The sequence below is a fragment of the Struthio camelus genome, chromosome 5 (genome assembly GCF_040807025.1).
Source record: "Struthio camelus isolate bStrCam1 chromosome 5, bStrCam1.hap1, whole genome shotgun sequence".
Lineage (NCBI taxonomy): Eukaryota > Metazoa > Chordata > Aves > Struthioniformes > Struthionidae > Struthio > Struthio camelus.
The window spans coordinates 11,243,856-11,313,803 of record NC_090946.1 but is presented as its reverse complement, the minus strand read 5'-3'; the positions used below and the strand labels follow the sequence as shown (position 1 = coordinate 11,313,803).

At 60.1% G+C, this 69,948-nt stretch overlaps 1 long non-coding RNA gene across 1 annotated transcript; it reads right to left on the bottom strand.

Moving 5' to 3' along the window:
- Positions 1-45,573: 45,573 nt before the first annotated feature.
- Positions 45,574-48,092, bottom strand: LOC138067307 (uncharacterized). Its single transcript, XR_011141181.1, has 3 exons — positions 47,974-48,092; positions 46,191-46,432; positions 45,574-45,912 (listed from the first exon to the last, which is right to left on the bottom strand). It is a non-coding gene; the product is annotated as an uncharacterized lncRNA (long non-coding RNA).
- Positions 48,093-69,948: the final 21,856 nt, after the last annotated feature.

The following is a 69,948-nucleotide window of genomic DNA, read 5'->3' as shown; positions in this document are numbered from 1 at the left end:
TCCGCCAAGCCTGAAACCACTGCGTCGGGGCCAAAAGCACTCCTTGGGGGCCTAAAGCACTCTGCCAAGCCGAAAACCACTGCGTTGGACCTGAAACCACTCCGCCGAGCCGAAAACCACTCTGTCAGGGCTGAAATCACTCCGCCAAGCCTGAAACTACTGCGTGGGGGCTGAAACCACTCCATCAAGCCTAAAACCACTCCGTCGGGGCTGAAACCGCTCCATCAAGCCTAAAACCACTCCGTCGGGGCTGAAACCACTGCGTCGGGGCTGAAACCACTCCACCAGTGCTGAAACCACTGCGTCAGACCTGAAACCACTCCGCCAGTGCTGAAACCACTGCGTCGGACCTGAAACGACTCCGCCAAGCCTGAAACCACTGCGTCAGACCTGAAACCACTCCACCAGTGCTGAAACCACTGCGTCGGGCCTGAAACCACTCCGCCAAGCCTGAAACGACTCCGCCGAGCCTAAAACCACTCCGTTGGGGCTGAAACCACTGTGCCAGGACCAAAACCACTCCGTCAGGGTGGAAATTGCTCTGTCAGGCCGAAAAGGACTCCACCAGGGCCAAAAACACTCCGCCGATATTAAAACCACTGCACCGAGCCTAAAACCAGTCCGTCGGGGCTGAAACCACTCCGCCGAGCCTAAAACCACTGCGTCGGGGCTGAAACTGCTCCGCCAAGACGAAAACCACTGCATCAGGCCTAAAACCACTCTGCTGAGCCTAAAACAACTCCGCCGGGGCTGAAACCACTCCGCAAAGCCGAAAACCACTCCGTCGGGGCTGAAACCACTCCGCAAAGCCGAAAACCACTGCGTCGGGGCTGAAAGCACTGCGTTAGGCCAAAAACCACTGCGTCGGGGCTGAAACCACTCCGCCAGGCCGAAAACCACCCAGCTCACCTTAAAACCACTCCGTCAAGCCTAAAACCACCCCATCAAGCCGAAAACCACTGTGTTGGGGCTGAAATCACTCCGCCAAGCCTGAAACCACTCCGCCAGGGCCAAAACCACTCGTCTGACCTTAAAAAGGCTTCATCAAGCCTAAAAGCACTGCGTCGGGGCAGAAACTGCTCCGTCAGGCTGAAAACCACTCGGCCGAGCCTGAACCCACTGCGTCAGGGCAGAAGCCACTCCGTGGTTGCTGAAACCACTCCGCCGAGCCTAAAACCACTCCATCAAGCCTAAAAGCAGTGCGTCGGGGCTGAAAACACTCCACCAGTGCTGAAACCACTCTGCCAAGCCTAAAACCACTCCATCAAGCCTAAAAGCAGTGCGTCAGGGCTGAAACCACTCCGCCAGGGGCAAAACCACTCTGCCAAGCCTAAAACCACTTCGCCGGGGCAAAAACCACTCCGTCGGGGCTGAAACCACTCCGCCGAGCCTAAAAGCAGTGCGTCAGGGCTGAAACCACTCCGCCAAGCCTAAAACCACTGCGTCAGGTGGAAAACCCCTCCGCCGAGCCTAAAAGCAGTGCGTCGGGGCTGAAACCACTCTGCCAAGCCTAAAACCACTCCACCGAGGCGAAAACCACTGCGTTGGGGCTGAAACCACTCCGCCGAGCCTAAAAGCAGTGCGTCAGGGCTGAAACCACTCCGCCGAGCCTAAAACCACTCCGCTGACATTAAAACCACTGCGCCAAGCCTAAAAGCACTGCGTCGGGGTTGAAACCACTCCACCAAGGCTAAAAGCACTGCGTCAGGCCAAAAAGCACTCCACCAGGGCCAAAACCACTCAATCGGGGCTGAAAGCGTTCCACCACGGCTAAAACCACTCCGCCGACATTAAAACCACTGCGCCAAGCCTGAAACCAGTGCGTCGGGGCTGAAACCACTCCGCCGAGCCTAAAACCACTGCATCAGGTGGAAAACCACTCCGCCAGGGCCAAAACCACACCGCTGACATTAAAACCATTCCGTCAGGGCTGGAACCACTCCGCCGAGCCTAAAACCTCTCCGTCGGGGCTGAAACCACTCCACCAAGCCTAAAAGCACTGCGTCGGGGATGAAACCACTCCACCAGGGCCAAAACCACTCCGTCGGGGCTGAAACTACTGCGTCAGGCCCAAAACAACTCCGTCGGGGCCAAAACCACGCCGCCAAGCCTGAAACCACTGCGTCGGGGCTGAAACCACTCCGCCAGGGCCAAAACCACTCATCTGACCTTAAAACCATCAAGCCTAAAAGCACTGTGTCGGGGCTGAAACTGCTACGTCAGGCTCTAAACCACTCCGTCGAGCCTGAAACCACTGCGTCAGGGCAGAAGCCACTCCGTCGGGGCTGAAACCACTCCGCCGAGCCGAAAACCACTGCGTCGGGGCTGAAACCACTCCGCCGAGCCGAAAACCACTCCGACGGAGCTGAAACCACTCCGCCAGGCCGAAAACCACTCCGACGGAGCTGAAACCACTCCGCCAGGCCGAAAACCACTCCGACGGAGCTGAAACCACTCCGCCAGGCCGAAAACCACTCCGACGGAGCTGAAACCACTCCGCCAGGCCGAAAACCACTCCGACGGGGCTGAAACCACTCCGCCAGGCCGAAAACCACTCCGTCGGAGCTGAAACCACTCCGCCAGGCCGAAAGCCACTCCGTCGGGGCTAAAACCACTCCGCCGAGCCTAAAACCACTCCGTCGGGGCTGAAACTAGTGCGTCAGGCGCAAAACAACTCCGTCAGGGCCAAAACCACTCCACCAGTGCTGAAACCACTGCGCCAAGCCTGAAACCAGTGCGTCGGGGCTGAAACCACTCCGCCAGGGCCAAAAGCACTCGGCTGACCTTGAAACCACTCCATCAAGCCTGAAACTACTGCGTTGGAGCTCAGACCACTGCGTCGGAGGTGAAATCACTCCGCCAAGCCTGAAACCACTCCGTCGGGGCCAAAACCACTCCATTGGGGCCGAAACCACTCCGCCGAGCCTAAAACCACTCCGTCGGGGCTGAAACCGCTCCATCAAGCCTAAAACCACTGCGTGGGGGCTGAAACCACTCCATCAAGCCTAAAACCACTCCGTCGGGGCTGAAACCGCTCCATCAAGCCTAAAACCACTGCGTGGGGGCTGAAACCACTCCGTCAAGCCTAAAACCACCCCATCAAGCCGAAAACCACTGTGTTGGGGCTGAAATCACTCCGCCAAGCCTGAAACCACTCCGTCGGGGCCAAAAGCACTCCTTGGGGGCCTAAAGCACTCTGCCAAGCCGAAAACCACTGCGTTGGACCTGAAACCACTCCGCCGAGCCGAAAACCACTCTGTCAGGGCTGAAATCACTCCGCCAAGCCTGAAACTACTGCGTGGGGGCTGAAACCACTCCATCAAGCCTAAAACCACTCCGTCGGGGCTGAAACCGCTCCATCAAGCCTAAAACCACTCCGTCGGGGCTGAAACCACTCCACCAGTGCTGAAACCACTGCGTCGGGGCTGAAACCACTCCACCAGTGCTGAAACCACTGCGTCAGACCTGAAACCACTCCGCCAGTGCTGAAACCACTGCGTCGGACCTGAAACGACTCCGCCAAGCCTGAAACCACTGCGTCAGACCTGAAACCACTCCACCAGTGCTGAAACCACTGCGTCGGGCCTGAAACCACTCCGCCAAGCCTGAAACGACTCCGCCGAGCCTAAAACCACTCCGTTGGGGCTGAAACCACTGTGCCAGGACCAAAACCACTCCGTCAGGGTGGAAATTGCTCTGTCAGGCCGAAAAGGACTCCACCAGGGCCAAAAACACTCCGCCGATATTAAAACCACTGCACCGAGCCTAAAACCAGTCCGTCGGGGCTGAAACCACTCCGCCGAGCCTAAAACCACTGCGTCGGGGCTGAAACTGCTCCGCCAAGACGAAAACCACTGCATCAGGCCTAAAACCACTCTGCTGAGCCTAAAACAACTCCGCCGGGGCTGAAACCACTCCGCAAAGCCGAAAACCACTCCGTCGGGGCTGAAACCACTCCGCAAAGCCGAAAACCACTGCGTCGGGGCTGAAAGCACTGCGTTAGGCCAAAAACCACTGCGTCGGGGCTGAAACCACTCCGCCAGGCCGAAAACCACCCAGCTCACCTTAAAACCACTCCGTCAAGCCTAAAACCACCCCATCAAGCCGAAAACCACTGTGTTGGGGCTGAAATCACTCCGCCAAGCCTGAAACCACTCCGCCAGGGCCAAAACCACTCGTCTGACCTTAAAAAGGCTCCATCAAGCCTAAAAGCACTGCGTCGGGGCAGAAACTGCTCCGTCAGGCTGAAAACCACTCCGCCGAGCCTGAACCCACTGCGTCAGGGCAGAAGCCACTCCGTGGTTGCTGAAACCACTCCGCCGAGCCTAAAACCACTCCATCAAGCCTAAAAGCAGTGCGTCGGGGCTGAAAACACTCCACCAGTGCTGAAACCACTCTGCCAAGCCTAAAACCACTCCATCAAGCCTAAAAGCAGTGCGTCAGGGCTGAAACCACTCCGCCAGGGGCAAAACCACTCTGCCAAGCCTAAAACCACTTCGCCGGGGCAAAAACCACTCCGTCGGGGCTGAAACCACTCCGCCGAGCCTAAAAGCAGTGCGTCAGGGCTGAAACCACTCCGCCAAGCCTAAAACCACTGCGTCAGGTGGAAAACCCCTCCGCCGAGCCTAAAAGCAGTGCGTCGGGGCTGAAACCACTCTGCCAAGCCTAAAACCACTCCACCGAGGCGAAAACCACTGCGTTGGGGCTGAAACCACTCCGCCGAGCCTAAAAGCAGTGCGTCAGGGCTGAAACCACTCCGCCGAGCCTAAAACCACTCCGCTGACATTAAAACCACTGCGCCAAGCCTAAAAGCACTGCGTCGGGGTTGAAACCACTCCACCAAGGCTAAAAGCACTGCGTCAGGCCAAAAAGCACTCCACCAGGGCCAAAACCACTCAATCGGGGCTGAAAGCGTTCCACCACGGCTAAAACCACTCCGCCGACATTAAAACCACTGCGCCAAGCCTGAAACCACTGCGTCGGGGCTGAAACCACTCCGCCGAGCCTAAAACCACTGCATCAGGTGGAAAACCACTCCGCCAGGGCCAAAACCACACCGCTGACATTAAAACCATTCCGTCAGGGCTGGAACCACTCCGCCGAGCCTAAAACCTCTCCGTCGGGGCTGAAACCACTCCACCAAGCCTAAAAGCACTGCGTCGGGGATGAAACCACTCCACCAGGGCCAAAACCACTCCGTCGGGGCTGAAACTACTGCGTCAGGCCCAAAACAACTCCGTCGGGGCCAAAACCACGCCGCCAAGCCTGAAACCACTGCGTCGGGGCTGAAACCACTCCGCCAGGGCCAAAACCACTCATCTGACCTTAAAACCACTCCATCAAGCCTAAAAGCACTGCGTCGGGGCAGAAACTGCTACGTCAGGCTCTAAACCACTCCGCCGAGCCTGAAACCACTGCGTCAGGGCAGAAGCCACTCCGTCGGGGCTGAAACCACTCCGCCGAGCCGAAAACCACTCCGACGGAGCTGAAACCACTCCGCCAGGCCGAAAACCACTCCGACGGAGCTGAAACCACTCCGCCAGGCCGAAAACCACTCCGACGGAGCTGAAACCACTCCGCCAGGCCGAAAACCACTCCGACGGAGCTGAAACCACTCCGCCAGGCCGAAAACCACTCCGACGGAGCTGAAACCACTCCGCCAGGCCGAAAACCACTCCGACGGGGCTGAAACCACTCCGCCAGGCCGAAAACCACTCCGTCGGAGCTGAAACCACTCCGCCAGGCCGAAAGCCACTCCGTCGGGGCTAAAACCACTCCGCCGAGCCTAAAACCACTCCGTCGGGGCTGAAACTAGTGCGTCAGGCGCAAAACAACTCCGTCAGGGCCAAAACCACTCCACCAGTGCTGAAACCACTGCGCCAAGCCTGAAACCAGTGCGTCGGGGCTGAAACCACTCCGCCAGGGCCAAAAGCACTCGGCTGACCTTGAAACCACTCCATCAAGCCTGAAACTACTGCGTTGGAGCTCAGACCACTGCGTCGGAGGTGAAATCACTCCGCCAAGCCTGAAACCACTCCGTCGGGGCCAAAACCACTCCATTGGGGCCGAAACCACTCCGCCGAGCCTAAAACCACTCCGTCGGGGCTGAAACCGCTCCATCAAGCCTAAAACCACTGCGTGGGGGCTGAAACCACTCCATCAAGCCTAAAACCACTCCGTCGGGGCTGAAACCGCTCCATCAAGCCTAAAACCACTGCGTGGGGGCTGAAACCACTCCATCAAGCCTAAAACCACTCCGTCGGGGCTGAAACCGCTCCATCAAGCCTAAAACCACTCCGTCGGGGCTGAAACCACTCCACCAGTGCTGAAACCACTGCGTCGGGGCTGAAACCACTCCACCAGTGCTGAAACCACTGCGTCAGACCTGAAACCACTCCGCCAGTGCTGAAACCACTGCGTCGGACCTGAAACGACTCCGCCAAGCCTGAAACCACTGCGTCAGACCTGAAACCACTCCACCAGTGCTGAAACCACTGCGTCGGGCCTGAAACCACTCCGCCAAGCCTGAAACGACTCCGCCGAGCCTAAAACCACTCCGTTGGGGCTGAAACCACTGTGCCAGGACCAAAACCACTCCGTCAGGGTGGAAATTGCTCTGTCAGGCCGAAAAGGACTCCACCAGGGCCAAAAACACTCCGCCGATATTAAAACCACTGCACCGAGCCTAAAACCAGTCCGTCGGGGCTGAAACCACTCCGCCGAGCCTAAAACCACTGCGTCGGGGCTGAAACTGCTCCGCCAAGACGAAAACCACTGCATCAGGCCTAAAACCACTCTGCTGAGCCTAAAACAACTCCGCCGGGGCTGAAACCACTCCGCAAAGCCGAAAACCACTCCGTCGGGGCTGAAACCACTCCGCAAAGCCGAAAACCACTCCGGCGGGGCTGAAAGCACTGCGTTAGGCCAAAAACCACTGCGTCGGGGCTGAAACCACTCCGCCAGGCCGAAAACCACCCAGCTCACCTTAAAACCACTCCGTCAAGCCTAAAACCACCCCATCAAGCCGAAAACCACTGTGTTGGGGCTGAAATCACTCCGCCAAGCCTGAAACCACTCCGCCAGGGCCAAAACCACTCGTCTGACCTTAAAAACGCTCCATCAAGCCTAAAAGCACTGCGTCGGGGCAGAAACTGCTCCGTCAGGCTGAAAACCACTCGGCCGAGCCTGAACCCACTGCGTCAGGGCAGAAGCCACTCCGTGGTTGCTGAAACCACTCCGCCGAGCCTAAAACCACTCCATCAAGCCTAAAAGCAGTGCGTCGGGGCTGAAAACACTCCACCAGTGCTGAAACCACTCTGCCAAGCCTAAAACCACTCCATCAAGCCTAAAAGCAGTGCGTCAGGGCTGAAACCACTCCGCCAGGGGCAAAACCACTCTGCCAAGCCTAAAACCACTTCGCCGGGGCAAAAACCACTCCGTCGGGGCTGAAACCACTCCGCCGAGCCTAAAAGCAGTGCGTCAGGGCTGAAACCACTCCGCCAAGCCTAAAACCACTGCGTCAGGTGGAAAACCCCTCCGCCGAGCCTAAAAGCAGTGCGTCGGGGCTGAAACCACTCTGCCAAGCCTAAAACCACTCCACCGAGGCGAAAACCACTGCGTTGGGGCTGAAACCACTCCGCCGAGCCTAAAAGCAGTGCGTCAGGGCTGAAACCACTCCGCCGAGCCTAAAACCACTCCGCTGACATTAAAACCACTGCGCCAAGCCTAAAAGCACTGCGTCGGGGTTGAAACCACTCCACCAAGGCTAAAAGCACTGCGTCAGGCCAAAAAGCACTCCACCAGGGCCAAAACCACTCAATCGGGGCTGAAAGCGTTCCACCACGGCTAAAACCACTCCGCCGACATTAAAACCACTGCGCCAAGCCTGAAACCACTGCGTCGGGGCTGAAACCACTCCGCCGAGCCTAAAACCACTGCATCAGGTGGAAAACCACTCCGCCAGGGCCAAAACCACACCGCTGACATTAAAACCATTCCGTCAGGGCTGGAACCACTCCGCCGAGCCTAAAACCTCTCCGTCGGGGCTGAAACCACTCCACCAAGCCTAAAAGCACTGCGTCGGGGATGAAACCACTCCACCAGGGCCAAAACCACTCCGTCGGGGCTGAAACTACTGCGTCAGGCCCAAAACAACTCCGTCGGGGCCAAAACCACGCCGCCAAGCCTGAAACCACTGCGTCGGGGCTGAAACCACTCCGCCAGGGCCAAAACCACTCATCTGACCTTAAAACCACTCCATCAAGCCTAAAAGCACTGTGTCGGGGCTGAAACTGCTACGTCAGGCTCTAAACCACTCCGCCGAGCCTGAAACCACTGCGTCAGGGCAGAAGCCACTCCGTGGTTGCTGAAACCACTCCGCCGAGCCTAAAACCACTGCACCGGGGCTGAAACCACTCCGCCAGGCCGAAAACCACTCCGTCGGAGCTGAAACCACTCCTCCAGGCCGAAAACCACTGCGTCGGGGCTGAAACCACTCCGCCGAGCCGAAAACCACTGCGTCGGGGCTGAAACCACTCCGCCGAGCCGAAAACCACTCCGACGGAGCTGAAACCACTCCGCCAGGCCGAAAACCACTCCGTCGGAGCTGAAACCACTCCGCCAGGCCGAAAGCCACTCCGTCGGAGCTGAAACCACTCCGCCAGGCCGAAAGCCACTCCGTCGGGGCTAAAACCACTCCGCCAGGCCGAAAACCACTGCGTCGGGGCTGAAACCACTCCGCCAGGGCCAAAAGCACTCGGCTGACCTTGAAACCACTCCATCAAGCCTGAAACTACTGCGTTGGAGCTCAAACCACTGCGTCGGAGGTGAAATCACTCCGCCAAGCCTGAAACCACTCCGTCGGGGCCAAAACCACTCCATTGGGGCCGAAACCACTCCGCCGAGCCTAAAACCACTCCGTCGGGGCTGAAACCGCTCCATCAAGCCTAAAACCACTCCGTCGGGGCTGAAATCACTCCGCCAAGCCTGAAACCACTGCGTCGGGGCTGAAACCGCTCCATCAAGCCTAAAACCACTCTGTCGGGGCTGAAACCACTCCACCAGTGCTGAAACCACTGCGTCAGACCTGAAACCACTCCACCAGTGCTGAAACCACTGCGTCAGACCTGAAACCACTCCGCCAGTGCTGAAACCACTGCGTCGGGCCTGAAACCACTCCGCCAAGCCTGAAACGACTCCGCCGAGCCTAAAACCACTCCGTTGGGGCTGAAACCACTGTGCCAGGACCAAAACCACTCCGTCAGGGTGGAAATTGCTCTGTCAGGCCGAAAAGGACTCCACCAGGGCCAAAAACACTCCGCCGATATTAAAACCACTGCACCGAGCCTAAAACCAGTCCGTCGGGGCTGAAACCACTCCGCCAAGCCTAAAACCACTGCGTCGGGGCTGAAACTGCTCCGCCAAGACGAAAACCACTGCATCAGGCCTAAAACCACTCTGCTGAGCCTAAAACAACTCCGCCGGGGCTGAAACCACTCCGCAAAGCCGAAAACCACTCCGTCGGGGCTGAAACCACTCCGCAAAGCCGAAAACCACTCCGGCGGGGCTGAAAGCACTGCGTTAGGCCAAAAACCACTGCGTCGGGGCTGAAACCACTCCGCCAGGCCGAAAACCACCCAGCTCACCTTAAAACCACTCCGTCAAGCCTAAAACCACCCCATCAAGCCGAAAACCACTGTGTTGGGGCTGAAATCACTCCGCCAAGCCTGAAACCACTCCGCCAGGGCCAAAAGCACTCCTTGGGGGCCTAAAGCACTCTGCCAAGCCGAAAACCACTGCGTTGGACCTGAAACCACTCCGCCGAGCCGAAAACCACTCTGTCAGGGCTGAAATCACTCCGCCAAGCCTGAAACTACTGCGTGGGGGCTGAAACCACTCCATCAAGCCTAAAACCACTCCGTCGGGGCTGAAACCGCTCCATCAAGCCTAAAACCACTCCGTCGGGGCTGAAACCACTCCACCAGTGCTGAAGCCACTGCGTCGGGGCTGAAACCACTCCACCAGTGCTGAAACCACTGCGTCAGACCTGAAACCACTCCGCCAGTGCTGAAACCACTGCGTCGGACCTGAAACGACTCCGCCAAGCCTGAAACCACTGCGTCAGACCTGAAACCACTCCACCAGTGCTGAAACCACTGCGTCGGGCCTGAAACCACTCCGCCAAGCCTGAAACGACTCCGCCGAGCCTAAAACCACTCCGTTGGGGCTGAAACCACTGTGCCAGGACCAAAACCACTCCGTCAGGGTGGAAATTGCTCTGTCAGGCCGAAAAGGACTCCACCAGGGCCAAAAACACTCCGCCGATATTAAAACCACTGCACCGAGCCTAAAACCAGTCCGTCGGGGCTGAAACCACTCCGCCGAGCCTAAAACCACTGCGTCGGGGCTGAAACTGCTCCGCCAAGACGAAAACCACTGCATCAGGCCTAAAACCACTCTGCTGAGCCTAAAACAACTCCGCCGGGGCTGAAACCACTCCGCAAAGCCGAAAACCACTCCGTCGGGGCTGAAACCACTCCGCAAAGCCGAAAACCACTCCGGCGGGGCTGAAAGCACTGCGTTAGGCCAAAAACCACTGCGTCGGGGCTGAAACCACTCCGCCAGGCCGAAAACCACCCAGCTCACCTTAAAACCACTCCGTCAAGCCTAAAACCACCCCATCAAGCCGAAAACCACTGTGTTGGGGCTGAAATCACTCCGCCAAGCCTGAAACCACTCCGCCAGGGCCAAAACCACTCGTCTGACCTTAAAAACGCTCCATCAAGCCTAAAAGCACTGCGTCGGGGCAGAAACTGCTCCGTCAGGCTGAAAACCACTCCGCCGAGCCTGAACCCACTGCGTCAGGGCAGAAGCCACTCCGTGGTTGCTGAAACCACTCCGCCGAGCCTAAAACCACTCCATCAAGCCTAAAAGCAGTGCGTCGGGGCTGAAAACACTCCACCAGTGCTGAAACCACTCTGCCAAGCCTAAAACCACTCCATCAAGCCTAAAAGCAGTGCGTCAGGGCTGAAACCACTCCGCCAGGGGCAAAACCACTCTGCCAAGCCTAAAACCACTTCGCCGGGGCAAAAACCACTCCGTCGGGGCTGAAACCACTCCGCCGAGCCTAAAAGCAGTGCGTCAGGGCTGAAACCACTCCGCCAAGCCTAAAACCACTGCGCCGACATTAAAACCATTCCGCCAAGCCTAAAACCACTGCGTCGGGGCTGAAACCACTCCGCCGAGCCTGAAACCACTGCGTCAGGCCTGAAATCACTCCGCCGAGCCTGAAAGCACTGCGTCAGGCCTAAAAGCACTCCGCCGAGCCTAAAACAACTCCGTCGGGGCCAAAACCACTCGTCTGACCTTAAAACCACTCCATCAAGCCTAAAAGCACTGCGTCGGGGCAGAAACTGCTCCGTCAGACTGAAAACCACTCCGCCGAGCCTGAAACCACTGTGTCATTGCAGAAGCCACTCCGTGGTTGCTAAAACCACTCCGCCGAGCCTAAAACCACTCCGCCAGGGCCAAAACCCCTCCGTCGGGGCTGAAACCACTCCGTGGTTGCTGAAACCACTCTGCCGAGCCTAAAACCACTCCGCCAGGGCCAAAACCACTCCGTCGGGGCTGAAACCACTCCGTGGTTGCTGAAACCACTCCGCCGAGCCTAAAACCACTCCGCCAGGGCCAAAACCACTCCGTCGGGGCTGAAACCACACCGCCAGGGCCAAAACCACTGCGTCAGGCCTAAAACCACTCCGCCGAGCCTAAAACAACTCCGTCGGGGCCAAAACCATTCCACCAGTGCTGAAACCGCTCCGTCGGGGCTGAAACCCCTCCGTGAAGCCGAAAAGCACTGTGTCGGGGCTGAAACCCCTGCGTGAAGCCGAAAAGCACTGTGTCGGGGCTGAAACCCCTCCGTGAAGCCGAAAAGCAGTGTGTCGGGGCTGAAACCCCTGCGTGAAGCCGAAAAGCACTGTGTCGGGGCTGAAACCCCTCCGTGAAGCCGAAAAGCACTGTGTCGGGGCTGAAACCCCTGCGTGAAGCCGAAAAGCACTGTGTCGGGGCTGAAACCCCTCGGTGAAGCCGAAAAGCACTGTGTCGGGGCTGAAACCCCTCCGTGAAGCCGAAAAGCACTGTGTCGGGGCTGAAACCCCTGCGTGAAGCCGAAAAGCACTGTGTCGGGGCTGAAACCCCTCCGTGAAGCCGAAAAGCACTGTGTCGGGGCTGAAACCCCTCCGTGAAGCCGAAAAGCACTGTGTCGGGGCTGAAACCCCTCCGTGAAGCCGAAAAGCACTGTGTCGGGGCTGAAACCCCTCCGCCGACCCTAAAAGCACTGCGTCGGGGCTGAAACCACTCCGCCGACCCTAAAAGCACTGCGTCGGGGCTGAAACCACTCCGCCGACCCTAAAAGCACTGCGTCGGGGCTGAAACCACTCCGCCGACCCTAAAAGCACTGCGTCGGGGCTGAAACCCCTCCGCCGACCCTAAAAGCACTGCGTCGGGGCTGAAACCCCTCCGCCGAGCCGAAAAGCACTGTGTCGGGGCTGAAACCCCTCCGCCGAGCCGAAAAGCACTGTGTCGGGGCTGAAACCCCTCCGTGAAGCCGAAAAGCACTGTGTCGGGGCTGAAACCCCTCCGCCAGGGCCAAAACCACTCGTCTGACCTTAAAACCACTCCATCAAGCCTGAAAGCACTGCATCGGGGCTGAAACCACTCCGCCAGGGCCAAAACCACTGCGTCGGGCCTGAAACCACCCCGCCGAGTCCAAAAGCACTGCATCGGGGCTGAAACCACTCCGCCGACCCTAAAAGCACTGCGTCGGGGCTGAAACCACTCCGCCGAGCCTAAAGGCACTGCGTCGGGGCTGAAATCACTCTGCCGAGCCTGAAACCACTGCGTCAGGCCTAAAAGCACTCCGCCGAGCCTAAAACAACTCCGTCGGGGCCAAAACCACTCGGCTGACCTTAAAACCACTCCATCAAGCCTAAAAGCACTGCGTCGGGGCAGAAACTGCTCCGTCAGGCTGAAAACCACTCCGCCGCGCCTGAAACCACCGCGTCAGGGCAGAAGCCACTCAGTCGTTGCTGAAAACACTCCGCCGAGCCTAAAACCACTCCGCCAGGGCCAAAACCACTCCGTCGGAGCTGAAACCCCTCCGTGGTTGCTGAAACCATTCCGCCAAGTTTAAAACCACTCCGCCAGGGGCAAAACCACTCCGCCGGGGCTGAAACCACACCGCCAGGGCCAAAACCACTGCGTCAGGCCTAAAACCACTCCGCCGAGCCTAAAACCCCTCCGTCGGGGCCAAAACCACTCCACCATTGCTGAAACCGCTCCGTCGGGGCTGAAACCCCTCCGTGAAGCCGAAAAGCACTGTGTCGGGGCTGAAACCCCTCCGTGAAGCCGAAAAGCACTGTGTCGGGGCTGAAACCCCTCCGTGAAGCCGAAAAGCACTGTGTCGGGGCTGAAACCACTCCGCCGAGCCTAAAAGCACTGTGTCGGGACTGAAACCCCTCCGTGAAGCCGAAAAGCACTGTGTCGGGACTGAAACCCCTCCGTGAAGCCGAAAAGCACTGTGTCGGGGCTGAAACCCCTCCGTGAAGCCGAAAAGCACTGTGTCGGGGCTGAAACCCCTCCGCCAAGCCGAAAAGCACTGTGTCGGGGCTGAAACCCCTCCGCCAAGCCGAAAAGCACTGTGTCGGGGCTGAAACCCCTCCGTGAAGCTGAAAAGCACTGTGTCGGGGCTGAAACCCCTCGGTGAAGCCGAAAAGCACTGTGTCGGGGCTGAAACCCCTCCGTGAAGCCGAAAAGCACTGTGTCGGGGCTGAAACCCCTCCGTGAAGCCGAAAAGCACTGTGTCGGGGCTGAAACCCCTCCGTGAAGCCGAAAAGCACTGTGTCGGGGCTGAAACCACTCCGCCGAGCCTAAAAGCACTGTGTCGGGACTGAAACCCCTCCGTGAAGCCGAAAAGCACTGTGTCGGGACTGAAACCCCTCCGTGAAGCCGAAAAGCACTGTGTCGGGGCTGAAACCCCTCCGTGAAGCCGAAAAGCACTGTGTCGGGGCTGAAACCCCTCCGCCAAGCCGAAAAGCACTGTGTCGGGGCTGAAACCCCTCCGCCAAGCCGAAAAGCACTGTGTCGGGGCTGAAACCCCTCCGCCAAGCCGAAAAGCACTGTGTCGGGGCTGAAACCCCTCCGTGAAGCTGAAAAGCACTGTGTCGGGGCTGAAACCCCTCGGTGAAGCCGAAAAGCACTGTGTCGGGGCTGAAACCCCTGCGTGAAGCCGAAAAGCACTGTGTCGGGGCTGAAACCCCTGCGTGAAGCCGAAAAGCACTGTGTCGGGGCTGAAACCCCTCCGTGAAGCCGAAAAGCACTGTGTCGGGGCTGAAACCCCTCCATGAAGCCGAAAAGCACTGCGTCGGGGCTGAAACCACTCCGCCGAGCCTAAAAGCACTGTGTCGGGGCTGAAACCCCTCCATGAAGCCGAAAAGCACTGCGTCGGGGCTGAAACCACTCCGCCGAGCCTAAAAGCACTGCGTCGGGGCTGAAACCACTCCGCCGAGCCTAAAAGCAGTGCGTCGGGGCTGAAACCACTCCGCCGATCCTAAAAGCAGTGCGTCGGGGCTGAAACCACTCCGCCGAGCCTAAAAGCAGTGCGTCGGGGCTGAAACCACTCCGCCGAGCCTAAAAGCACTGCGTCGGGGCTGAAACCACTCCGCCGACCCTAAAAGCACTGCGTCGGGGCTGAAACCACTCCGTCGAGCCTAAAGGCACTGCGTCGGGGCTGAAACCACTCCGCCGAGCCTAAAAGCAGTGCGTCGGGGCTGAAACCACTCCGCCGAGCCTAAAAGCACTGCGTCGGGGCTGAAACCACTCCGCCGACCCTAAAAGCACTGCGTCGGGGCTGAAACCACTCCGTGAAGCCTAAAAGCACTGTGTCGGGGCTGAAACCCCTCCGCTGAGCCGAAAAGCACTGTGTCGGGGCTGAAACCCGTCCGTGAAGCCGAAAAGCACTGTGTCGGGGCTGAAACCCCTGCGTGAAGCCGAAAAGCACTGTGTCGGGGCTGAAACCCCTGCGTGAAGCCGAAAAGCACTGTGTCGGGGCTGAAACCCCTCCGTGAAGCCGAAAAGCACTGTGTCGGGGCTGAAACCCCTCCGTGAAGCCGAAAAGCACTGTGTCGGGGCTGAAACCCCTGCGTGAAGCCGAAAAGCACTGTGTCGGGGCTGAAACCCCTCCGTGAAGCCGAAAAGCACTGTGTCGGGGCTGAAACCCCTCGGTGAAGCCGAAAAGCACTGTGTCGGGGCTGAAACCCCTCCGCCGCGCCGAAAAGCACTGTGTCGGGGCTGAAACCCCTCCGCCGAGCCGAAAAGCACTGTGTCGGGGCTGAAACCACTCCGCTGAGGCCAAAACCACTCGTCTGACCTTAAAACCACTCCGCCGAGCCTAAAAGCACTGCATCGGGGCTGAAACCACTCCGCCAGGGCCAAAACCAGTGCGTCGGGGCTGAAACCACTCCGCCGAGGCCAAAACCACTGCGTCGCGGCTGAAACCACTCCTCCGAGGCGAAAAGCAGTGCGTCGGGGCTGAAACCACTCCGCCGAGCCTAAAACCACTCCGTCGGGGCTGAAACTAGTGCGTCAGGCCCAAAACAACTCCGTCAGGGCCAAAACCACTCCACCAGTGCTGAAACCACTGCGCCAAGCCTGAAACCAGTGCGTCGGGGCTGAAACCACTCCGCCAGGGCCAAAACCACTCGGCTGACCTTAAAACCACTCCATCAAGCCTAAAAGCAGTGCGTTGGGGCTGAAACCACTCCGCCAGGGGCAAAACCACTCCGTCGGGTCGAAAACCACTGCGTCGGGGCTGAAACCACTCCACCGAGCCTAAAAGCAGTGCGTCAGGGCTGAAACCACTCCGCCGAGCCTAAAAGCATTGCGTCAGGTGGGAAACCACTCCGCCGAGCCTAGAACCACTCCACTGAGCCTAAAAGCACTGCATTGGGGCTGAAACCACTCCGCCAGAGCCTAAAAGCAGTGCGTCGGGGCTGAAACCACTCCATCAAGCCTAAAACCACTGCGTTGGGGCTGAAACTACTGCGTCAGGCCCAAAATAACTCCGTCGGGGCCAAAACCACTCCACCAGTGCTGAAACCACTGTGCCAAGCCTGAAACCAGTGCGTCGGGGCTGAAACCACTCCGCCAGGGCCAAAACCACTCGTCTGACCTTAAAAACGCTCCATCAAGCCTAAAAGCACTGCGTCGGGGCAGAAACTGCTCCGTCAGGCTGAAAACCACTCGGCCGAGCCTGAACCCACTGCGTCAGGGCAGAAGCCACTCCGTGGTTGCTGAAACCACTCCGCCGAGCCTAAAACCACTCCATCAAGCCTAAAAGCAGTGCGTCGGGGCTGAAAACACTCCACCAGTGCTGAAACCACTCTGCCAAGCCTAAAACCACTCCATCAAGCCTAAAAGCAGTGCGTCAGGGCTGAAACCACTCCGCCAGGGGCAAAACCACTCTGCCAAGCCTAAAACCACTTCGCCGGGGCAAAAACCACTCCGTCGGGGCTGAAACCACTCCGCCGAGCCTAAAAGCAGTGCGTCAGGGCTGAAACCACTCCGCCAAGCCTAAAACCACTGCGTCAGGTGGAAAACCCCTCCGCCGAGCCTAAAAGCAGTGCGTCGGGGCTGAAACCACTCTGCCAAGCCGAAAACCACTCCACCGAGGCGAAAACCACTGCGTTGGGGCTGAAACCACTCCGCCGAGCCTAAAAGCAGTGCGTCAGGGCTGAAACCACTCCGCCGAGCCTAAAACCACTCCGCTGACATTAAAACCACTGCGCCAAGCCTAAAAGCACTGCGTCGGGGTTGAAACCACTCCACCAAGCCTAAAAGCACTGCGTCAGGCCAAAAAGCACTCCACCAGGGCCAAAACCACTCAATCGGGGCTGAAAGCGTTCCACCACGGCTAAAACCACTCCGCCGACATTAAAACCACTGCGCCAAGCCTGAAACCACTGCGTCGGGGCTGAAACCACTCCGCCGAGCCTAAAACCACTGCATCAGGTGGAAAACCACTCCGCCAGGGCCAAAACCACACCGCTGACATTAAAACCATTCCGTCAGGGCTGGAACCACTCCGCCGAGCCTAAAAGCAGTGCGTCAGGGCTGAAACCACTCCGCCGAGCCTAAAAGCACTGCGTCGGGGATGAAACCACTCCACCAGGGCCAAAACCACTGCGTCGGGGCTGAAACTACTGCGTCAGGCCCAAAACAACTCCGTCGGGGCCAAAACCACGCCGCCAAGCCTGAAACCACTGCGTCGGGGCTGAAACCACTCCGCCAGGGCCAAAACCACTCATCTGACCTTAAAACCACTCCATCAAGCCTAAAAGCACTGTGTCGGGGCTGAAACTGCTACGTCAGGCTGAAAACCACTCCGCCGAGCCTGAAACCACTGCGTCAGGGCAGAAGCCACTCCGTGGTTGCTGAAACCACTCCGCCGAACCTAAAACCACTGCACCGGGGCTGAAACCACTCCGCCAGGCCGAAAACCACTCCGTCGGAGCTGAAACCACTCCTCCAGGCCGAAAACCACTCCGTCGGGGCTGAAACCACTCCGCCGAGCCTAAAACCACTGCGTCGGGGCTGAAACCACTCCGCCGAGCCGAAAACCACTCCGACGGAGCTGAAACCACTCCGCCAGGCCGAAAACCACTCCGACGGAGCTGAAACCACTCCGCCAGGCCGAAAACCACTCCGACGGAGCTGAAACCACTCCGCCAGGCCGAAAACCACTGCGTCGGGGCTAAAACCACTCCGCCAGGCCGAAAACCACTGTGTCGGGGCTGAAACCACTCCGCCAGGGCCAAAAGCACTCGGCTGACCTTGAAACCACTCCATCAAGCCTGAAACTACTGCGTTGGAGCTCAAACCACTGCGTCGGAGGTGAAATCACTCCGCCAAGCCTGAAACCACTCCGTCGGGGCCAAAACCACTCCATTGGGGCCGAAACCACTCCGCCGAGCCTAAAACCACTCCGTCGGGGCTGAAACCGCTCCATCAAGCCTAAAACCACTGCGTGGGGGCTGAAACCACTCCATCAAGCCTAAAACCACTGCGTCGGGGCTGAAACCGCTCCATCAAGCCTAAAACCACTCCGTCGGGGCTGAAACCACTCCACCAGTGCTGAAACCACTGCGTCGGGGCTGAAACCACTCCACCAGTGCTGAAACCACTGCGTCAGACCTGAAACCACTCCGCCAGTGCTGAAACCACTGCGTCGGACCTGAAACGACTCCGCCAAGCCTGAAACGACTCCGCCGAGCCTAAAACCACTCCGTTGGGGCTGAAACCACTGTGCCAGGACCAAAACCACTCCGTCAGGGTGGAAATTGCTCTGTCAGGCCGAAAAGGACTCCACCAGGGCCAAAAACACTCCGCCGATATTAAAACCACTGCACCGAGCCTAAAACCAGTCCGTCGGGGCTGAAACCACTCCGCCAAGCCTAAAACCACTGCGTCGGGGCTGAAACTGCTCCGCCAAGACGAAAACCACTGCATCAGGCCTAAAACCACTCTGCTGAGCCTAAAACAACTCCGCCGGGGCTGAAACCACTCCGCAAAGCCGAAAACCACTCCGTCGGGGCTGAAACCACTCCGCAAAGCCGAAAACCACTCCGGCGGGGCTGAAAGCACTGCGTTAGGCCAAAAACCACTGCGTCGGGGCTGAAACCACTCCGCCAGGCCGAAAACCACCCAGCTCACCTTAAAACCACTCCGTCAAGCCTAAAACCACCCCATCAAGCCGAAAACCACTGTGTTGGGGCTGAAATCACTCCGCCAAGCCTGAAACCACTCCGTCGGGGCCAAAAGCACTCCTTGGGGGCCTAAAGCACTCTGCCAAGCCGAAAACCACTGCGTTGGACCTGAAACCACTCCGCCGAGCCGAAAACCACTCTGTCAGGGCTGAAATCACTCCGCCAAGCCTGAAACCACTGCGTGGGGGCTGAAACCACTCCATCAAGCCTAAAACCACTCCGTCGGGGCTGAAACCGCTCCATCAAGCCTAAAACCACTCCGTCGGGGCTGAAACCACTCCACCAGTGCTGAAACCACTGCGTCGGGGCTGAAACCACTCCACCAGTGCTGAAACCACTGCGTCAGACCTGAAACCACTCCACCAGTGCTGAAACCACTGCGTCGGACCTGAAACGACTCCGCCAAGCCTGAAACCACTGCGTCAGACCTGAAACCACTCCACCAGTGCTGAAACCACTGCGTCGGGCCTGAAACCACTCCGCCAAGCCTGAAACGACTCCGCCGAGCCTAAAACCACTCCGTTGGGGCTGAAACCACTGTGCCAGGACCAAAACCACTCCGTCAGGGTGGAAATTGCTCTGTCAGGCCGAAAAGGACTCCACCAGGGCCAAAAACACTCCGCCGATATTAAAACCACTGCACCGAGCCTAAAACCAGTCCGTCGGGGCTGAAACCATTCCGCCGAGCCTAAAACCACTGCGTCGGGGCTGAAACTGCTCCGCCAAGACGAAAACCACTGCATCAGGCCTAAAACCACTCTGCTGAGCCTAAAACAACTCCGCCGGGGCTGAAACCACTCCGCAAAGCCGAAAACCACTCCGTCGGGGCTGAAACCACTCCGCAAAGCCGAAAACCACTCCGGCGGGGCTGAAAGCACTGCGTTAGGCCAAAAACCACTGCGTCGGGGCTGAAACCACTCCGCCAGGCCGAAAACCACCCAGCTCACCTTAAAACCACTCCGTCAAGCCTAAAACCACCCCATCAAGCCGAAAACCACTGTGTTGGGGCTGAAATCACTCCGCCAAGCCTGAAACCACTCCGCCAGGGCCAAAACCACTCGTCTGACCTTAAAAACGCTCCATCAAGCCTAAAAGCACTGCGTCGGGGCAGAAACTGCTCCGTCAGGCTGAAAACCACTCCGCCGAGCCTGAACCCACTGCGTCAGGGCAGAAGCCACTCCGTGGTTGCTGAAACCACTCCGCCGAGCCTAAAACCACTCCATCAAGCCTAAAAGCAGTGCGTCGGGGCTGAAAACACTCCACCAGTGCTGAAACCACTCTGCCAAGCCTAAAACCACTCCATCAAGCCTAAAAGCAGTGCGTCAGGGCTGAAACCACTCCGCCAGGGGCAAAACCACTCTGCCAAGCCTAAAACCACTTCGCCGGGGCAAAAACCACTCCGTCGGGGCTGAAACCACTCCGCCGAGCCTAAAAGCAGTGCGTCAGGGCTGAAACCACTCCGCCAAGCCTAAAACCACTGCGTCAGGTGGAAAACCCCTCCGCCGAGCCTAAAAGCAGTGCGTCGGGGCTGAAACCACTCTGCCAAGCCTAAAACCACTCCACCGAGGCGAAAACCACTGCGTTGGGGCTGAAACCACTCCGCCGAGCCTAAAAGCAGTGCGTCAGGGCTGAAACCACTCCGCCGAGCCTAAAACCACTCCGCTGACATTAAAACCACTGCGCCAAGCCTAAAAGCACTGCGTCGGGGTTGAAACCACTCCACCAAGCCTAAAAGCACTGCGTCAGGCCAAAAAGCACTCCACCAGGGCCAAAACCACTCAATCGGGGCTGAAAGCGTTCCACCACGGCTAAAACCACTCCGCCGACATTAAAACCACTGCGCCAAGCCTGAAACCACTGCGTCGGGGCTGAAACCACTCCGCCGAGCCTAAAACCACTGCATCAGGTGGAAAACCACTCCGCCAGGGCCAAAACCACACCGCTGACATTAAAACCATTCCGTCAGGGCTGGAACCACTCCGCCGAGCCTAAAACCTCTCCGTCGGGGCTGAAACCACTCCACCAAGCCTAAAAGCACTGCGTCGGGGATGAAACCACTCCACCAGGGCCAAAACCACTCCGTCGGGGCTGAAACTACTGCGTCAGGCCCAAAACAACTCCGTCGGGGCCAAAACCACGCCGCCAAGCCTGAAACCACTGCGTCGGGGCTGAAACCACTCCGCCAGGGCCAAAACCACTCATCTGACCTTAAAACCACTCCATCAAGCCTAAAAGCACTGTGTCGGGGCTGAAACTGCTACGTCAGGCTCTAAACCACTCCGCCGAGCCTGAAACCACTGCGTCAGGGCAGAAGCCACTCCGTCGTTGCTGAAAGCACTCCGCCGAGCCTAAAACCACTGCACCGGGGCTGAAACCACTCCGCCAGGCCCAAAACCACTCTGCCAAGCCTAAAACCACTCCGCCAGGCCGAAAACCACTGCGTCGGAGCTGAAACCACTCCGCCAGGCCGAAAACCACTCCGTCGGAGCTGAAACCACTCTGCCAGGCCGAAAGCCACTCCGTCGGAGCTGAAACCACTCCGCCAGGGCCAAAAGCACTCGGCTGACCTTGAAACCACTCCATCAAGCCTGAAACTACTGCGTTGGAGCTCAAACCACTGCGTCGGAGGTGAAATCACTCCGCCAAGCCTGAAACCACTCCGTCGGGGCCAAAACCACTCCATTGGGGCCGAAACCACTCCGCCGAGCCTAAAACCACTCCGTCGGGGCTGAAACCGCTCCATCAAGCCTAAAACCACTGCGTGGGGGCTGAAACCACTCCATCAAGCCTAAAACCACTCCGTCGGGGCTGAAACCGCTCCATCAAGCCTAAAACCACTCCGTCGGGGCTGAAACCACTCCACCAGTGCTGAAACCACTGCGTCGGGGCTGAAACCACTCCACCAGTGCTGAAACCACTGCGTCAGACCTGAAACCACTCCGCCAGTGCTGAAACCACTGCGTCGGACCTGAAACGACTCCGCCAAGCCTGAAACCACTGCGTCAGACCTGAAACCACTCCACCAGTGCTGAAACCACTGCGTCGGGCCTGAAACCACTCCGCCAAGCCTGAAACGACTCCGCCGAGCCTAAAACCACTCCGTTGGGGCTGAAACCACTGTGCCAGGACCAAAACCACTCCGTCAGGGTGGAAATTGCTCTGTCAGGCCGAAAAGGACTCCACCAGGGCCAAAAACACTCCGCCGATATTAAAACCACTGCACCGAGCCTAAAACCAGTCCGTCGGGGCTGAAACCACTCCGCCGAGCCTAAAACCACTGCGTCGGGGCTGAAACTGCTCCGCCAAGACGAAAACCACTGCATCAGGCCTAAAACCACTCTGCTGAGCCTAAAACAACTCCGCCGGGGCTGAAACCACTCCGCAAAGCCGAAAACCACTCCGTCGGGGCTGAAACCACTCCGCAAAGCCGAAAACCACTGCGTCGGGGCTGAAAGCACTGCGTTAGGCCAAAAACCACTGCGTCGGGGCTGAAACCACTCCGCCAGGCCGAAAACCACCCAGCTCACCTTAAAACCACTCCGTCAAGCCTAAAACCACCCCATCAAGCCGAAAACCACTGTGTTGGGGCTGAAATCACTCCGCCAAGCCTGAAACCACTCCGCCAGGGCCAAAACCACTCGTCTGACCTTAAAAAGGCTCCATCAAGCCTAAAAGCACTGCGTCGGGGCAGAAACTGCTCCGTCAGGCTGAAAACCACTCCGCCGAGCCTGAACCCACTGCGTCAGGGCAGAAGCCACTCCGTGGTTGCTGAAACCACTCCGCCGAGCCTAAAACCACTCCATCAAGCCTAAAAGCAGTGCGTCGGGGCTGAAAACACTCCACCAGTGCTGAAACCACTCCGCCGAGCCTAAAACCACTCCATCAAGCCTAAAAGCAGTGCGTCAGGGCTGAAACCACTCCACCAGGGGCAAAACCACTCTGCCAAGCCTAAAACCACTTCGCCGGGGCAAAAACCACTCCGTCGGGGCTGAAACCACTCCGCCGAGCCTAAAAGCAGTGCGTCAGGGCTGAAACCACTCCGCCAAGCCTAAAACCACTGCGTCAGGTGGAAAACCCCTCCGCCGAGCCTAAAAGCAGTGCGTCGGGGCTGAAACCACTCTGCCAAGCCTAAAACCACTCCACCGAGGCGAAAACCACTGCGTTGGGGCTGAAACCACTCCGCCGAGCCTAAAAGCAGTGCGTCAGGGCTGAAACCACTCCGCCGAGCCTAAAACCACTCCGCTGACATTAAAACCACTGCGCCAAGCCTAAAAGCACTGCGTCGGGGTTGAAACCACTCCACCAAGGCTAAAAGCACTGCGTCAGGCCAAAAAGCACTCCACCAGGGCCAAAACCACTCAATCGGGGCTGAAAGCGTTCCACCACGGCTAAAACCACTCCGCCGACATTAAAACCACTGCGCCAAGCCTGAAACCACTGCGTCGGGGCTGAAACCACTCCGCCGAGCCTAAAACCACTGCATCAGGTGGAAAACCACTCCGCCAGGGCCAAAACCACACCGCTGACATTAAAACCATTCCGTCAGGGCTGGAACCACTCCGCCGAGCCTAAAACCTCTCCGTCGGGGCTGAAACCACTCCACCAAGCCTAAAAGCACTGCGTCGGGGATGAAACCACTCCACCAGGGCCAAAACCACTCCGTCGGGGCTGAAACTACTGCGTCAGGCCCAAAACAACTCCGTCGGGGCCAAAACCACGCCGCCAAGCCTGAAACCACTGCGTCGGGGCTGAAACCACTCCGCCAGGGCCAAAACCACTCATCTGACCTTAAAACCACTCCATCAAGCCTAAAAGCACTGTGTCGGGGCTGAAACTGCTACGTCAGGCTCTAAACCACTCCGCCGAGCCTGAAACCACTGCGTCAGGGCAGAAGCCACTCCATCGTTGCTGAAACCACTCCGCCGAGCCTAAAACCACTGCACCGGGGCTGAAACCACTCCGCCAGGGCCAAAACCACTCTGCCAAGCCTAAAACCACTCCGCCGGGACGAAAACTACTCCGTCGGGGCTGAAACCACTCTGCCGAGCCTAAAAGCAGTGCGTCAGGGCTGGAACCACTCCGCCAAGCCTAAAACCACTGCGTCACGTGGAAAACCACTCCGCCGAGCCTAAAAGCAGTGCGTCAGGGCTGAAACCAGTCCACCGAGGCGAAAACCACTGCGTCGGGGCTGAAACCACTCCGCCGAGGCGAAAACCACTGCGTCTGGGCTGAAACCACTGTGCCGAGGCGAAAACCACTGCGTCGGGGCTGAAACCACTCCGCCATGGCCAAAACCACTCCGCCAGGGCCAAAACCCCTCCGCTGACATTAAAACCATTCCGTCAGGGCCAGAACCACTCCGCCGAGCCTAAAACCCCTCCGTCGGGGCTGAAACCACTGTGCTGGGGCGGAAACTGCTCCGTCAGGCTGTACACCACTGCGTCAGGCCGAAAAGCACTCCACCAGGGCCAAAACCACTGCGTCGGGGCTGAAAGCGTTCCACGAGGGCTAAAACCACTCCGTCGACATTAAAACCACTCCAACAAGCCTAAAACCACTCCGTCGGGGCAGAAACCACTCCGTCGGGGCTGAAACCACTGTGCCAGGGCCAAAAGCACTCCGCCGACAGTAAAACCACTCCATCAAGCCTAAAACCATTCCGTCAGGGCTGAAACCACTCTGCCGAGCCTGAAACCACTGCGTCAGGCCTAAAACCACTCCGCCGAGCCTAAAAGCACTGCATCAGGGCTGAAACCACTCCGCCAGGGCCAAAACCACTCCGTCGGGGCTGAAACCACTCCATCAAGCCTAAAACCAGTGCGTCGGGGCTGAAACTAGTGCGTGAGGCCCAAAATAACTCCGTCAGGGCCTAAACCACTCCACCAGTGCTGAAACCACTCCGCCAAGCCTAAAACCACTGCGTCTGACCTTAAAACCACTCCGCCGAGCCTAAAAGCAGTGCGTCAGGACTGAAAACACTCCGCCAAGCCTAAAACCACTGCGTCAGGTGGAAAACCCCTCCGCCGAGCCTAAAAGCAGTGCGTCAGGGCTGAAACTACTCTGCCAAGCCTGAAAACAATGCGTCGGGGCTGAAACCACTCTGCCAGGGCCAAAACCACTCGTCTGACCTTAAAACCACTCCATCAAGCCTAAAAGCACTGCGTCGGGGCAGAAACTGCTCCGTCAGGCTGAAAACCACTCCGCCGAGCCTGAAACCACTGCGTCAGGGCAGAAGCCACTCCGTGGTTGCTGAAACCACTCCGCCGAGCCTAAAACCACTGCACCGGGGCTGAAACCACTCCGTGGTTGCTGAAACCACTCTGCCAAGCCTAAAACAACTCCGCCGGAGCGAAAACCACTCCGTGGCTGCTGAAACCACTCCGCCGAGCCTAAAAGCAGTGCGTCATGGCTGAAACCACTGCATCAAGCCGAAAAGCACTCCGTCGGGGCGGAAACCACTCCGCCGAGCCTAAAAGCAGTGCGTCAGGGCTAAAACCACTCTGCCAAGCCAAAAACCACTGCGTCGGGGCTGAAACCACTCCGCCAGGGCCAAAACCACAGCGTTGAGGCTGAAACCACTCCGCCGAGGCGAAAAGCAGTGCGTCAGGTGGAAAACCACTCCGCCGGGGCCAAAACCCCTCCGCTGACATTAAAACCATTCCGTCAGGGCTGGAACCACTCCGCCGAGCCTAAAACCCCTCCGTCGGGGCTGAAACCACTGTGCTGGGGCAGAAACTGCTCCGTCAGGCTGTAAACCACTGCGTCAGGCTGAGAGGCACTCCACCAGGGCCAAAACCACTGCGTCGGGGCTGAAAGCGTTCCACGAGGGCTAAAACCACTCCGCCGACATTAAAACCACTGCGCCAAGCCTAAAAGCACTGCGTCGGGGCTGAAACCACTCCGCCGAGCCTGAAACCACTGCATCAGGCCTGAAACCACTCCGCCAGGGCCAAAACCACTCCACCAGTGCTGAAACCACTCCGCCGAGCCTGAAACCACTGCGTCAGGCCTGAAACCACTCCGCCAGGGCCAAAACCACTGCGTCAGGCCTTAAACCACTCCGCCGAGCCTAAAACAACTCCGTCGGGGCCAAAACCACTCCACCAGTGCTGAAACCGCTCCGTCGGGGCTGAAACCCCTCTGTGAAGCCGAAAAGCACTCTGTCGGGGCTGAAACCCCTCCGTGAAGCCGAAAAGCACTGTGTCGGGGCTGAAACCCCTCTGTGAAGCCGAAAAGCACTGTGTCGGGGCTGAAACCCCTCCGTGAAGCCGAAAAGCACTGTGTCGGGGCTGAAACCCCTCGGTGAAGCCGAAAAGCACTGTGTCGGGGCTGAAACCCCTGCGTGAAGCCGAAAAGCACTCTGTCGGGGCTGAAACCACTCCGCCAGGGCCAAATCCACTCTGTCAGGGCTGAAACCACTCCATCAAGCCTAAAACCACTCCGTCGGGGCTGAAACTAGTGCGTCAGGCCCAAAACAACTCCGTCAGGGCCAAAACCACTCCACCAGTGCTGAAACCACTCCGCCAAGCCTAAAAGCACTGCGTCGGGGCCAAAACCACTCCGCCAGGGCCAAAACGACTCGTCTGACCTTAAAACCACTCCGCCGAGCCTAAAAGCACTGCATCGGGGCTGAAACTACTCCGCCAGGGCCAAAACCACTGCGTCGGGGCTGAAACCACTCCGCCGAGCCTAAAAGCAGTGCGTCGGGGCTGAAACCACTCCGCCGAGCCTAAAACCACTCCGTCGGGGCTGAAACTAGTGCGTCAGGCCCAAAATAACTCCGTCGGGGCCAAAACCACTCCACCAGTGCTGAAACCACTGCGCCAAGCCTGAAACCAGTGCGTCGGGGCTGAAACCACTCCGCCAGGGCCAAAACCACTCGGCTGACCTTAAAACCACTCCATCAAGCCTAAAAGCACTGCGTTGGGGCTGAAACCACTGCGTCAGGCTGAAAACCACTCCGCCGAGCCTGAAACCACGCCGCCAGGGCCAAAACCACTCCGTCGGGGCGAAAACTACTCCTTCGGGCCAAAACCACTCCGCCGAGCCTAAAACCATTGCGCCAGGGCTGAAACCACTCCGCCGAGCCTAAAACCACTGCGTCAGGTGGAAAACCACTCTGCCGAGCCTAAAACCACTCCGCCAGGGCCAAAACCACTCCGTCGGGGCTGAAACCCCTCCGTGGTTGCTGAAACCATTCCGCCAAGTTTAAAAGCACTCCGCCAGGGCCAAAACCACTCCGTCGGGGCTGAAACCACACCGCCAGGGCCAAAACCACTGCGTCAGGCCTAAAACCACTCCGCCGAGCCTAAAACAACTCCGTCGGGGCCAAAACCACTCGGCTGACCTTAAAACCACTCCATCAAGCCTAAAAGCACTGCATCGGGGCTGAAACCACTCCGCCAGGGGCAAAACCACTCCGTCGGGGCGAAAACCACTGCGTCGGGGCTGAAACCACTCCACCGAGCCTAAAAGCAGTGCGTCAGGGCTGAAACCACTCCGCCGAGCCTAAAAGCATTGCATCAGGTGGGAAACCACTCCGCCGAGCCTAGAACCACTCCACTGAGCCTAAAAGCACTGCATTGGGGCTGAAACCACTCTGCCAGGGCTAAAACGACTGCGTCGGGGCTGAAACCACTCCATCAAGCCTAAAACCACTGCGTCGGGGCTGAAACTACTGCGTCAGGCCCAAAATAACTCCGTCGGGGCCAAAACCACTCCACCAGTGCTGAAACCACTGCGCCAAGCCTGAAACCAGTGCGTCGGGGCTGAAACCACTCCGCCAGGGCCAAAACCACTCGTCTGACCTTAAAAACGCTCCATCAAGCCTAAAAGCACTGCGTCGGGGCAGAAACTGCTCCGTCAGGCTGAAAACCACTCGGCCGAGCCTGAACCCACTGCGTCAGGGCAGAAGCCACTCCGTGGTTGCTGAAACCACTCCGCCGAGCCTAAAACCACTCCATCAAGCCTAAAAGCAGTGCGTCGGGGCTGAAAACACTCCACCAGTGCTGAAACCACTCTGCCAAGCCTAAAACCACTCCATCAAGCCTAAAAGCAGTGCGTCAGGGCTGAAACCACTCCGCCAGGGGCAAAACCACTCTGCCAAGCCTAAAACCACTTCGCCGGGGCAAAAACCACTCCGTCGGGGCTGAAACCACTCCGCCGAGCCTAAAAGCAGTGCGTCAGGGCTGAAACCACTCCGCCAAGCCTAAAACCACTGCGCCGACATTAAAACCATTCCGCCAAGCCTAAAACCACTGCGTCGGGGCTGAAACCACTCCGCCGAGCCTGAAACCACTGCGTCAGGCCTGAAATCACTCCGCCGAGCCTGAAAGCACTGCGTCAGGCCTAAAAGCACTCCGCCGAGCCTAAAACAACTCCGTCGGGGCCAAAACCACTCGTCTGACCTTAAAACCACTCCATCAAGCCTAAAAGCACTGCGTCGGGGCAGAAACTGCTCCGTCAGGCTGAAAACCACTCCGCCGAGCCTGAAACCACTGCGTCAGGGCAGAAGCCACTCCGTGGTTGCTGAAACCACTCCGCCGAGCCTAAAACCACTCCGCCAGGGCCAAAACCCCTCCGTCGGGGCCGAAACCACTCCGTCGGGGCTGAAACCACTCTGCCGAGCCTAAAACCACTCCGCCAGGGCCAAAACCACTCCGTCCGGGCTGAAACCACTCCGTGGTTGCTGAAACCACTCCGCCGAGCCTAAAACCACTCCGCCAGGGCCAAAACCACTCCGTCGGGGCTGAAACCACACCGCCAGGGCCGAAACCACACCGCCAGGGCCAAAACCACTGCGTCAGGCCTAAAACCACTCCGCCGAGCCTAAAACAACTCCGTCGGGGCCAAAACCACTCCACCAGTGCTGAAACCGCTCCGTCGGGGCTGAAACCCCTCCGTGAAGCCGAAAAGCACTGCATCGGGGCTGAAACCCCTCCGTGAAGCCGAAAAGCACTGTGTCGGGGCTGAAACCCCTCCGTGAAGCCGAAAAGCACTGCGTCGGGGCTGAAACCCCTCCGCCAGGGCCAAAACCACTCGTCTGACCTTAAAACCACTCCGCCGAGCCGAAAAGCACTGCATCGGGGCTGAAACCCCTCCGCTGAGGCCAAAACGACTGCGTCGGGGCTGAAACCACTCCGCCGACCCTAAAAGCACTGCGTCGGGGCTGAAAGCACTCCGCCGAGCCTAAAACCACTCCGTCGGGGCTGAAAGCACTCCGCCGAGCCTAAAACCACTCCGTCGGGGCTGGAACCACTCCGCCGAGCCTAAAACCACTCCGTCGGGGCTGAAACCACTCCGCCAGAGCCGAAAACCACAGCGTCGGGGCTGGAACCACTCCGCCGAGCCGAAAACCACTCCGTCGGGGCTGGAACCACTCCGCCGAGCCTAAAACAACTCCGTCACGGCCAAAACCACTCCACCAGTGCTGAAACCGCCCCGTCGGGGCTGAAACCCCTCCGTGAAGCCGAAAAGCACTGTGTCGGGGCTGAAACCCCTGCGTGAAGCCGAAAAGCACTGCATCGGGGCTGAAACCCCTCCGTGAAGCCGAAAAGCACTGCATCGGGGCTGAAACCCCTCCGTGAAGCCGAAAAGCACTGCATCGGGGCTGAAACCCCTCGGTGAAGCCGAAAAGCACTGCGTCGGGGCTGAAACCCCTCGGTGAAGCCGAAAAGCACTGCGTCGGGGCTGAAACCCCTCGGTGAAGCCGAAAAGCACTGTGTCGGGGCTGAAACCCCTCCGTGAAGCCGAAAAGCACTGCGTCGGGGCTGAAACCCCTCCGTGAAGCCGAAAAGCACTGTGTCGGGGCTGAAACCCCTCCGTGAAGCCGAAAAGCACTGTGTCGGGGCTGAAACCCCTGCGTGAAGCCGAAAAGCACTGTGTCGGGGCTGAAACCCCTCCGTGAAGCCGAAAAGCACTGTGTCGGGGCTGAAACCCCTCGGTGAAGCCGAAAAGCACTGTGTCGGGGCTGAAACCCCTCGGTGAAGCCGAAAAGCACTGTGTCGGGGCTGAAACCCCTCCGTGAAGCCGAAAAGCACTGTGTCGGGGCTGAAACCCCTCCGTGAAGCCGAAAAGCACTGTGTCGGGGCTGAAACCCCTCGGTGAAGCCGAAAAGCACTGTGTCGGGGCTGAAACCACTCCGCCAGGGCCAAATCCACTCGGTCAGGGCTGAAACCACTCCATCAAACCTAAAAGCTCTGCATCAGGCCGAAAACCACTCCGTCGGGGCTGAAACCACCGTGCCAGGGCCAAAACCAGTCTGCCAAGCCTAAAACCACTGCGTCGGGGCGAAAACCACTCCGCCGGGGCTGAAACCACTCCGCCAAGCCAAAAACCACTCCGCTGGGGCTGAAACCACTCCGCCGAGCCTAAAGGCACTGCGTCGGGGCTGAAACCACTCCGCCGAGCCTGAAACCACTGTGTCAGGCCTAAAAGCACTCCGCCGAGCCTAAAACAACTCCGTCGGGGCCAAAACCACTCGGCTGACCTTAAAACCACTCCATCAAGCCTAAAAGCACTGCGTCGGGGCAGAAACTGCTCCGTCAGGCTGAAAACCACTCCGCCGCGCCTGAAACCACTGTGTCATTGCAGAAGCCACTCCGTGGTTGCTGAAACCACTCCGCCGAGCCTAAAACCTCTCCGCCAGGGCCAAAACCACTCCGTCGGGGCTGAAACCACTCCGTGGTTGCTGAAACCACTCCGCCGAGCCTAAAACCACTCCGCCAGGGCCAAAACCACTCCGTCGGGGCTGAAACCACACCGCCAGGGCCAAAACCACTGCGTCAGGCCTTAAACCACTCCGTCGAGCCTAAAACAACTCCGTCGGGGCCAAAACCACTCCACCAGTGCTGAAACCGCCCCGTCGGGGCTGAAACCCCTCCGTGAAGCCGAAAAGCACTGTGTCGGGGCTGAAACCCCTCCGTGAAGCCGAAAAGCACTGTGTCGGGGCTGAAACCCCTGCGTGAAGCCGAAAAGCACTGTGTCGGGGCTGAAACCCCTCCGTGAAGCCGAAAAGCACTGTGTCGGGGCTGAAACCACTCCGCCGAGCCTAAAAGCACTGTGTCGGGGCTGAAACCACTCCGCCGAGCCGAAAAGCACTGTGTCGGGGCTGAAACCACTCCGCCGAGCCGAAAAGCACTGCGTCGGGGCTGAAACCACTCCGCCGGGCCTAAAAGCACTGCGTTGGGGCTGAAACCACTCCGCCGACCCTAAAAGCACTGTGTCGGGGCTGAAACCCCTCCGCCGAGCCGAAAAGCACTGTGTCGGGGCTGAAACCCCTCCGCCGAGCCGAAAAGCACTGTGTCGGGGCTGAAACCCCTCCGTGAAGCCGAAAAGCACTGTGTCGGGGCTGAAACCCCTCTGTGAAGCCGAAAAGCACTGTGTCGGGGCTGAAACCCCTCCGTGAAGCCGAAAAGCACTGTGTCGGGGCTGAAACCCCTCCGTGAAGCCGAAAAGCACTGTGTCGGGGCTGAAACCCCTCCGTGAAGCCGAAAAGCACTGTGTCGGGGCTGAAACCCCTCGGTGAAGCCGAAAAGCACTGTGTCGGGGCTGAAACCCCTCCGTGAAGCCGAAAAGCACTGTGTCGGGGCTGAAACCCCTGTGTGAAGCCGAAAAGCACTGCATCGGGGCTGAAACCCCTCCGTGAAGCCGAAAAGCACTGTGTCGGGGCTGAAACCCCTCCGTGAAGCCGAAAAGCACTGTGTCGGGGCTGAAACCCCTGCGTGAAGCCGAAAAGCACTGTGTCGGGGCTGAAACCCCTCCGTGAAGCCGAAAAGCACTGCGTCGGGGCTGAAACCCCTCCGCCAGGGCCAAAACCACTCGTCTGACCTTAAAACCACTCCGCCGAGCCGAAAAGCACTGCATCGGGGCTGAAACCCCTCCGCTGAGGCCAAAACGACTGCGTCGGGGCTGAAACCACTCCGCCGACCCTAAAAGCACTGCGTCGGGGCTGAAAGCACTCCGCCGAGCCTAAAACCACTCCGTCGGGGCTGAAAGCACTCCGCCGAGCCTAAAACCACTCCGTCGGGGCTGGAACCACTCCGCCGAGCCTAAAACCACTCCGTCGGGGCTGAAACCACTCCGCCAGAGCCGAAAACCACAGCGTCGGGGCTGGAACCACTCCGCCGAGCCGAAAACCACTCCGTCGGGGCTGGAACCACTCCGCCGAGCCTAAAACAACTCCGTCACGGCCAAAACCACTCCACCAGTGCTGAAACCGCCCCGTCGGGGCTGAAACCCCTCCGTGAAGCCGAAAAGCACTGTGTCGGGGCTGAAACCCCTGCGTGAAGCCGAAAAGCACTGCATCGGGGCTGAAACCCCTCCGTGAAGCCGAAAAGCACTGTGTCGGGGCTGAAACCCCTCCGTGAAGCCGAAAAGCACTGCATCGGGGCTGAAACCCCTCGGTGAAGCCGAAAAGCACTGCGTCGGGGCTGAAACCCCTCGGTGAAGCCGAAAAGCACTGCGTCGGGGCTGAAACCCCTCGGTGAAGCCGAAAAGCACTGTGTCGGGGCTGAAACCCCTCCGTGAAGCCGAAAAGCACTGCGTCGGGGCTGAAACCCCTGCGTGAAGCCGAAAAGCACTGTGTCGGGGCTGAAACCCCTGCGTGAAGCCGAAAAGCACTGTGTCGGGGCTGAAACCCCTCCGTGAAGCCGAAAAGCACTGTGTCGGGGCTGAAACCCCTCCGTGAAGCCGAAAAGCACTGTGTCGGGGCTGAAACCCCTCGGTGAAGCCGAAAAGCACTGTGTCGGGGCTGAAACCCCTCGGTGAAGCCGAAAAGCACTGTGTCGGGGCTGAAACCCCTCCGTGAAGCCGAAAAGCACTGTGTCGGGGCTGAAACCCCTCCGTGAAGCCGAAAAGCACTGTGTCGGGGCTGAAACCCCTCCGTGAAGCCGAAAAGCACTGTGTCGGGGCTGAAACCCCTCGGTGAAGCCGAAAAGCACTGTGTCGGGGCTGAAACCACTCCGCCAGGGCCAAATCCACTCGGTCAGGGCTGAAACCACTCCATCAAACCTAAAAGCTCTGCATCAGGCCGAAAACCACTCCGTCGGGGCTGAAACCACCGTGCCAGGGCCAAAACCAGTCTGCCAAGCCTAAAACCACTGCGTCGGGGCGAAAACCACTCCGCCGGGGCTGAAACCACTCCGCCAAGCCAAAAACCACTCCGCTGGGGCTGAAACCACTCCGCCGAGCCTAAAGGCACTGCGTCGGGGCTGAAACCACTCCGCCGAGCCTGAAACCACTGTGTCAGGCCTAAAAGCACTCCGCCGAGCCTAAAACAACTCCGTCGGGGCCAAAACCACTCGGCTGACCTTAAAACCACTCCATCAAGCCTAAAAGCACTGCGTCGGGGCAGAAACTGCTCCGTCAGGCTGAAAACCACTCCGCCGCGCCTGAAACCACTGTGTCATTGCAGAAGCCACTCCGTGGTTGCTGAAACCACTCCGCCGAGCCTAAAACCTCTCCGCCAGGGCCAAAACCACTCCGTCGGGGCTGAAACCACTCCGTGGTTGCTGAAACCACTCCGCCGAGCCTAAAACCACTCCGCCAGGGCCAAAACCACTCCGTCGGGGCTGAAACCACACCGCCAGGGCCAAAACCACTGCGTCAGGCCTTAAACCACTCCGTCGAGCCTAAAACAACTCCGTCGGGGCCAAAACCACTCCACCAGTGCTGAAACCGCCCCGTCGGGGCTGAAACCCCTCCGTGAAGCCGAAAAGCACTGTGTCGGGGCTGAAACCCCTCCGTGAAGCCGAAAAGCACTGTGTCGGGGCTGAAACCCCTGCGTGAAGCCGAAAAGCACTGTGTCGGGGCTGAAACCCCTCCGTGAAGCCGAAAAGCACTGTGTCGGGGCTGAAACCACTCCGCCGAGCCTAAAAGCACTGTGTCGGGGCTGAAACCACTCCGCCGAGCCGAAAAGCACTGTGTCGGGGCTGAAACCACTCCGCCGAGCCGAAAAGCACTGCGTCGGGGCTGAAACCACTCCGCCGGGCCTAAAAGCACTGCGTTGGGGCTGAAACCACTCCGCCGACCCTAAAAGCACTGTGTCGGGGCTGAAACCCCTCCGCCGAGCCGAAAAGCACTGTGTCGGGGCTGAAACCCCTCCGCCGAGCCGAAAAGCACTGTGTCGGGGCTGAAACCCCTCCGTGAAGCCGAAAAGCACTGTGTCGGGGCTGAAACCCCTCTGTGAAGCCGAAAAGCACTGTGTCGGGGCTGAAACCCCTCCGTGAAGCCGAAAAGCACTGTGTCGGGGCTGAAACCCCTCCGTGAAGCCGAAAAGCAGTGTGTCGGGGCTGAAACCCCTGCGTGAAGCCGAAAAGCACTGTGTCGGGGCTGAAACCCCTCGGTGAAGCCGAAAAGCACTGTGTCGGGGCTGAAACCCCTCCGTGAAGCCGAAAAGCACTGTGTCGGGGCTGAAACCCCTGTGTGAAGCCGAAAAGCACTGTGTCGGGGCTGAAACCCCTCCGTGAAGCCGAAAAGCACTGTGTCGGGGCTGAAACCCCTCCGTGAAGCCGAAAAGCACTGTGTCGGGGCTGAAACCCCTGCGTGAAGCCGAAAAGCACTGTGTCGGGGCTGAAACCCCTGCGTGAAGCCGAAAAGCACTGTGTCGGGGCTGAAACCCCTGCGTGAAGCCGAAAAGCACTGTGTCGGGGCTGAAACCCCTGCGTGAAGCCGAAAAGCACTGTGTCGGGGCTGAAACCCCTGCGTGAAGCCGAAAAGCACTGTGTCGGGGCTGAAACCCCTGCGTGAAGCCGAAAAGCACTCTGTGGGGGCTGAAACCACTCCGCCGAGCCTAAAAGCACTGCGTCGGGGCTGAAACCCCTCCGTGAAGCCGAAAAGCACTGCGTCGGGGCTGAAACCCCTCCGTGAAGCCGAAAAGCACTGCGTCGGGGTTGAAACCACACCGCCGAGCCGAAAAGCACTGCGTCGGGGTTGAAACCACACCGCCGAGCCGAAAAGCACTGCGTCGGGGTTGAAACCACACCGCCGAGCCTAAAGGCACTGCGTCGGGGCTGAAACCACACCGCCGAGCCGAAAAGCACTGCGTCGGGGCTGAAACCACACCGCCGAGCCGAAAAGCACTGCGTCGGGGCTGAAACCACACCGCCGAGCCGAAAAGCACTGCGTCGGGGCTGAAACCACACCGCCGAGCCGAAAAGCACTGCGTCGGGGCTGAAACCACACCGCCGAGCCGAAAAGCACTGCGTCGGGGCTGAAACCACACCGCCGAGCCGAAAAGCACTGTGTCGGGGCTGAAACCACACCGCCGAGCCGAAAAGCACTGTGTCGGGGCTGAAACCACACCGCCGAGCCGAAAAGCACTGTGTCGGGGCTGAAACCACTCCGCCGAGCCGAAAAGCACTGCATTGGGGCTGAAACCACTCCGCCAGGGCCAAATCCACTCCGTCAGGACTGAAACCACTCCATCAAACCGAAAACCACTGCGTCGGGGCGAAAACCACTCCGCCGGGGCTGAAACCACTCCGCCGAGCCTAAAACCCCTCCGTCGGGGCTGAAACCACTGTGCTGGGGCAGAAACTGCTCCGTCAGGCTGTACACCACTGTGTCAGGCCGAAAAGCACTCCACCGGGGCCAAAACGACTGCGTCGGGGCTTAAAGCGTTCCACCAGGGCTAAAACCACTCCGCCGACATTAAAACCACTGCGCCAAGACTAAAAGCACTGCGTCGGGGCTGAAACCACTCCGCCGAGCCTGAAACCACTGCGTCAGGCCTGAAACCACTCTGCCGAGCCTAAAACAACTCCGTCAGGGCCAAAACCACTCCACCAGTGCTGAAACCGCTCCGCCGGAGCTTAAACCCCTCCGTAAAGCCGAAAAGCACTGTGTCGGGGCCGAAACCCCTCCGTGAAGCCGAAAAGCACTCTGTCGGGGTTGAAACCACTCCGCCAAGCCGAAAAGGACTGTGTCGGGTTTGAAACCACTCCGCCAGGGCCAAAACCACTCGTCTGACCTTAAAACCACTCCGCCGAGCCTAAAAGCACTGCATCGGGGCTGAAACCACTCCGCCGAGGCCAAAACCACTGCGTCGGGGCTGGAACCACTCCGCCGAGGCCAAAACCACTGCGTCGGGGCTGAAACCACTCCGCCGAGCCTAAAACCACTCCGTCAGGGCTGAAACTACTGCGTCAGGCCCAAAACAACTCCGTCAGGGCCAAAACCACTCCACCAGTGCTGAAACCACTGCGCCAAGCCTGAAACCAGTGCATCGGGGCTGAAACCACTCCACCAGTGCTGAAACCACTCTGCCAAGCCTAAAACCACTCCATCAAGCCTAAAAGCAGTGCGTCGGGGCTGAAACCACTCCGCCAGGGCCAAAACCACTCTGCCAAGCCTAAAACCACTTCGCCGGGGCGAAAACCACTCCGCCAAGCCTAAAAGCAGTGCGTCAGGGCTGAAACCACTGCGCCAAGCCTAAAACCACTGCGTCAGGGCTGAAACCACTGCGCCAAGCCTAAAACCACTGCGTCGGGGCTGAAACCACTCCGCCAAGCCTAAAACCACTGCGTCAGGTGGAAAACCACACCGCCGAGCCTAAAAGCAGTGCGTCAGGGCTGAAACCACTCTGCCAAGCCTAAAAGCACTCCACTGAGGCGAAAACCACTGCGTCGGGGCTGAAACCACTCCGCCGAGCCTAAAAGCAGTGTGTCATGGCTGAAACCCCTCCGTGAAGCCTAAAAGCATTGCGTCAGGTGGAAAACCACTCCGCCGAGCCTAGAACCACTCCACTGAGCCTAAAAGCACTGCATTGGGGCTGAAACCACTCTGCCAGGGCTAAAACGACTGCGTCGGGGCTGAAACCACTCCATCAAGCCTAAAACCAGTGCGTTGGGGCTGAAACTACTGCGTCAGGCCCAAAATAACTCCGTCGGGGCCAAAACCACTCCACCAGTGCTGAAACCACTGCGCCAAGCCTGAAACCAGTGCGTCGGGGCTGAAACCACTCCGCCAGGGCCAAAACCACTCCGTCGGGGCTGAAACCACATCGCCAGGGCCAAAACCACTGCGTCAGGCCTAAAACCACTCCGCCGAGCCTAAAACAACTCCGTCGGGGCCAAAACCACTCGGCTGACCTTAAAACGACTCCATCAAGCCTAAAAGCACTGCGTCGGGGCAGAAACTGCTCCGTCAGGCTGAAAACCACTCCGCCGAGCCTGAAACCACTGCGTCAGGGCAGAAGCCACTCCGTGGTTGCTGAAACCACTCCGCCGAGCCTAAAACCTCTCCGCCAGGGCCAAAACCACTCCGTCGGGGCTGAAACTACTCCGTGGTTGCTGAAACTACTCCGCCGAGCCTAAAAGCACTGCGTCAGGCCTGAAACCACTCCGCCAGGGCCAAAACCACTGCGTCAGGCCTAAAACCACTCTGCCGAGCCTAAAACAACTCCGTCGGGGCCAAAACCATTCCACCGAGGCGAAAACAACTCAGCCGGGGCTGAAACCCCTCGGTGAAGCCGAAAAGCACTGTGTCGGGGCTGAAACCCCTCGGTGAAGCCGAAAAGCACTGTGTCGGGGCTGAAACCCCTCCGTGAAGCTGAAAAGCACTGTGTCGGGGCTGAAACCCCTCCGTGAAGCCGAAAAGCACTGTGTCGGGGCTGAAACCCCTCCGTGAAGCCGAAAAGCACTGTGTCGGGGCTGAAACCCCTCCGTGAAGCCGAAAAGCACTGTGTCGGGGCTGAAACCCCTCCGTGAAGCCGAAAAGCACTGTGTCGGGGCTGAAACCCCTCCGACGAGCCTAAAAGCACTGTGTCGGGGCTGAAAACCCTCCGCCGAGCCGAAAAGCACTGTGTCGGGGCTGAAACCCCTCCGTGAAGCCGAAAAGCACTGTGTCGGGGCTGAAACCCCTCCGTGAAGCCGAAAAGCACTGCATCGGGGCTGAAACCACAGTGCCAGGGCCAAATCCACTCTGTCAGGGCTGAAACCACTCCATCAAGCCTAAAACCACTCCGTCGGGACTGAAACTAGTGCGTCAGGCCCAAAACGACTCCGTCAGGGCCAAAACCACTCCAGCAGTGCTGAAACCACTGCGCCAAGCCTGAAACCACTGCTTTGGGGCTGAAACCACTCCGCCAGAGCCAAAAACCACTGCGTCGGGGTTGACACCACTCTGCCAGGGCCAAAACCACTCATCTGACCTTAAAACCACTCCGCCAAGCCTAAAAGCACTGCATCGGGGCTGAAACCAGTCCGCCGAGCGTAAAACCACTGCATCGGGGCTGAAACCACTGCGTCAGGCCCAAAACAACTCCGTCAGGGCCAAAACCACTCCGCCAGTGCTGAAACCACTGCGCCAAGCCTGAAACCACTGCTTTGGGGCTGAAACCACTCCGCCAGAGCCAAAAACCACTGCGTCGGGGTTGACACCACTCTGCCAGGGCCAAAACCACTCATCTGACCTTAAAACCACTCCGCCAAGCCTAAAAGCACTGCATCGGGGCTGAAACCAGTCCGCCGAGCGTAAAACCACTGCATCGGGGCTGAAACCACTGCGTCAGGCCCAAAACAACTCCGTCAGGGCCAAAACCACTCCACCAGTGCTGAAACCACTGCGCCAAGCCTGAAACCACTGCTTTGGGACTGAAACCACTCCGCCAGGGCCAAAACCACTCGTCTGACCTTAAAACCACTCCATCAAGCCTAAAAGCACTGCGTCGGGGCAGAAACTGCTCCGTCAGGCTGTAAACCACTGTGTCAGGCGGAAAAGCACTCCGCCAAGCCTAAAACCACTGCATCGGGGCTGAAACCACTCCGGCGAGGCGAAAAGTAGTGCGTCAGGGCTGAAACCACTCCGCCAAGCCTAGAACCACTGCATCGGGGCTGAAACCACTCTGCCGAGCCTAAAACCACTCTGTCGGGGCTGAAATCACTCTTCCGAGTTAAACCACTGCGTCAGGCCTAAAACCACTCCGCCGAGCCTAAAACAACTCCGTCGGGTCCAAAACCACTCCACCAGTGCTGAAACCACTCCGTCGGGGCTGAAACCCCTGCGTGAAGCCGAAAAGCACTCTGTCGGGGTTGAAACCACTCCGCCAAGCCTAAAACAACTCCGTCAGGGCTGAAACCACTCCGCCAAGCCTAAAACAACTCCGTCGGGGCTGAAACCACTGCGCCGAGCCTAAAACCACTCCGTCGGGGCTGAAACCACTCCACCGAGCCTAAAACCACTCCGTCGGAGCCAAAATCACTCCACAAAGCCTAATACCACTCCGTCAGGGCTGAAACCACTGCGTCAGCCCTAAAACCACTGCGTCGGGGCTGAAACCACTCCAGAAAGCCGAAAAGCACTCCGTTGGTGCTGAAACCACTCCACCAGGGCCAGAACTACTCCACCGATCCGAGAATGGGCAGCCTGCGCGTGTCGTAGACTAGGGAACCTCCGTTTGCCTTTTGGCGCCTCGGGGCAGCCTCGGAGTGTCGTTGTAGGAGGCCGGAGAGCCTCCGCATACCTTTTGGTTCGGCCAGGCAGCCTCCACGTGCCTTTGTGAGCGTCCGGGCAGCCTCCGCAGGCCTTTGGGTGCGGCCGGGCAGCCTCGGAGTGTCGTTCTAGCAGGCTGGGGAGCCTCCACGTGTCTTTCTAGGAGAGCGGGCAGCCTTGGAGTGTGGTTGTAGGAGAGCGGGCAGCCTCGCAGTGTGGTTGTAGGAGAGCGGGCAGCCTCGCAGTGTGGTTGTAGGAGGCCGGGAAAGCTTCACGTGCCTTTGGGTGCAGCTGGGCGGCCTCCGTGTGCCTTTGGGTGCGGCCGGGCAGCCTCTGAGTGTGGTTGCAGGAGACTAGGGAGCCTCCACTTGTCTTTCGGTCCGGCCAGGCAGCCTGCCAGTGTGATTCCAGGAGAGCGGGCAGCCTCCGAGTATCGTTCGGGGAGGCCGGGGAGCCTCCGCGTGCCTTTCTGTGCGGCCGGGGAGCCTCCTCCTACCTTTGGGTACGGCCGGGCAGCCTCGGAGTGTCAGTCTAGGAGGCCGGGTAGTCTCCGAGTGTCGTTCGAGGAGGCCGGGGAGCCTCCCCGTGCCTTTGGGTGCGGCCAGAGATCCTGTGCGTGTCTTTAGGTGTGGCCGGGGAGGCTCCGCATATGTTTCGGTACGTCCGGGCAGCCTTTGAGCGTCGTTGTAGGAGAGCGGACAACCTCCGTGTGCCTTTGGGTACGTCCAAGCAGCCTCAGAGTGTCGTTGTAGGAGGCCGAGCAGCCTCGGCGTGTCGGTCTAGTGGAGCGGGCAGCCTCCGCGTGTGGTTGTAGGAGACTGAGCAGCGTCTGAGTGTCGTTTTAGGAAGCCGGTTAGCCACTGCGTGTCTTTTGGTAGGGCCGGACAGCATCTGAATGGGGTTCAAGCAGAGCGGGGAGCCTCCGAGTGTCATTGTAGGAGGCCAGGCAGCCTCCACGTGCCTTTGTGAGCGTCTGGGCAGCCTCCACGTGCCTTTGGGTGCAGCCGGGCAGCCTCCGAGTGTTGTTCTAGGAGAGCGGGCAGCATCCTCGTGCCTTTGTGTGTGCGGCCGGGCAGCCAGGAAGCCTTGGCGTGTCGTTGTAGGAGAGCAGGCAGCCTCGGAGTGTCGTTCTAGGAGAGCAGGCAGCCTCTGAGTGTCGTTCTAGGAGAGCAGGCAGCCTCTGAGTGTCGTTCTAGGAGAGCAGGCAGCCTCTGAGTGTCGTTGTAGGAGAGCAGGTAGCCTCTGAGTGTCGTTGTAGGAGAGCAGGTAGCCTCTGAGTGTCATTGTAGGAGGCCAGGCAGCCTCCGCGTGTTGTTCTAGGAGAGCGGGGAGCCTCCGCGTGTCGTTGCAGGAAACCGAGCAGCGTCCACGAACCTTGCAGTGTGGCCAGGGAGCGTCCGAGTATCGTTGTAGGAGAGCGGGCAGCATCCGCGTGCCCTTGGGTGCGGCCAGGCAGCCTCCGCGTGTCGTTCGAGGAGGCCGGGCAGCCTCCGCGTTCCTTTTGGTGCGGCTGGGGAGCCTCTGCCTGCCTTTCAGTGCGGCCAGGGAGCCTGCGAGTGTCATCCTAAGAGGCCGAGGAGCCTCTAAATGTCGTTCTAGGAGACTGGGAAGCCTCCGAGTGTCGTTCTAGGAGACCAGGGAGCCTCCGTGTGCCTTTGGGTGCGACCAGGGAGCCTCCACGTGTCGTTCTAGGAAGCTGAGGAGCCTCCGCGTGTCGTTCTAGGAAGCCAGGAAACGTGCACGTGCGTTTGGGTGCAGCTGGGCAACCTGCGAGTGTTGTTCTAGGAGACCGGGCAGCCTCGGAGCGTCATTCTTGGAAGCCAGGCAGCCTCCGAGTGTCATTTCAGTCGACCGGTCCGGCTCCGCGTGCCTTTGGGTGCGGCCGTGCAGCCTCTGAACTTCGTTCTAGAGACCGGGGAGCCTCGGAGCGTTGTTCTAGGAAGCGGAGGATCCTCTGTGTGCTTTTTGGAGCAGCCGGGGAGCATCTAGTTTTGTTCTAGGAAGCCGGGTATCCTCCGTGTGCCTTTGGGTGCGGCCAGAGAGCCTCCTCGTCCCTTTCGGTGCAGCCGGGGAGCCTGTGCATGTCGTTCTAGGAGAGTGGGCAGCATCCGAGTGTCGCCTTCGAGTCAGGGGAGCATCCGCGTGTCGTCGTAGGAGACCGGGCAGCTTCCGAGGATCGTCGTAGGAGACCGGGCAGCCTCGGAGTGTCGTTGTAGGAGGCTGAGGAGCCTCCGACTGCCTTTGGGTGCGGCCAGGGAGCCTCCGAGTGTCGTTCTACAAGATCGGGGAGCGTCAGAGTGTCGTTCTGGTGAGTTGGGGATCCTCCACGCGCCTTCGAGTGCGGCCGTGGAGCCCCCGCGTGCCTTTGGGTGCGGCCTGGACAGCTTCGTATCAGGCTCTGCGTGCTCGGACGGCCTTGTGGCAGGCTCTGCAGGCTTGGGCGAGCTTGGAGGGGCTCTGCGGTCTCATTGGGGCTCTTTTGGAGGTGGCCGAGGCCCTCCGTGTGCCCTCTGGGGTGCCGCACACTCCTGGGGGTGATTTTTGGCCCCATCCCAGCCCCCTTGGTCTGTCTGTTGTGGTGCCTCTGAGTCATTTGGTGTGCCTTTTGGGGCACCTGCGACCCCTCGGGGTAGCTTTGGGGGTGCCCAGACCCCATGTTGTGCTTTTGTGTCATCCGTGACCCCTCGGTGTGCGTTTGTGCCCGCCGCGGGGCTCTTAGGTGCCCCGTGGTGCTGCCCAGACCCGTCGCTGCCCCTCTGGGGATGCCCCAGAGCCCCCGTGGTGCCCGCTGGTGCTCCCCAGGGCATTCGGTGTGCCTCTGGGTGCTGCGCTGGCGTCTTGGGGGCCTTTGGGGGTGGCCCGGCCGTATGGGTGTGCTCTGGGAGGGCAGCCGGAGCCCTGGGTGTGCTTTGTGGTGTCCGCTGGGTGCCTTGGTGTGGGGTCGGTGGCTGCCTGGAGGCGTTTGTGGTGCCGTTAGGGTTGCCGGTGGCCCTTGGAAGGGGGTTGGGGCGCTCGTCGGAGGCCTCGTGGCCCCTTTGGGGGTGTCCTGGGCCCTCGGGGGTGTCTTTTGGTGCTGGCCAGGACTTGTGAGGTGCGTGTGGTTGCTCGCAGAGGCCTGGCTGTGCCTTGTGGTGCCTCTGCGGCCCCTGGTTGTGGCTCTCCTGGTGGCCCAGGGAGCTCGGTGGGCGTGTTGGTGCGTCGCGGGTGCCTGCCCGTGCCTTTTGGTGCGCCCAGGGCCCTCGGGGTGCGTGGAGGGGGGGCCCGCAGTGCCCTCAGGGTGCGTGTGGGTGTGCCGTGGAGATGTCTGGTGGGCCTCTTGGGGTGCTTAGAGGTGCTGAGGGTGCCTTTTGGTGTGCACTGGGCCCCTTGGTGTGGCTTTTGGGGCACCGCAGAGCCATGTCGTGTGCTTGTTGGTAGGTCCCAGGCGGGTTGTTGTGGCTTTTGGGGTGCCCCTGGCCCCACGTTGGGCCTTTCGGAGAGGCCTGGCGCCCTCAGCAGTTTTCTCCTGCTGCCCCGGGCTCCTCGGTGGGCGTTTCGGAGCAGCCTGAGCCCCGAGTGGGGCTGTGGGTGCTCCCTGGTGCCCCCGTTGCGCGTTTGGGGCTGCCCTGGAGCCCGCGGTGTCACTTTTGGCGCCCCGCAGAGTGTTTGCCGCGTCTTTCAGGGCTTTCCTGGCCTCTCGCTGTGCTGCTCGGGACGCGCGGACCCCCCGGTGTTTCTTTCGGAGTGCCTCAGCCCCTCGGTGTGCCGTCCGGGGTGCCCGGGGCCCCTTGGTGTGCTTTTTGGGGGCCACTAGACCCCTTGGTGTGCTTTTCAGTGCCTGCTGGTCCCCTTGCTGTGCCTTTTGGTGCGCCCCAGAGCTCGGGATGTGGCTTTTGGGGCACCACAGACCCATTTCTTGTCCTTTTAGGTACGTCCTGGGCCTGTTGGTGTGTATTTTGGGGTCCCCTGGGCCCCCGGTGTGCCCTTGGGGGTGTCTTAGCCCCCTCAGAGTGCCTTTCCTTGCACCCCAGAGCAATGGGGGGGGTGGGGGTGCTTTGTGTGGTGCTCTGCTTCCCCCAAGTGCCTTTCAGGGTGCCCCTGACCCCTCGAGTTGCCTTTCAGGGTGCCCCTGCACCCCTAGGAGATGCCTTTTGGGGCACCCTGCACCCCTAGGAGATGCCTTTTGGGGCACCCCAGAGCACTTGGGGTGCTCTTCAGGGTGCTCTAGCCACCTCGGGTGCTTTTCCTGGAGCCCCGCTGTAGCTCTTTGAGAGCTCTCTAGGCTTCGGGTTGCCTTTTGAAGCGTCTGAGATGTTTCTGCTCGCCTGTGGGGATGTGCTGGAGCCCTGGGGTTTGCTTTTTGGCTCCCCAGAGCCTTGGGGCTGGTTTGTTTGTTTGTTTGCTTGTGTTTTTCCCCTTCCAGAGCACCTCGGAGCCCTCCGTTTGGTTCCTCGGCCCGCCGCTCGCTTCTCCGTGCACCCCGGCTCCTCGGGTTGCCTTTCGGAGCGCCCTCGATGCTTGGGGCACCCCAGAGCCCCCCCCCCAACACTGCACCCCGCTGGCTTCACCCCAGCCAGGCGGGGAGGGGCTCGTGCAGCACCTGCAGGCAGGCAGGAGGCAGAGGAGTTTGGCAGTGATCCCCTTGCCCTGCCCAGCACCAGGAGGAGGAAGAGGAGGGAGCCGCGGTCCTGTGCCCGCGGAGCCCTCTCCGGCCGGGCAGCGCCCAGCAGCTCAGCCGTCAGCAGCCGGGCAGAGGACGGGCCACCAAGGGCTCTTGTCTTTCCCTTGCAGCCCGCCCGGCCCTGCGGCAGCGCCAGCGGAGTCAGCGAGACGGCCGGGCCCGGCCCCCGGCCCCCAGGGACCCGATCCCGGAGCCCAAGGGGGAGAGCAGCCTCCTCTCCAGGGAGAGCAGCGTTGCCGGCCCGGCCGGGCCCCCAGGCGGTGGAGAAAGCAGCCACGGCCGCTGCGGGGCCATCTAGGTCCCCGGGGCCCCGACCTTTCCGCAGCTGGACGTGGGCGTTCCTCGTGACAGCCAAGGTTTGGGCGTCAACTCGGCTGGGGGCACGTGGCCGAGCAGCGAGGGCGCCCCAGGCACAGCGAGGCCGCGGCGCTTTTTTGCCCTGAGCAGCTCCCTGGAGCGGGAGCGGCTCCAGTGGGGCCAGGCCTGCCCCTGCCCCCCGGGGGAGCCGGGCGGGTCGAGGCCGGCCCCCGACACCCACCCCTGCCCTTAAAGGCAGGCTTGGGAGACTGTCAGAGTCTTCAAGCCTCAGGGTGCTCTTCAAGTAGCTTGGAGTTCCTTAATTTCTTCCTGAGTCCCTCAGTGTAACTGGAAGACCAACCTCAGGGACTCAGCCCACCTGGGAGACCTCTCTTCTGCAGGGCTCCCAGGTCAGCTGTGTTCCTTACAAGTCCCTAGGGGCTGTCAGAGTCTTAAAGTCTCTGGGGGCTCTGAAGGGAACCAGGAGGCACTGAGGAAGACATTAAGGAGCTCCAAGTACCTGGAAGACCAACCTCAGGGAGTCCGCCCACCTGGGAGACCTTTCTTCTTCAGGTCTCCCAGTTGGGCTGAGTCCCTGAGGTGGTTCTTCCAGTAACTTGGAGAGCCCCCAGAGACTTGAAGACTCTGAAAGTCTCCCAGCCCTGCCTTTAAGGGCAGTGGTGGGCGTCGGGGGCAGGCCTGGACCCGCTTGGCTCCCCCGGGGGGCAGGGGCTGGCCTGGCCCAATGGGGGCCCTGGAGGCCCCTGGGCTCCCTAGCCTAAGAGACTTGTGTGGGGACAGAAATTCAGCAAGGCTTTTTTGCCCCCACACAAGTCTCTTAGGCTAGGGAGCCCAGGGGCCCCCAGGGCCCCCATTGGCTCCCGGGGGGGGTGTGGCCCAATGGGGGCCAGGCCTGGCCCCCACACCCCCCACTGCCCTTAAAGGCAAGGTGGAGAGGCTTTAAGGCTCTTCAAGTCTCTGGGGGCTCCTTCAGTTCCCTGAAGAGCCCCCAGAGACTTTAAGAGCCTTAAAGCCTCTCCACCTTGCCTTTAAGGGCAGCAGGGGCAGGCCTCAGCCCAGACCCCCCCACTCCCCAGCCTCAGGGCTTTGGTGAGGGCACAAAAAAGCCCTGCCCAGCAGTTGCCCCCACACAAAGCCCTGAGGCCAAGGAGCGCTCGCTGCTCCCTCGTCGCCCCGGCCTTCCCCGCTGCCTCCCGGGCTGGAGCTGGGCTGCCAGGGCCCCTGCTCAAAGAAAGGGCCAACCTGGGGGCGAGGAGAAACAGCCCCTTGGGACAGGAGCTCTTCCCCGAGCAGGGAGAACGCAGCCTTCGGCAAGCTGCGAGCAGGCGTGAACAGAGACCGCGCACAGAACACAGCACGTGGCACCTCGCCTCAGCTGGGGCTCGCGCCAAGTTTTATTGCCCAGAGCCCAAACACCTTCGCGCGGTGCCACCGTGCCCGAGTCCCACTTGGCTCTTCCTGGGGAGCAGGACGAGCTGGCAGGCGCAGGCCGCCTTCCTGCTGCGGCAGCTCCTGGAGGGGTGCGTGAAGGCCAAAGCCGGATTCTTGCTCCTTTGGGTGGCGGGGGGGGTCTCTGGGAAAGCAGGTCACTTCCTCAGTGCAGCTGGAGTCTGAAGCTGGGGCCCCAGAGAGCTGCGGGAGGGGTGGGCAAGAGACGAAAGAGCAGCTCTTGCCAGCAACCAGCACCTAGGAAAACAAAACAGAGCTCTTAAGAAAGAGCAGGACCAGGCACTTTCCCCTCTCTCAACACTCGGGCCCGACCCCGCGTCCCCCCTGGGGAGCGGGCGCTGGGGCTCTGCGCACTGCGGCTCTGCCTTCTGGCCTTCAGCGCATCCACAGAGCACGGCTCCTGCTGAAAACAGAGCAGAAACGCACACAACTAGTGGCCCCAAATATGAAAAAACAATACTACTACTACTAATGAAATAAATCAAAACCAGAGCCATAGCTTGTCTGGCACCTACCAGGCCTCAAAGGTCTCGGAAGGAGCCCGAGCGCCGCTGCTCTCTGCGCGCTGCCAGGGATGGGCAAAACGCCTCTTCCTCCCATACGCAGCTCAGGCCCATTTCTCCTCCTCCTTCGTGTGCAAGGCGACAGCGCTGAACACCAAGAGGCCTGCCGTCAGGGAGAAGGCGCCGGCACAGTACAGAAATGCCGAGGGGACACAACGTTCCTACTGCGTGGGCTGCAGGGGACGCCCAGACACCTAGAAAAGGAGAGACCCTCTCTCGAGTCTGGCACTGCACCACAACACAGCAACAGCAGCTCTTGCACACAACTCACACTCCCTCTCCTGTATTAGTGCCCGTGGCTTCCCTGAAAAGGCAAGGGAGCTCTTGAGGTTCTGCCCCAAATCACTGCTTTCCTCCTTAGCTAAAAGCTCGCAGACATGTCCCACCTCGTTTTCCAGCGCCACGTTCTCTACTCTGCAAGAAACAGTTGCACAATTCAACTCTCCGCAACACCAAGACTCTCCGGGCTGCCTTTCACAGCAACTGCCCAACAGCTCCCCAAAAAGGGGCAGCCACAAGCACAGGTTGTTGGGAAGCTAAACAACTCCAAAAAGCAAAGCCAAAGAGAAGCAAGTCCAAAGTCCTCCAGCCCCTCGTACGCTCCAGGACACTGCAGCCCAGCCAGAGCTGTCCCAGAGAGCCCCTTCCCCTGGCACGAGACATTCCCACCAGCCTTACCTGCGGAGAGGAGCCCCGGGGAGCGTAACCCAGTCGGTCATGACCTACTGGGAACTGAAACACCCCACAGCCCTCCGGCAGCGGGAGCTGCACGCCCCAGTTGCCCCCTCAGACAGACAAAGCGGCCACGTTGAGCTGAGCCAGGCAACAGAAAACACAACCGAGAAACACAACCGAGCTCTCAGTGAGCACATCAGCTCTCAGCAGCCACAAAGGAAGCAGACAGAGATCTTGCAGAGACAGGACACAGCTCCCACTACGCTTCTCAGCTCCCCAGGCAGCTGAAACCCCAAAACAGCCTCGCCAGTAAAACACATCTTCTACTTATACGCTTCACAGGCAAGGAGATGGTTTTTCCCCCTGGCCAAATGATACGCTCTGATTCCACTTTCTACAGCAAAGGCTGAAAGCTCTGCACGGGCAGACAGACAGACAAGGAAGGACCCCGCGCCAGCGCCACCACACGCCGCGCCACCACCAGGCTCCAGCGGCTCCCACAGGGCTGGGAACCAGCCTGCCAACACCCGCCCCCGAAGAAAGCCCGAGGGAGGGCGGCAGCCGCGCTGGAAACCTGCCGCCCCCGGCAGCGGACGAGCCCCCGGCGGGGCGGGAAGCGCCACCCGGCCGCCTCGGGGCCGCCAGGGAAGCCCTTGCCCGAGCGCTGCCCCCTCCCCGGCGCTCCGGACAGCCCGGCCGCCGGCTGCCAACGCTCCCTCCTCCGGCGCCGCCCGCAGCCCGCCGGGCACTCGCTGCACGGGCCGGCAAACAGCGCCCGCAGACACCCAGCGCTCCGCTGCCGGCGCTCGCTCCTCCGCGCCGCCCGCCGGTGCTGCCAGCAGCTCGCGGCCGGCACCATCGCGCACGTCCCGCTCGGTCCCGCCGCGCTGCCAACGGCGCTGCCACAACCGTTGCGCGTTGCCCAGGCGAGAGCGACCGGCCGCCCCGACCGCCTCCCCGCGCCCGGCCCGGCCCCCCCGCCGCCCCCGAGCCCGGCTGCGCCACGACCCGCCGCGCGTCCCGCAGCCTGCCGCTCTCCAGCAGCGCCGCGCCACCGCACCACACAGGACGCGACGCGACGCGACGCGACGGGACCCGGCCGCCGCCGCCAGGCGCCACCACACAGCCGGCCACCCCGCCGCCATCTTCGCCGCCGGCCGCTCGCTCCCCCCCTCCCCCGGCCAGAGGCGGGAGCGGGGCGCCAATCAGCGGCGGGCGGCGCGCAGGCGCCCTCCAATGGCCGAGAGGCAGCTGGCCCGGCCGGCCAATCCCCGCGGCGGCCCGGGCGGAGGGCGGGAGGGAGCGGAGAGAGGCCGGAGATGGCGTCCGGCGGCCGTGGGCGCCGCCGAGCGGGCGGGCGGGCGGGCGGCGGGGCCGGGTCTGCCGGCGCCAGGGACGCGGTCCCCGCTGTCCCCCCTCAGTGTCCCCCTCGCTGTCCCCCCTCAGTGTCCTCCCGCCCGTCGCCGCCCGGTCGGCTGTCGCCGGCGGCAGAGGGCAGCGGGGAGGGCAGGCGCCGTGCGCGGGCAGGGCAGGGGCTGCGGGCAGGGCAGGCAGGAAGCGGCGCTGCCTCGTGTGACCCACGTCGAGGCCCCGCCGAGCTCCTCCCGGCCCGGGTCGCCCCCGACGGGCTCGCCCGGTCCCAGGCCGCTCTCCCCCAGCTCATACAGTCCTGCCCAGGCTCGTGCGGGCTCGCGCGGAGCTTGTCCAGCCCCTCGTCCAGCCCGAGGGGCTCCTACGGCCCCGCACGGGTCTCCGCGGGCTTGTGTAGTCCCGCGTTGAGCTCGGGGGGGCCCGCGCCCGGCTCCACAGAGTCACAGCATGGTTGAGGTTGGCAGGGACCTCTGGAGATCATCTAGTCCAACCCCCCTGCTCCAGCAGGCTCCTCTAGAGCGTATTGCCCAGGATCGCATCCAGTCGGGTTTTGAATGTCTCCAGCGAAGGAGACTCCACCACCTCTCTGGGCAACCTGTGCCAGTGCTCACTCACCCTCACAGTCGAGAAGTTTTTCCTCAGGTTCAGGTGGACCTGCCTGTGCTTCAGTTTGTGCCCGTTGCCTCTTGTCCTGTCACTGGGCACCACGGAGAAGAGACCGGCCTCAAACTCTTGAACCCCCCCCCACCCTTCAGATACTTGCACACATTGATGAGATCGCCTCTCAGTCTTCTCTTCTCCAGGCTCAACAGGCCCAGCTCTCGCAGCCTTTCTGCAGAGGAGAGATGCTCCAGTCCCCTCATCCTCTTTGCAGCCCTCCGCTGGACTCTCTCCAGGAGTGCCATGTCTCTCTTGTCCTGGGGAGCCCACAACTGCACCCAGGACTCCAGGGGAGGCCTCCTCCCCAGGGCTGAGGAGAGGGGCAGCATCACCTCCCTCCACCTGCTGGCAACACTCTTCCTCAGGCACCCCAGGATCCCATTGGCCTCCTTGGCCACAAGGGCACACTGCTGCCTCATGCTTCACTTGTTGCCCACCAGCACTCCCAGGTCCTTCTCTGCAGAGCTGCTTGCCAGCAGGTCAACCCCCAGCCTGTCCTGCTGCCTGGCCTTCTTCCTCCCTAGGTGCAGCACCTTGTGCTTGCCTATGTTGAACTTCAGGAGGTTCCTCTCCACCCAGCTCTCCAGCCTGCCCAGGTCCCTCTCCATGGCAGCACAGTCTTCTGGCGTGTCAGCCTCTCCCCCCAGTTTAGTATCATCAGCAAACTTGCTGAGGGTGCACTCTGTGCCTTCCTCCAGGTCATTGATGAATACATTGAACAAGCGTGGACCCAGGACTGACCCCGGGGGACACCGCTAGCTGCAGGCCTCCAACTAGACTCTGCGCCACTGACCACAACCCTCGGCGCTTGGCCATCCAGCCAGTTCTCAGTCCACCTCACCAGCCACTCATCTAACCCCCACTTCCTGAGTTTACCTGGGAGGATGTGATGGGAGACAGTGTCAAAAGCCTACGAGTTTCTATGGGCCTGAACAGGGCTCGTACGGGCCTGTGCTGAGGTCATACAGGTTCGTGCCAGGCCCTGCAGGCTCATTTGCGTCCATGCTGGGCTCTGCAGGGTCCTACGGGCCCCCACAGGGCTCCCTGGGCGCGTACGGACCCACATGGGGCTCTATGGGCTCATCCAGGCCCCCACTGCGCTGGTGCGGGTCCCTGCCGGGCCCTAGGGGCTTGTGCAGACTTGTGCTGGGCCCTCCAGGCTCCTATGGGCCTGTGCCAAGCTCGTACAGGCCCGTGCCAGGCTCTACAGGCTTCTAAGAGCCTGAACGGGGCTCTAGGGGCTTGTACAGCCCCATGCCAAGCTCACATGGGCTTGTGCCAGGCCCTGCAGGCTTGTACGAGCCCTTGCTGGGCTCTGCAGGCTCGTACAGACCCCCACGGGACTCCACGGGCTCATAGGGGCCCATGCCAAGCTCGTAGGAGCCTGCGCCAGGCCCTAGGGGCTCGTATGGGCCCTTGCCAGGCTCTGTGGACTTCTATGGGCCTGCACGGGGCTCTGTGGACTCATACAGAGCTGTTTGGGGCTGTATGGGCTTGTACGTCCCCATGCTGAGCACATATGGGCCCGTGCCGAGCTCTGTGGGCTGGTACGGTCCTGCACAGCGCTCTACGGGCTCGTACGAGCCCACACCAGGCTCTGTGGGCTCGTACTGGCTCACACTGAGCTTGTTCAGGTCAATGCCAGGCCCTGTGGGCTGGTACGGGCCCGCACTGGGCCCTAGGGACTCCAACGGACTCGTGCTGGGCCCTACAGGCTCATACGGGACCGCTCCGAGTTCGTACGGGCCCGTGCCGGGCTCTCTGAGCTAGTATCAGTTTGCCGTTATCTTTGCTGCCTTACATCTGCCTTAGGCCTCCTCATTGCAGTCTTTCTCCTTTCCCTTCCTCCCCTTAGACACGTCCTGTGTGGTTTCCAAAACATGTTAACCCCATCTTCTGTGCCCATAACTGAGGCTCGAAAGGAAGGCAGACAGCAGGAAAGGAAGGCAAAAGGAAAAGAGCGGCTTTTTGATAGGAAGCCGACAGTCTTAAAACCCATTAGGCTAGTAACTGGGGTGGAGTTATCTCATCTAACTTTAGGAAGCCAAACTTAAGGTCTGAACTGCTTCTCCGGGCTCCCTCCCTAGGCTGTGGAGAAAAACGGGCCCTTCCAGAGAGCCCTTCACCCAATCGATCCCCGAGAGCGGTGGGACTGCAGAAGGACTGCACGTCTCTAGCCGTTATGTCTGCCACCGGAGGAAAATGATAATCCTGTCTAAATGTAGTCTCACGTGTGCAAGGGGTGTATCAAAGCATCTGGAAAGGACTCTCGCCACGTGGTGAGCCGAAATCCCGAATTCCAATTGTGACTCTGTGAAATACTGGGGTGCCAGAGGATTTCCTGGAACTGAGAAGGATGTAGAAAAGCATGACCAGACTAGTCAAAGAGATGACCCTTTCCGTTAAAGGAACGGGAGCCTGGAGGAGGGCTCTTCAGGAAGGAAAAGAGACAGCTGAGAGAGGTAGGAGAGAGCTGCCTGGAACGAAGTGCTGTGGGAAAGGGGAACAAGGCAAGTCTCGGTGTCCTTCAACAGCAGCTGGAGCTAGGAGGTGCCATACTTGAAGAGAGAAGAAAAGGAGGTATTCTTTCAGCCCCAAAGGGTTGGAGAATGGAAGCAAATTAAAGGGCATGCTTGATTTGTGGCCACTTGGAGACAGGAGAGCGAAGTAGAATTGCTGCTCTAACTTGTGCTGCTGTTGTTGTTGTTGGTGCTGGAAACAGATCCCCTCAGGTGAGGCACGGCGACACGAAGAAGTCATTGCCTAGTGAGGAGAACAACAGCTTCTTTGACTACTCCCTCAAGAAAAACATAAAATAAACACACTCCTTTTATTTTGGAAACACTCTCTTCTTCTTTTTGCTTCGAGCCTAATTAGGAATAGTAGGAAAAAATGACATCACATTCCCCAAGAAAAAACACTGGTATTTACTGCATTTGTTCCTTTAATGATTGGAGATGGGGGGGGGGGTCTTATTTAGGCTGTGTATTGGCTTTGGTACATCAGGAAAATGGCAGACCAAGCTGACCAAACAGTGTGTGTCCACTTGGCACGTTGTGAATAGCTCTCGAGATAACACTGACCTTAACGACTATGTCCCTAGTGAATAGAAAAGGGCACCTGCTCACACGCAGTTTTACACACGCACCCCCCCCCCCCAAATTAAGATGTAAATCTTAAATCCTATCCTAGGGGATCATCTTAATTATCTGCATGGCAGACAGCTACAGTTATTTTGGATGCCTTAGTGCATCATAGCAAGTGGGGTACCCCAGGGGTCGATACTGGCTTCAATCGTGTTCAAGTTGTTCCTCAGAAACTTGGCTGAAGGGACAGCGTGCACCCTCAGCAAGTTTGCGGCTGTTCTGAACTGGGAGGTATGGTTGCAACCCTGGAGGGTCGTAGCGCCGTTCAGTGGGAGCTCAACAGGCTGGAGAGATGGGCAGAGGGGAAGCTCATGAAGTTCAAGCCAAGGAAGGGCAGAGTCCTGCCCTGCAGGAGAAACACCCTGGTGCAGCAGTACAGGCTGGGGAGTGAGGTGCTGGGAGTGCAGGTGGCCAGCAAGTTGAGCACGAGGCAGCAACGTGCCCTTGTGGCCAAGAAGGCCAACGATCTCCCGGGCTGCAGTAGGCAAAGCATTGGCAGCAGGTTGAGGGCGGTCATCCTCTCCCTCTCCTCAGCCCTGGTGAGGCCTCGCCTGGAGTCCCGGGTGCAGGGGTGGGCTCCCCAATACAAGAGAGACATGGAGCTAGTGCAGTGAGTGCAGCTGAGGGTTCCTCAGATGCTGAAGGGATGGGGGCATAGGAGGAAAGGCTGCGAGAGCTGGGCCTGTTCAGCGTGGAGAAGAGACGACTTGGGGGGGGGGCAAGATCTGACCAATGGGTATAAATATCTGAAGGGAGGGAGTCAAGAGGATGGGGCCAGAGCCTTGTCAGAGGGGCCCACTGACAGGAGGAGAGGCAGTGAGCACAAACTGAAGCACAGTCAGGTCCGTCGGACCATGAGGACAAACGTCTTTGCTGTGGGAGTGACGGAGCGCTGGAACAGGCTGCCCAGCGAGGTCGTGCAGTCCCCATCCGTGGGCATAGTCAAAAGGCATCTGGCTAGGGTGCTGGGCAACCCGCTCTAGGTGACCCTGCTGGAGCGGAGGGGTTGGACTAGATGATCTCCAGAGGTCCCTTCCAACCTCCACCGCTCTGTGAGTCTGTGACCAGAGCCCCATGGAGGTGCAGAGGCAGACAGAGGTGGCCGAGGGGCAGGCAGCCGTGCGGGCCTGAAGGGATGTGCCCTGCCCCTCCCTAGGGCGGCGGGTCACAGCAGGGGCCTTTGTGACCCCATGGCGCCCCATGGTGTTGTTGGGCACCACTATGGCATGAGCAAGGCAGTGTCCGGGAGGACGGCAACAGGAAAGGAAGGAGCACGCAGGGCTGCTGAAGGAGCCCTTGAGCGCGCGATGTCTTTCCCTGTCGCCCCGGGCAGCCCCACAGTGCGAGGCGTTTCCCCAAGGCACCCCCAGCTCAGACCTGGGTAAGAGGGCTGGGGCTGGGGCTGAGCAGCTCCCCAGGGCCTCAAGGGGGCCCTTGGCCATGGCCATGGCCAGGAGAGGAAGGAGCAGGCAGGGTGATGGGGTGGGGCTGGAGCTAAGGTGCAGGAGAGCTGGCGCCAGGGCCCAGCACACCTGCAGCGGGCAGGGGGACGCCAATGTCCCGCAGGGAACCACCCTCTGCTGGTGGCGTTAGCGAAAGGTTTTCCTTCCAAGAACATCTTGGCAAAGCCTGCGGGCATTTTCCAAATGACACCTTTCGCATGGAAAAACCACAGCCGTGGGCTCGGCCTTCTCCAGCCAGGCTGTCTGCTAAGCCCAGGGGGACAGTGCAACTGTTTCCAGGTGCCAGGCCTGGCCTTAGGCTCCTCCATTCCCAACGGCCCCCTTTTCTTCCTCCCTGCAGGATGGAGAAGAGACCTCCCAGGCACCCCCGGGTGGCCTGGGAGAAGAAGGATGGCTCCGTCAGCCGCCCTAGGGTGGCTTTGAAGGAGAAGGAGGAGAATGGACCCCCTAGGCACCCAAGGGTGGCCTGGGAGAAGAAGGATGGCTCCGTCCGCCGCCCTAGGGTGGCTTTGAAGGAGGAGGAGGAGGATGGACCCCCCAGGCACCCCAGGGTGGCCTGGGAGAAGGAGAAGAAGGATGGCTCCATCAGCTGCCCTAGGGTGGCTTTGAAGGAGGAGGCGGATGGACCCCCCAGGCACCCCAGGGTGGCCTGGGAGAAGAAGAATGGCTCCGTCAGCCGCCGTAGGGTGGCTTTGAAGGAGGAGGAGGAGGACGGACCTCCGAGGCACCCCAGGGTGGCCTGGGAGAAGGGAAAGGATGACGACTCTGTCAGCTGCCCTGAGGTGGCTTTGAAGGAGGAGGACAGATCCCCCAGGCTCCCAAGGGTGGCCTGGGAGGAGGATGAGAAGGATGGCTCCCTCAGCTGCCCTAGGGTGGCTTTGAAGGAGGAGGAGGAGGATGGACCCCCCAGGCACCCAAAGGAAGCCTTGGAGGAGGAGGAGGAGGAGGACGGAGGCCCTTCAGAGAGCCACCCCAGGAGGGCCTGGGAAGAGGAGGAGAAGGAAGAGGAGGAGGAGGAGGAAGAGGAGGAGGACGACGAGGACGAGGACGAGGAGGAGGAGGAGGAGGAGGGTGGACCCTCCACCTCCACCAGGGTTGCCTGGGAGGAGGAGGAGGAGGAGGAGGAGGAGGAGGAGGAGGAGGATGAGGATGGAGGCCCTTCAGGGAGCAGCTCGCAGCCGGAGCAGTGCTCGCTCCAGCCATTGCAGCCAGGTGAGTGAGTGGGCACCCCTGGGCTGGGCAGGACCGGGGGCTGCGAGCCCATAGCTGGGCACAGGCCTCAACTGGTCCCTGTCTCCTGCCAGCCCCGACAGCTCTGCCCACTCTCTTTCTTGGTCACATCTAGGGCAGCTTCTGCCAGGAGAGGAGGAAGCCCTGGGAAGCATGCGCACCTTTCTGCGAAGCGGAGGCAAGGTAACGGCAGGCACTTGTGCCTGGGCTGTGCCTGCATCTCCTGGTGGGTGGCCCCTGCACGTGCAACGCTCAGGCGGCCCCGCAAGGGCTGCTGGCTGTGCAGAGCTGCTCCCGTAGAGGCACGCCACGCACCACTGCGTGGCCACAAACGCTCCGGTGCTGCTGCCCATGCCTCTGGCGCACTTATGCTCTCCGTCTCTCTCGTCCTGCTGCTGCCAGGAAGAGGCCGAGAAGCTGCAGTTTCTGGCCTACGTCTGCATCCTCTGCAGAGGCGCCAGCACGGATGTCTTGCTGCGGGTCCTGCTTTTCCTGTGCAGGGTGGATCTGGCAAAGGCAATCGAGGTGAGGGCGCAGGCCGGGGCCTGGGGGAGTGGGCAAGCCTAGCCGGGCACTGGCACACCAGGGAGGCCAGGACTGGGGTGCGTGAGCGTGGGAAGGTGGGGAGCCCTTGCTCGTGAGCGCAGCGCTGCCCACTGCAGGGCTCCAGAAGCCACCGAGAGCGGGGCGACGAGGGGGCTGCTCTGGGTGCCAGCGCTGGGGTGCGACGGGGGCACCTGGGCTCTGCCAGCCTGGCAGGCTCCTCGCTGGCTGCTGACAGCTCCCACGCCGCGTCCTCGCTGCGCTCTCCAGGTGCTGTTGCGAGAGGAGCCCGTGGAGCAGCTGAGCACTGCGGTGCGGCAGCAAGCCTTCCTCGCCATCGCTGCAATGAGGTAGCTGCCCCAGCCCCTGCCTTGCTCAAGGCCTCCACAGCCTACGGACCTGACGGCACCAGCTGCAGCTGGGCGGCATCTCCCGTTCGGGGGCAGTCTGAGCGAGGTGTCTGCGGGGCCTCTGCTCTCCCCTGCACGGGCCTTGACAGTGCTGGAGACGGGAGGGCAGAGAGGGCCCCGGGGCCCTGTCCAGTGTCTCTGGACTTTGCTCACGAAGGCTGAGGCAGGAGATGCAGAGGGTATCGGGCACATGCTGCCGGCCCGTCCTCTGTCCCTGGGCCAGCATCACAGGAGGAAGAGGCGCCTCCCCAGGGGCCTCCCCACCTCGCAGCCCTAGCAGCATAGGCTCTGCCGCCCACCAGCTCTGGAGGTGCCACTGTCAGCCCCCGGCTCTGAGCAGCGCCTCTCCCTCCTTGCAGCAAAGCGAAGCTGGTGCTAGATGGCAACCAGAAGACAAGCCTCCTCCAGTCCTGCTTCTGCGCGGTCTTCTTCCTTCCTCCCACAGAGCACATGCAGAGCTTGCAGGCTGCCCTCTACTCCAAGGTACGCCCTGGCCGAGGGCTGCAGAGCCCGACAGTCCCCCTGGGCTGGTCCCTGGCTGCTCTGTGCCGAGAGATGAACGCAAGCTCCAAGCCAGAGCAGCACTGCAGCGCGGCTTCCCCACCCTCGTGCCTTTTCCCCCTTGCCCTGCCGATGGCCCCGTGTAGTGTCGCCGAGCTGGTCCTCGTGCGGCAGCTCCTCTGCCCTAACCCTCTCCCTGGGCACCGCAGGGCCCTGGGTGGCCCCCTCAGGCTGCAGGGATTCAAGCCCCTCTCCTGCAGGCAGGGGGCTCCAGGGAAGAAGTGCCACAAGCCTCTGTCTTCCTTGCAGACGCTGGCTGCCCTGGACAGCATGCTGCAGGCGCTGGTGCTCACATGTCTCTCGCCTGCTCTCCTGGAGCTGCAGAACATCCTGCAGGTGTGGCATTTACGCAAAGAGTGGCCTTCACAGGGACTGACTGTTTCTCACCCCAAAACAAAGGGACTCTCTGGAGGGGACCTCCCTCTGCTCGGCCCCGCAGCGCTAGGGGCAGAGAGCATGCTGCAGGGAGAGGAGCGTCTCCCTCGGGGGAGCGAGGCTTCCCCACCGTGCTCTTCTGCAAGCCCAGTGTCTCCTGGCTGCAGTCAAGAGTCCTTTCTTGCCCACCCGACTCCTGCAGTGGAAGGCAAAGCCCTAACCCCTGGCCCTCCGCGACAGGAGGGCCCAGCGGGCCCTTTCTGGCAAGCAGCAGAGGCTGCAGGAGCCACGGGAGCCTGCTGCCTGCCCGGCTCCAGCCGCTCAGCCGAGGGGACTTGTCCCTAGTTGGGGGGGACTCGCAAGGCAAGAACCCACTTACAGGCTTTGCTCCTGCTCCCAGGAGCTGAAGGGCAAAGCCGAGCAGGCATCAGCAGAGCTGCCTCGCTTGCAGCAGCTGGCAGGTCACCGCGCAGACCAGCAGCTTTTCTCCTCCCAGGTCCTGCTGCCCTTCCTCCGGTCCAAGCAAGCAGCCACGCGCCAGAGGGCTGTGGGGCGCATTGCCGAGCTCACGCAGCTCCTGGTCATCCCTCCCTTGCTCAAGGTAAGCCGCCTCAGGACCAGGCAACCTCCAGCCGCCCCATCACCCCTCCATGGTGCTCCGGAGCCTTCTGCAGCTCCGCGCTGCCTCCAAGGGAAGCCTGGCTACAAGGTAGGGCACTCAGCAAGGCCCTGCCCTGAAGCTATGCTCTTGGCCATGCCTCGGTGGGCTTCCTTCTGCAGGCCCTGCTCTCTCAGACGCCACCTCTGCTCGCAGCCCTGGGCAGGACAGCACTGCCCTGGGCACACGCTGTGGGCCCAACAGCGCCCTCCACAGCTCCCGCTCACCTGCGGTCCAGTCACGGCTTAAACGTGGCCTTGGGGCTTTGGTGGCAAGCAGCACCCTTCAGCCCTGCCTCCCTCCCCCAGGTCTGCTCGCCCTTGGAAAGAAGCAGTGACGGCCCTGACGACTGCAGAAGGAAGCAGTTCTCCATCCTGGGCGGGCTGGTGGGACACGTCATCCTGTGCTGTGCCTGCCAGGACCAAGGCACCAGTCACGGAGCTGCAGAAGCTCTTCACCACCTGTACACGTTCATCCTACAGGAAGAAAGTAAGAGAAGCGGCCGCAGGCTGAGTCCTTCCGCACACGCACAGAGCCAGGCAAGGGCAGGCAAGGCACCGCGCTGCCTCAGCCACTCTCCGCAGCAGCAGCAAAGCGCCAGAAACTCCTGCATTGTAGGCGCAGGGCAAGCACTGCGTAAAGGCCAGGGCCCACAGAGCCCAGGCTCAGTGTAGCGGGCCCGTAAGCAGGAGGCCATGGGGGATGTGACCTGCAGCCAGCTCTCTGGGGAGAGAGGGGGCATGCACACACTGTTTAATAAACAGCAGCCACCTCCTAGACTTCACGCAGGGCCCTCAGCTGCCTTGCTGGAATCCCTCGCCCGCTTACCAACGGGCTGGAAAACCTTCAGCAGCCCCTGCTCCTCTTAGGGCTTGTGTCTCGCTTCCTACTAGAACGGCTGCTCAAACGCCTCTGCCTTGTGGTAGTCTTAAAAGCCATTTCCCCTCCCACCTGCCTTGCGATAGGCCCAGGACTTCCCCGGAAAGCCTGCTCCCCATCCATTTCTGGCACGCCTGCTTTCTCTGCCAGCAACGTTTCTCCCTGATGCCTGCAGGGTACCACCTCTGAGTCACCATCCTCCCTCCTAATTGCCCTGTGTCTCCCCTCCTGTCCAGGCATGGAGCTGTCCCACGATAGCCCAAAGCACCTGCAGATCCAAAAGGACAGGGAAGAGGCAAAAAGCCGCCTTTGGCCGCCCAACGACGTTAGGGAAATCACGGCGGTAAGGAGCGTCTCCGTTGCTGGGACTGCCGGCCGTGGGGTCAGCACGATGCTCAGATGGACAGAAGGACCCTTTGACAGGGGGACTAACGGGTGCTTGCCGTCATCGGGCAGGGGGCTCGCCTTGTTCTTGAGCATGGACTAGCCACAAGTTTGTGGCCTGGCCCCCTCCCCCCCCACCAGAGCTCTGCTTCCCCACAGGAGCAGCAGAGGGGCACCCTGAGCCCAGCCGCCCACTTCCTGCCTGGGGCCATCACCCAGCCCAGCTCAACCCCTGCTCCTGGCTCTCCTGGCAGCACAGAGCCAGCACTGCCACACGCTTCTCTCCAGAGCCGCTCTCACTGCTCAGCTGGGCAGCAGCCAGCAGCACGAGGGCACTGCGTGTGATGCATCTCTCTTCCCTGCCTCCTTTCTGCTCTAGATGTTTGCAAAATACCTCCAGGCCTCGGAGAGAGCAGATCTCATTGTCGTAGCCATCAGGGCCATGAGCTGCTCCAGTGCCTTTGTCACACAGGCAGCCGCTCACATGCTGGATGTGCTGGTGACAGAGGACGCCTCTCAGCTGAAGCACGTAAGTCGCCTGCGGCTGGCATGGCCGGGGCTCGAGCCCTGCAGGGCATTGTTTTTCCTCTGGATGCAGGTCTCCCTCCCAGGCACCTAAGAGCCTTTGAGGCCAGCACGGAGCAGTGGGAAGGGAAGCAGTTGTCGGTGGGAGCTGGAGAAATGCCTCCCTCCATGCCATGTGCCCTGCAGGTGGCCAACATCATGAGGTGCATGTGCAGCTGCCTGATGGCCATCAAAGAGGCGTCTGCCCGGCACAGCGTGAACAGGGCTCTTCTGGAGCTGACCTGCGCACACCCTCACGAGGCAGTCCTGAGCCTCTTGTACTGTTCGCCAGCATGCAACAGGTACGGGGCTCAGCTGCCTGCAGGGCTCGGGGCCCAGCAGCCTTGGGAGCTCATGCCATGGGGGCTACCAGAGCGGTGGAGATCTCCAGGATCCCCGCTGAGGGACTGGACCCAGTCCTGGTTGTCACTGTTTACCAGTGCTGGTGCATGAGCCAGGGCTGCAGCAGGCAGAGGTGATCAGGCCTGCCTGGAGCGCTGCTCGAGTGAGCCGCAGAGCCTGGCTACCTTGGTGCCTGCCTGCCCCATAAGGAACTGCAGCTTGGCCACGTGCTGCTGGTGGGGCAGGGCGCACTGGCTGTTGCTAGCAAAGGGCAGCGGGCAGAGGCAGGGCTGGTGGCCAGCCTGGGCCCTCCAGGGCAGCCAGGCCACGGCGCGCCCAAGGCAGCCTGCTGACAGAGCGCTCGGGGCCTACAGCGCTGCCAAGGCCATGTGGCGGGTGATGGTCTCAGAGCCCGGCGCTGCAGAGAAGGTGCTGCCCGAACTACTGAGGCTGCTGGAGGACTCGCCAGTGGACAAGACATCCGCCTGCATCAGCAACAACGCGGGCATCCTTTTGTGGGCTGTGAGTTTCCAGGCGAGGCCTCCATCACCTTCAGGGCTGTGCTTGCCTCCCCAGGCAAGAGGCAGCGCTCCCTTTCGCCTTCCCCATCTGCTCCCCAAGCTGGCACCTCCCACAGGGCACACACACCTCAGGGCCATGGCCAACAGGGCTCTGCCCAGCGTCTAGCCTCTGCTGGGCCAGTACACTGGGCTGCCAAGCACCGCCTGGAGCCCTGCGCGCACAAGCACGAGGCCTGCCTAGGCAGCTCTCTGGCCTCCTGGGTCTCTGCATCTCCTGGCCTTCCTCAGCAGGCTGGAAGCTTGTGTTAGGGGCAGGCTTAGCGGTGGGGACCGGGCTCAGGGCCAGGCAGGGCCCACGCACAGCCCAAGCAGGCTGCAAGGGCTGACACAGGAGATACGCGAGAGCCGCCCCCCAGGTTGATGTCCATGCCCACGCAGGGAGGCTCGATGGGCCCATGTCACAAACAGGAGCTGAGCCTCAAGAGCTTCCATGACTTAGCCCTGCCCAGACAGCCAGGCCACGCGCACACTGCGCTGCATCTGCTGGGGCACAGGGCACCACCTGAGCCTCACGCCCCAAGCTCGGCCAGGGCAACACCGTCTCATCATTGACAACCGTCTCTGGGGGTTTGTTGCAGGCAACCAGGGCGCTGCACGAGATTCTCCATCAGCCCCTCTGCCCCCAGGAGGTGAAGCTCTTTTTCCCCCAACTCCTCCTGGCACTGCTCTTCCGGATTGCCCTCGCTCTCGAGATGATGCCAGAGGAGGTTGCTGTCTTCTGGGGGGAATGCCAACAGCATCAGGCTGCTGCCTCCAGCCCCACCAGGTACTGCCTCCCACTTCCCCCACCTCTGCCCTGCACCTGGAGCCAAGGCCAGGGCTCCCAGGGTGACCTGGCCTTTCCTCTGCGGGCAGGTGCGCAGCAGAGGCCATGAAAGCACTGCTCTGCTGGGCTAACTACAAGAGCCAAGTGCTTGCCATGGAGAGCAAGGGCGCCTGGGACATGCTCCTCACTGCCGCCACCCACCACTGCGGAGTGGCTTTGCTGGCCATGTGAGAGCCCCCTCCTCCCCGCTCTCCCCTAGCCCTTCTCCCCACTGGTGGGACGCCCTATACAATCCCCTTCCTCGTGGCTGACAGGCCGGCCCCAGCTCTCCACAAAGGAGCTGCACTCTCAGCCCTTGTCACTGAGGGATGGCACAGGGGAACGGCAAAGGGCTGGGTGGGCGGGTGTGTGTGTGTGTGTGTGTGTGTGGGGGGGGTGTCTCTCTGTCGCTGCCCAGCTCTGAGAGCTCCTGGAGGAGAGCTGGTGTTACCAGGCACAAAAGAGGGTGATGCACAGCAGCAGTCGCCTCCCCCACCCCCACCCCGGGCAGCCCAGCAGGGAAGGGGCAGGAGGCACAGGGGAACACTGCAAGAGCCCGCGGGGTGGGGGCACGGGGCATGACTCCACAGTGCGCAGGACATGGGCTGTGCTGCAAGGCAGACTTCAGGGCAGGAAGGGAGCTTCTCCAGCCTCCTCCACCAAAATGAGCCTCCTCATGTTGGGCACTGCCTTTCTAATGGCAAGCTGGGGTGGCAAGACACCACACCTCCAGGAGCAAATGCTGCTGCCTGCTGGAGTTGAGCACAAACATGGCCTCGCCCTGCCTGGCCTGGCCTGTGGGAGAACACCTAGACTGGGCAGTGCCATCCCACAAGAGGTTGGCCTGCCCTGCTCAAGGCCAACACTACCTTCTTCCCCCTGCCAGAGAGATGAGGAAGGCCCCCAGGCCCCAGCGTGCCTACATCTTCCACCACCTGCTAGAGCTGCTCAGCAGGGAGAAGCCCTCCCATGAGATCCCTGCTATGGCTTTCCTCGTCGAGGTGAGCTCAGCAGCCAGCGGTGCATCTCTGGGGTGCCTCAAACCACTCTGCTCTCTTGTGCCCACCACTGCACCGTGGGTGGCAATGAATGGAGCGGGGTGGTGGGTGCACTCCGAGCAGTACCTCGGTCCATTTCTGGTGGGGGAATGCTTGCCACTACCTGTATTTCCTATCTATCTGCTTTGTGCCTGCTCTCCCTACTCAACTGCTCCTCAGAGGCATGACAGTAAGAGGCTGCAGCTGGTGGCCTGGCCTGGAGGAACAAGCAAGCTAGCTGCACAGCACAGGACAGGGCCACAGGGGCTCTCGCAACCACTGCTGCCTTCAGGCTGGCCCTTGCCCGGGTCTGGTGGCCTTGCCCTCAGCTGGTGGTTGGATCCAGCACTGCAGGATATGGGGAGTCCTGCAGCTTTGTCAGTCTGCCACTGCTGTGTGTGTTTCAGCTGCTGGGCTGTGCTGACCTCAGAGGAGAGGACCATCACATCCTGAACCTCTTCCTGAGATACCTGCAAAGCCAGAGCTCGGTGATGCGCAGGCTGGTGTTCAGGGGCCTCCTCAGGCTGTGGGAGAGACCCGAGATGGTGAGCGAGCGGGGACAGCCAGCTGAAGCCATGCCAGAGGCCTGGGGCTGGGCAGGAGGGGCTGGGTAACTCAGTAGCTTACAACTCAAGAGCTGTCCTCTTCCTCTGCCCACTTTGGGAGTCCTTTGGGACAGGGCCCTGGCTCTGCTGCACAAGGAGAAAGGCACCGGTGCCGGCAGCAGACCGTGGCCCTGCACCAAGCAAGCCACCTCCAAACCACCTCAGTCACAGGAATGCTGTGCTGAAGGAAGTTGCCTTTCCCACAGGCAAGGAAAATGCAGGCCCTCTTGCCAGCCCTCATGGAGAGCCTGCAGGACGCAGACACGGACATCCGCGAGAAGGCCCTAGCTCTGCTCAGCAGCATGATCCATCTCCTGGACGGGCAGAGGGCCAGCCTCATCGTTCTGCAGCTGGCTGAGAAACTCTTGCCACTCTTCGATGATGTAAGGCTCGGGAGAGAGTCGGGCACCCGCTGGGTCCCCCGGGATCTGATGCGGATGGCCAGCCCAGGCTGCTCCAGCCACATTGAGCCCCTTGCCCATCGTGGTTTTGGAGCAGCCAGGGCTGAGCTCCTCTCCTCTTCCTTCCCACCAGGAGTCCGGCTGCGTCAGAAACCTCTCCATCAACCTCCTGAAAGATACGATGACAATGGTAGCGGGCACCACAAGAAAACTGATGAGGAAGCAAGTGCAGAGGAGCCTGCTCCTCCTCCTCTTCCACTTGCACGACCAGGTCCAGAGCGTGGCCCAGGTGTGGATTTCTGACCTGACCAGTCATTGCGGGAGGGCAATGCTGACCCCTTCCCCACCTTGGCTGGGCCTCAGCATCAAGAGCAAAGGCTGCCGGCAGTCGCTCCCTTTGAATGGGTGTTACCTTGAGGCCCAACCTCCGGAGGCCCTGAGCAGGGCACAGAGCCTCCTCCCTGTCTCTACCAAGCCACCCACTGCCCTGCCTTCATCCTCCTGCCATGCCTCTTCCTGCACAGATGGACAGAGAGCTGAGGTCCCCTCACAGCCCCGCTCCCTCCCTACAGCCCTCCACCAGTGCGGGCCATAGCAAGAGCCCCGGCAGGCCCAGAGAAGCTGGCCATTTCCCAGAGCTCCTCTACCTGCTCCAACAAGGCTCGGCAGCCATCCATGGCCAAAACAGCCTAAGCACTCGAGGCCCCACAGGCTTCCCAGCTGTCCCTGCAGGAGTCAAAAAGCCAGGGTTATGCTCTCCCCATCACGGCCCTCCTCCCCTCCCGCCCCACCACGCTCTGCCCAGGGGACACACAGGTGTCTGGGCTGGGGCATGCCCCAGCTCTCTAAGGCATGACCACCACAGCAACAGAGTTCTCCCTACCCATGGCCAGGGCACTTGGCCCCTGCAGAGGGGTGCAGCACCCTCAAGGGGTTGCAAGAGCCAGAACATTGCCCAGCCTCCCCCTGCCTGGGGAGGGCAGAGACACAGACACTTGCAATCAGGGCAGAGAACCAGCCCTGCATCCCAGCTACCAAGCTCTGGAGCCTGGCCATGAGGCAACAGCAACTGAGCAGGACAGGGAGCCCAGCACCACGCTGGGAAGCCCCAGGGGAGGCTCTTCTGCCCGAGTCCTGCACTGGCGTCGCTGGGACTGCAGCACTTCAGCCTCCTCCTGGCTTTGGCTACAGCTCAGCACCTCTTGGCCATCTCTGTCCTGCTGCCCTGGCAGCATGTGGCACCTGAGATGGTGGTTGCCTCACATCTCTGCCTGGGGCACTGAACCCAGTGGCAGCCTTGGTGCCCAGCTGCGGCATCTTCCCACCACGGGCTCAGAAAGGCTCTGAGCCTCACCGCAAGGACGGGGGCACAGGATCTCCTCCTCCCTTGGGCCACGGTGGCATCTCTCACTCTCTGCTGCTGTGCAGGCCTCTCAGGAAACCCTCCTGGGCGCTGCCAAGTTCCTGAAATGGCAGCAGCTCACCTACCTCACCGAGACAGGACAGACAAGGCGCATCAGCGAGTACCTGGTAAGCACAGCCCCAAAGCACCCAGCCTGCATAAGGCCTGGGCCCCTCCAGGCCCGAGCTGTGCCCCTCGTTCACCTCTGGCATGCTCAGGCAACTCCAGCCCACCTGGCACCTCACCATCCCTGGGCAGCACCGGGGCCTCTGCTCCCTCCAAACCCGAGCGCTACGCGCCTCCTGGCCGGGCACCGTGAACGCCCTGGCAGGGGAAGGAAGGGGAGACTGCTCCTAGGTGGAGGTGCTGGCCAGCTGAGTGGGGAGGCTCGGCACCAGCCACCAACCCTTGTGCTCTCCCCAGCTGGCAAAGGAGAACAACAGAGCAGAATACCTGCGCCAGAGCCTGCGCTACCTGCAGAGCCCGCAGGAGCCCTTGCAAGAGGAAGCCGTGAGGTTCCTTGGTGAGCCACAACCCCTGCTGGGGTCCCTCTCTGTCCCAGGGCAGCTTGGCCCCAGCCCTGGCTTTTGGGCTGGCAGCCACAACCAGCCCCGGGGCTGCCACAGCCCCACCTGCCCCGTGCAGGCAGCCCCGTGCCTGGCAGCTCCATGTCACCTTCTCCCAGCCTTGTCCACACCAGTGGGAATAATGGGGGCCTTGGCCAGTCCCTTACAGCCTCCTTGAATGTTACGCTCTGGAGAGCACCCTGCAGTCAGCCCTGCCTGCACAGAGCAGGGCCCACGGCCACGCCAGCAGGGCTGGGAAGGAGCTCTGCTGCTGGCAGTGCGCTGGCGAGCAGGATTTGTGACAGGCTGTGTGTGCCTAGGGCTCATTGGACGGCAGATGAGGGAGCAGGATGAGGAGAAGCTGCAGCACATTTGCAAGGGTGAGTGAGGGCAGTGGCAGGTCAGCCAGGGCTGACAGGGAGGAAGACACACCCTGGGCAGTGAGCACCCCACCCCACTGCTCTGCTCCCCTTGCGCAGCAGGGGCCTTGGGGGGAGAGGAGAGAGAGAGACTTCAGGGGCCCTTGGGACATTCCTGGCCAGACACTTGCAGCTGAGCCATTTGTCCCCCCACTTCCTCCTGGCCATGGGAAGAGCTAGGTGGGACCGGCCCTGGCAGCAGGGGAGGGGAAGCCTGGGGTCTGTGCAGATCCAGGGGGGTTGATCTCTGCTCTGGTCCTTGCTCTTTCAGCCCTTGAAACCTTGCAGAAGAGGGCCAGGCCCTCCACTTGTTCGCTGGTGGCCCAAACCATCCTGATCCTGAGAGCTTCAAGGACAAAGTCTCCAGCCAGAGCCAGCCAAGGAACCCTCTCCTCCTGGATCAGGAACAAGTGGCAGAGGTGGCAGCGGCCTCTAAGACACAGCAGCCTTTGCTGCTGCACCTCTGCTCACTTCTGAGCCTGGCCTGCTCGGCCCATGGCCGCCACCGGAGCGCGCAAGGAACTCTGGGGGCTTCCTGGCCTCTCTGCCGCTGCCAGGCCACCCTGTGCTTGTTAGAGAAGGACATGGTAACTCAGATGGTAACTAGCTTAGCACAAGTCTAACCCTTGCTTAGCACTAGCATCTCAAGTGAACAAAGCCTGCAAGCCTCCAGGCCCAACTGTCAACAAACTCAAGAATCATTGCTGACCACAAAACCACAAGGTCAGTTCAAATCAGCTAATGAGGACACACAACTACCTAATGAGGACATACAACAGGATGCATGCAGGAGACCAGACGGGATGCACCTGGGTGGTGGTTCACCTCTGAGAGGACAAGGGACCATGGAAGACAAGGACATGGCAACCAGCCCGGGATGTAGGCCAAGACCAATCAGAAAGAGAGAGACCACCAACTCAGTAGAAACTGAACGAGACCTTCCCTGGCAGGCAGGGAAATAAGACTGTAAAGAATCTCTTTGTTCGGGGTCCCTCCTTAGAGGCATCCACCTCAAGCTCTTGCTTTGCTGCACCACCAACAAATAATCAATTCCTTTTGCTGCTAGACCTGTGCGAGACTCTGCTCCTTGGAAACCTAGGCTCAAACTGTTTCCATAGCACTGCTACACTTTCCCCAAAGCAGCAGCCCTGCCTCTTCACCACATGTCGGGATCTTTTCTTGGTGGAAACTAAACGGCAGAAAACTCAGGCCCTGAAGGAATCAGGATCATCCCGAGAGAGCTAGGACATGCACTCTTCCCGCCGGAACACGCTCACACACTGTGTCTTTGCCACAAAGCGCCAGCTACTCTGCTGGGGTGCAAAACCAAGAGGCAAGGAGAAGAAAAGCTTTCGCGTCCCCTGCTCTCTCCAGAGACATGGTGGAGCAAGAGCAGGCCTCGCGCTTTGCAGGGCTTACCTGTCCCGTCAAAGGGGTCTCTGGGGTCTGAGATGCAGCTCCAGACCTTTTCTAGCACTGTGGCCTACAGCACACAGGCCCTGGCATTGCCCATTTGTTGCCTCAAGCGCTCCATGCTGAGATGGAGGGCAACCAGGGCAGATCCCAGCGGAAAGGTCCTCCCACAGGGTCAGTCCCTGTTCTAAGGGGGTCCCCCTCACCTTAGGACATGCAAGAGCATCTTTCTCCAGCTGGCCTCTGCCTCAACACTGGAGAGGAGAAGCTGGCAACGAATTGTGGGAGAAGGACTTTTTCCAAAAAGGGGCCGCAGGAGCAGGTGAACTGGTCATGCTGACCTTGTTGAACCATAGCTGATGTACTATTAGCCTCTTACCTTCACTGTTACCTGGAAAGCTGAGGGCAAGACGATACAGCTCTTCAAAAGCTACCTCCTTGCTGATGTGTAGACTATCTATCTTCGACAACAAACACAAGCTAATCAAGGTTGGCTTCCAACACTAGGGAAGAGAATCTTAGGTTCAACATTTTCAAATGTTAGCTTAGATGTTTATTATGCTCCTGCCATCATCAGCCCCTCTCAAAGAAGGCTTATTTACAGATGTCTCCAACCACTGCCACTTTCAGGGCTTCCAATGCATGTTTCCAGGGCCTAGCCCCTACAAGGACAACTCCTTAGCTGACGTTTCAGACACATAACTGCAGAGGGTATTCAGCTAGAGACATACATACAAATACACACCCAGAAACCAAGACAAGCAACTTGAAATGAATACAGAGAGCTTGTTTTCTGCTCGTTAACATGTATCCTGGAAGTGTGCTGGCACCCTCAGTCCTACTAAGCAAAGCTTCTCTACCAAGAGAGAAGCTTCTCTACCAAAGCATGGCTGGGTACTAGGTCACAATATCTCTTCCAGTGCTGCCTCCTTAGCAAACAGGAGAGAATACGCCCTTACCCTCCCACCCCCCCCCCCAGTGAAGAAGCCCTGAAACAAAGAAAGTTGGATTATTTCTTACTAGAAAATTCTACCCAATGGGGCACGTTTGGCTGAGAGAGCTCAGTTCCAGGAACTCGCTTGCATTACTTTTTGGCCTTAGTACTCACGTACACTAGAGGATAACACTATTCCTTTTAGCTTTAGGGCTAATCACCACCAATGTACTTGTCTGGGCGAGAGAAAACTCATCGGAATACTTTCTACTAGTAGCACTCAAATTTCACTGCACCTATTACCATCTCACTACTGCCCCCTCTCCCAAAATTCCTCCACAATGCCTTCCAAAGGAGAAGGCACAAAGAAAGTTAGCTGCTTTACTTATCCCACAGCTTGGAGCCCATCTGTGAAGGATGACAGATCTGAGGACCCCTCCTCCCCCCCACCACACACGGGAGGAATGCTGTCAAGAGAAGCAGAGACTCTGCGCCCTTTAGGGCTCACAGGAGAGGATGGAGTGATTTACCATAGTTTTGGCCAAGGACGCTAACATCACCTCAACAAAGGACACTGCAAGATGCCTTTGTTCTAGACAAACTGCCTACATCAGCTAAGCGTAAACACTCCTCCTGTAACTGCCTGGCCCACTCCTTCTAGGTACAGGCAGCTATTGATGACTCTCAACACACTGAAATATAGGCCCAGGACGGCAGCAGTGGCTTCGAGAAGCAAAGGCACAGAGTACAGCTTAGAGACGTGCAGGCCTGAAGTGATAAGGCATGGGACGCAGACTCGGCACTGGAGACCTCCTGGCTATAAACTACTCAGCCAGGCGAGGATGGGGAGCGCATACGTGGTTCAGCCCAACACGAAGTCTACAAACCCAACAAGGAACAAAGGAACTCTGAAGAGAGCAGCAGGCTTGAGCTGCTTTCAACCCCCATTTTCCTTCCTGGCCACTGGACACACTCGGTGTCGCGACAACGAGGATATTCTAGAGACCGGTCAGGAGACTGATGCTGGGATTCAACTGGATATTGCAATTGCTGTGCTCTGCTAGGCGTATGCTGTTCTTTCAGTGCACTGCTGGGACACTGTGCTCAATCAAAATCCTGTGCGACTTCAACACAATTCAAATAAGTACACTTCCTATTAAGCATTAAACCCTCCACACGTGGAATATTAAAAAAACCCAGAGCATTGGACTCTGACATGAAGTCAGAAGTGTGCAGCTGCACCCATCTACAATCCGATTCAAACACGTACTCAGGCTCAGAAATGCTCTCAGTCATGATCGGGGCCAGTTTGGAACAGGTTACACATCAAGTAGCACGCTCTGCAAAACCCCATTCGGCTCTAGTAGGGTCACGGGGGCGTACTGGTCCCAATGACTGATATGCTTTCCATTTCTTCCGTTCCAGTTTGGACCACCTCTCTGTGTTCTCATTTCCACCCCCAGGGTTTGCCTTCCCATAAGGGCGAACATAATGGACAAGCACTAAGAGAAAACCCAGGCACACGCTTCCTCCAGGAGCCTCAAGCTCCCATCAACTGTTGCAACCTCCTTCCTTGGTTGGGCCATTTGCAGCTCTCTCATTTTTCTGGACGCGTCTGGAGGAATCCCTGCACTGCCCACTATCCACCAAGGACCTAAACATTTGACTCCCCTCCTTGGTCCCTGACCATTTTCAGGTGGAACCTCAATTTCTGCTTTCTGTAGTGCTTGCCACACTGCTGCTGCTGCCTCCTCCACTTTCTCAGGGGAAGGTCCTCCCATCAGAACACCATCTCTCTATTGGTACAGTTCCCCATCTGGAGGCAGTGGGACTGTCTGTACAAGTTCAGCAACGGCAGCAGGAGCAATCGTGGGGGAATGTTTGTCCCCCTCCTTGGGGGGGTAGGGGGGGGGTCTGGTAAAGGTATATTGCATTCCCTCCCCAGGGAAAGCCAACTCCTCTTTATCCTCTTCCTGCAAGGGGACCAGAAAGAACATCTCCTTCCTGGCTAGCGCCACCATCCAGGGGTGTGCAGCTGCTTGCAATAGAGCTGTTAACGCTGCACTATTTGGTCCAGCAGCTGTTAAGGGGGCCCTGATCACTCATTCCCAAACGCCACTTCCCATCTGCTTTCCCAACTGGCCACAGAGGCGGGTCATATGGGGAGTGGGCTTTGGAGATCATTTGCCCTTTCTCCAAATCAGCTCTGGCTTCAGAAATCCCATTGCGTGCCGCAGCGGAGATCGGCTATTGTCGTCCACCAGCGATTTCTCAATCAGAGAGTGC